The 65,011-nt window shown below is 41.4% G+C and overlaps 1 protein-coding gene across 1 annotated transcript; it reads right to left on the minus strand.

The window, feature by feature from the left end:
* Window positions 1–3,507: 3,507 nt before the first annotated feature.
* On the minus strand, window positions 3,508–32,833 carry LOC134353024 (ADP-ribosylation factor-like protein 6). Its single transcript, XM_063060823.1, has 7 exons — window positions 32,400–32,833; window positions 26,475–26,536; window positions 25,109–25,177; window positions 15,431–15,492; window positions 11,942–12,071; window positions 8,073–8,128; window positions 3,508–3,612 (listed from the first exon to the last, which is right to left on the minus strand). Exons 1-7 carry the CDS (start codon window positions 32,520–32,522, stop codon window positions 3,581–3,583), a joined length of 534 nt encoding a protein of 177 aa, XP_062916893.1. The 5' UTR covers window positions 32,523–32,833; the 3' UTR covers window positions 3,508–3,580.
* Between the last annotated feature and the right edge of the window lie 32,178 nt (window positions 32,834–65,011).

Below are 65,011 nucleotides of genomic sequence, written 5' to 3' on the forward strand. Positions count from 1 at the left end.
CAGCAATTTGCCCCACCGTGTGATGAACTGAGACTGAGGCTATGGCCTACTCTGGCTGCTCTGGTCTCTGCATCTACGGACTCAATTTGCTTCTGAATGCTCTGCTTACTTTTATTGTTCGCATGACTTGTGTTTTTTTTCTCTGCACATTGGGTATTGGTCTTTTTTAATTTGGGTTCTTTTGGCTTTCGTATTTTGTGACTGGCTGTAAGCAGATGAATCTCAAGGTTGTATAATTTAAACATACTTTCATAATAAATTTACTTTGAAACTTTGAAAGTATCACGCTACTGGCACTTCATACACGATGAGACCTGGATGGCTGCAGGGAGTTAAGTAGCCTTACAGCCTGGAGGAAGAAGCTGTTTCCCATCCTAACAGTTCTTGTCCTAATGCTACAGTACCTCCTGTCTGACAGTAGGGGGTCAAAGAGATTGTTGGACAGATGAGAAGAATCACTATCGACGCAAAGGGCCCTGCGTATGTGGTGTTCCAGATAAATAACTCTAATGGGTGGAAGAGAGGCCTTGGTGATCAGCAGTCCTCACAATCCTTTGTCGGGACTTGTGGTCAGATGCCTTGCAATTCCTGTATCAGAGAGTGACGCAGCTGGTCAGAACACTCTGAATGATGGTACTGTAAATTGGTTAAATGGTGGTGGGGGGGTGGAGGTGAAGCCTTACTTGCCGCAATCTCCTCAGGAAGTAGAGATGCTGCAGTACTTTCTTGCCAAAGAGGTGGTCTTGAGATTGTCCATTATGTGCACTCTCAGAAACTTGGTGTTCCTAACTCCCTCCATGGAGTAGTCGTGTGTGCAGAGAGGAGTGCTCACCCTGCACTTTCCTAAGGTCTACAATTTTCTCTTTGGTCTTGTCCACGTTCAGACTCAAGTTGTTGTGCTCGCACCATTCTATCAGCTGCTGTAACTCCTTCCTGTATGCTGTTTCATCATCGTTGCTGAAGAGACAACCACTGTTACATCATCAGCAAACTAAATGATTAAATTTGAACTGGATCTAGCAATGCAGTCATGCGTCAGCAGCGTGAACACTAGTAGGCTGAGCACAGCCCTGGGAGCCAGTGCTCAGTGTGATGGAACGAGAGATATTTCTGTCAACACGGACTGATTGTGGCATTTCTGTCAAGATGTCCAGGTTCAAGTCATAGAGGGAGCTGTTGAGACCCAACTGGGACAGTTCACCCACTAGCTTCTGAAGGATGATCATATTAAACACTGAGCTGAAGTCTATAAACAGCATCCAGGCGTATAAGGCAGCATTTTCTAGGTGGGACAGGACGGAGTGGACTGCGGAGGCTATGGCATCATCAGAGGACTGATTTGAGTGATAAACTAACTGGAAAGGGTCAAATGTAGCAGGAAGATGAGACATAATACGATCCATAAACAGACACTCAAAGCACTTCATTATTGTTGAGGTCACAGTTACTGGACTGTAGTCGTTCAGGCAGGTAACTGTTACACTCTTGGGCACTGAGATGATGGTAGCTGCCTTGAAGCCTGGGGTGTGGTGGGGGGGGTGGAGTCAATGAACTGTTCCAAAGAGATGTTGAAGATGTCTGTTAGAATCTCAGTTAACTGGGCTGCACAGGCCCTCCGCGCCCAACCAGGTATGTTATCAGGTCCTACAACTTTACGTGGGTTAACCCTGGCTAGGGTCTTCCTCACATCATCCACAGCCAGACAGAGTGCCTGCTCCTCGTGGGGAACAGGGGCCTTCCTCGCCAGTGCATCATCTGCTTGTTCCATGCATCAAACCGAGCATAAAAATCTTAAGCCTATCAGGAAGAGAAGCATCACTGCCGTTAATATGCAGGGTGAACTTGTAGTCCATTATGGTCTGTATGCCCTGCCGCATGTGCCTCGTATTTCTGGTGTCTGGCTGCATATTCTCTGTGAATAATTCCATTTTGCTTTCCTAATATCAAGGGAAAGTGCAGCTCTTGCTGACCTAAGAGCCATCTTATTCCCCAAACTGAAAGCATCATCTCAATCTCTCAGTCATACTCAGACCTCTGCTGTCAACCGTGGCTTCTGATTTGCTCTCACATAGATGTGGTTAATAATAGTGATGTCCTCCGTCCAGTTCTCGATATAGCCAGCCACAGATCTCGCATATTCATCAATGTTAATGTGATGGTCGTGTGTAGCCTTCTCCCTGAACATGCTCCAATCCACGTTTTCAAAACAGTGCTATAACGCTGCATCTAGACAAGCTGACATCTTGTTTAGAAAGAATCCTGTTCAATATTATTAATATAATTTTTTTTAAAAAGACAACTGTAAAATAACATCATTTCCAGACATCCTACCCTGCAAAAACACATTTCAGGGAGGTAGCATCTCCACACCCCCAGTCAACCTCCAAGGGTGTATGTAATACATTGTTTAGCGATTTTGTCTAATCTGTAAACCAAGTTGGGTATGTGCAGAAAATGTGACATCAAAATATGTACTTATAATATATTATCATGTTTATTCTATTACAACTTTAAGCAAGTCTACAGGGAGTTTGGCCTCATCATGTAGGACATCAATAGAGTAGCTCCTTAGCAGGTAGCCCGCTAGTTTAAATAATGTTAGCTATGCTAATGAATGAATGACACCTGTTAAACTCACCTCATCATGTCTTTTACATTTTAACCCACCATGGGCAATAGAAAAGTCACCATTGCAAACAGTGCAGTGAGCAACACTGTCATTATTTTTGAAGTCAACTGTAAACCCCGCCCACAGAGAAAACTGATAGGTCTACTTAGCACGAGGAGAGACCAACCAGGATGCTCACTCCCTCTCCCTCTCCCCCTCCAAAAAATCGATTTCCGGGATATTGTATATAATTTCCGGGCGTCAGGGAGCCACTATCAATATGCGGGAGACTCCCGGAACTTCCAGGAGAGGTGGGATGTCTGCATTTCTAAATGGTATCGTTATTGTTACTGTTTACTATCTAAATACTGACAGTCTGCAAGGATTTCAAAACCTACCATTCAATGTCGTGTTGTTGCAATTGTCTAGCTGTCTGACCAATATGATAGTAAAAGAGGGCCTTGAAAGGATTGGCACATAGTCAGTTTGTGATTTGCTTCCTTGGAGCAGCAAACCTCACTGGAATGATGTCAGAAATGAGAAAGTTGTCCTTTGAAATCAGATTAAGATTTGTTCTCAGTGGGGTGTATATTGGAAGTCTATTTCCACGAGCCATATATTTCTAGAACTAGTAGGTACAATGTAAAGTTAAGGGGTTGCCCTGTTATCAAATGTCTTCACTCTGTTACTTATAAAGATTTGGATCCTAAAGCTGAAAGCTTTCTGGACATCTAGGGAGTTGACAGATATGCTGATCAAACTGCAGATTTAAAACAAGATGTTAAATGGCAGCTTTTTTCTTGTTAATTTTTGTTCTAGTCAAGTTTTGTACAAGTACTTGTATGCACAAGTGCACTTAAAATTTGCAGCAACATAATAAACACAAAGCATTGGAGACAATGAGATAAGAGTTTATTCAATTTTATCAGTTTCAATCACATCTGCTAGCTTCAGTTAGCTCAACCTGGATGTTCATTTCCTTTTCATTTCTTCAATGATGCAATCTGGAAAATATAGATTTGCATAAGGAAATTGTGATGTCATTGTTTACTGAAGTTTTTAGAAGAGTATAAATACTGGGTCCCATTCCACTTTTTAAACAAAGAAGACAAAACCACTCAAACTAATCCTGTTAAAGTCTGTCTTTACCTTATCAAGTTATTCAAGCAACAGAAGTTAGAGTTCTTACATTTTTTGAACAACTACTGCAACCACCTTAAAAGTAGTTTGAGTTCCTAAAGCATGAAGAACCTATCTGTGGTTGGCTATGAAGATGAAAAGGTGTTTCTCAAAGTTGTTCAAGCAAATGCAACTTTATTATAAATTTGCCCCTAAAATATTATATAGTACATTATGCATGATATAGACAAACCATAAAATTATGAAGTGTAATGAATAGGAAGAGGCATTTCTGGCATTAAAACATCCTGAAGTTCTTAGTGGTGTTTAATTAATAACAAGAATGAATCTAATTAATCTTATTTAAACCCCAAAAGGGCATTAAGGATAGTGTTACAGGAACCACCCCTTCTAATAATGATCAGGAAGGCACAGAAAGAATCTGCAATTACCAACAAATACCTTAATTATCTCAACAAAAGAACACATGAACTTACACAACCAAGTACCTGTGTGCACAACTTCTAAGTTTTCCTGACCTTCTGTGAACAGTTAAAGAACAGAAATGATTTTACCAGTTAAAAAAGAGTTTCTGCTGCTGGCCATACATTCCTCGTAGTTCCATTTGGGATCTCCACATGTCCATGGGCACCTCATATACACCATGGTGAACCTCCTACCAAGTCATTGCTACAGCACACTTGAAGTGTCTGCTTTTATATTCATTCCTTACCAATTCACGTTACATTCCAGTGTCATTGTTTGTAGGTCATGTGTTCGGCCTTTAACACCTTGTTATTGGCTTTGCTCCAGGCCAGCATCCATTTATTACCCTCTTCCCAGCAAGTGACAATTAATAATTTATGACTCTTTGTTCTCAATCAGGAACGGGCTTGAATCATGCAGAACAGCTTCAAACCACACCATTCACAAAACTGCATGTTATATCCAACCAAAGAACACCTTACAAATAACTTTTTTATTTGGAATCGATCGTGAGTTCAGCAGATTATCTGGAGCATCGTTGTGTCTACTTTAAAACACTGATCAACTTTAGCTCACAAAAGGTGTCTCTTCATAAAATGGCAGCGTCCATTTACTCCCTCATGGCAAGAATAAAGACAATTGGCTTGTCTTCTTCAAATGGCCTTGATTCATTCGAATTCACTGATTTGTAGACTGTAGTTCTCTTTGGCCAACAATAGAATTTCAACTCTTCAATAAGAGTGTAGCAGTATTGTATACATTTTTGAAAATTCCAGCAAACACCCAGTTCTCTTTGTAAGATATGACTCAATTACAGTATAACAAGGTTAACATGCAGTCCACTTTCCTGTTGCTCCAACTTTGTGACATCTAAAGTAGATTTCCTCAACCCTGAGAATTAGACCAATAATAAGCCTGATGACTTTGGTTTAAAGCAGGAAAGAAAACTCAAAGTGGATGCACAAGCAGAGGAGTGTCTGTACATCAGGTGACTCTGACAGGAAATGATAAAGTAGTGGTAGTGTGGGGTGCTGTGGGGTGATTTAGTTGAGGGAGGTGGGAAAGAAACCGTTTTTGAATCTAGTGATCCTTGTGTAGATGCTACATAGCCTCCTCCCTGATGGGAGTGGGACAAACAGTCCAGGAGCAGGATGGGTGGGATCCTTCATGATATTGCTGGCCTTCTTCTGGTACTAGTCTATGGACTTCGGGAGGAAACCGTAGTAAACAGAGGAAACCCATGTGATCACGTGGAGAATGTACAAACTCCTTACAGATGGCGCTAGAATTGAACTTAGAACTCCGACACCCCCGAGCTGTAGTAGCATCATGCTAACTACCGTTGTGCCCTTAGAAAGGTGGGCGGGTGGGGGGGGGGAGCCTCATTCACCTCAATCTCCTCAGGAAGTGGAAATGCTGCTGTGCTTTCTTAATTAAAGAGATGGTGTTGAGGGACCAGGTGAGATAGTCCAGTATCTGCACTCCCAAAAATTTGTTGGCTCTAACAATCTCTACAGAGGAGCTACCTATGTGCAATGAGGAGTTATCAGCCTCCACCTTCCTAGATTCCATTATCTCTTTAGTCTTGTCCACTTTGAAACTCAAGTTGTTATGCTCACACCATTCTACAATCTGCTATATCTCCTCTCTGTACACCATCTCATCATTGATACGGCTATCATCAGAGAACTTAATGATTTGGCTTGAGCTGGATCTGGCGGTACAGTCATGCCTCAGCAGCAGGTTGAGCACACATCCCTGGGGTATACCGGTGATGGAGCTGGGAATGTTGCTGCCAAAAGAACTGACTGTGGTCTCCTGTCCAAAAGTCCAAGATCCAGTTACAAAGTGAGGTGTTGATACCCAACAAGGATAGTTTACCTACCAGCTTCTCAGGGATGACCATAGTAAATGCCAAGCTGAAGTTGGTTAACAGCAGCCTGGTGTACGAAACACCATTTTCCAGGTAGGACAGGACAGAGTGGAGTTAAGAGGTTATGTCATTGTCAGTGGACCAATTTGTACATTAAGTGATCTGGAGAGGGTCCAATATAGCAGAAAGATGAGATTTAATGTGGTCCATAACCAGCCACTCATAGCACTTCATTGTTGCTGAGATCAGTGTCATTAGATGGTAGTCATTAAGGCAGGTAATGTCATCCTCTTGGGCACGGGGGTGATCAGTTAATTGGGCTACACAGTCCCTCAGCAACTGACCAGGTATGTAATTAGGCCCTGCAATCATACGTGGGTTGACCCTAGCTCGGGTCTTCCTTCCGTCATCTGCGGCCAGACAGAGTGCCTGTGCCTCAGGTGGGGGGAGGGCCTTCCTCAGCAGTACATCATCCCGTCATCAAACTGTACGTAAGAGTCATTCATCCTATCAGGAAGAGAGGTTTCACTGTCATTGATGCAGGACTTGTCTGTTATGGTTTGAATGCATGCCACATGCATTCCTGATGTAAATAGCTGTAAATTCTCTCTGAATTATCCTGTTTGCCTTCCTGACATAGGGAAAGTGCTTTCTTATTCCCCAAAATGAAGGCAGCATCCCAGTCTCTCAGCAGTGCCCAGATCTCTGCTGTTAGCCATGGCTCCTGATTTGCCCTCACAGAGATGTATTTAATCACAGCGATACCCTCAATGCATTTCTCTATATAGCCAGTCACAGATCCCACATTTTCATCAATGTTAATGTGATGGTCATAGGTATCCACCTCCCTGAACATGCTCCAGTCTGTGTTTTCAAAACAGTCCCATAATGCTGAGGTTGCACCTCCTGACCAGGTCTTTGTCTCTCTTTGAGCTGACTTGTCCCATTTAATCAGTGGTTTGTATGCAGGAATTAGTATAATAGGTAAGTCGTCAGAGTATCCAAGGTGAGGCGGGGCAGACAGCCTTGGAAGCAGCATGTTGGTATTAACAGGTCTAATATGTTCTTACCGCTGGTACGTGTAATGATGTGATCTGTATCAACAGTATGCAAGACAAGCCCTTCACTGTATCTCGGGTAGACCCAACGATGATAAATCAGTTTTAATTCCAGCACTGAATAAAGTGTCAGCCAAGTAAGCTATTTTGTCCTGTGAACATTGGATTTCTTGAATGTTATTGGAGATACACATATCAAGGCAGGCAGAGAGCATTTCATCACTATTCTTATATGTGTTGCAGATAGTAGAAAGGCTTTGGGATGTCATAAGGTGAGTCACTCACTGCAGCCTTGGGAATGAAATTTGTTTATTGATGTACTTGGATTGGTTGTATTGTTTCTACTAAAATGACACTGGTCAACTCTTTAGAGTAGGCATAGAAGAATTGTTCTAGGGGGACTTTGCAGTGGGCAGTAAGTGGTAAGACTTGAGTGGTGGCAGGATGTGGGGTACAATGGCCAGGTAGTGGGAGGATAGAATGAAATAGGTTAATATATATGAATGGATTCTTCAGTATGTTGTTAATTCACCACCTCTTCTTTAATTTTCCTGAATCTGCCGGGCAAAAGACAATGACCCACCCATATTGCCAGTCTTTGATTTGTGGTTTCTCATCTTGCACAATATCCCTCCATAACAGCTTACACAAGAAAAATAAGTTACAAAAATCATGAAACCAATTGCACTACAACGGCAATATACAGTATTCAAGAACAGAATAACAAGCTGTGGTGTATGGAAACTAAGATGACACTACAAAGCTTGCCTTTTCTAGGAAGGATATACTGCACATCCAATCCTACACTAGACAGCCAGGTCAGAATAGTGTCTGATTTCCAAATCACTTTTCAAACTGCAGAACGTGCTGCATGAACAACACACTAATGTAAATGTAAATAATTGGATAAAGTACCCTCTACTCTTACCTTGCAGCCATTCCATTCCTTCTTGAAGTCCCTCCCCTGTCAGAGCACTACAGGGACTACAAACATAAGGATGAAAATGACAATGCTGCTCATAAAACATTTTCCCGATTATAGAACCATACAGAAAGGAAATGACCATTGGGCCCAACTCATCCACACCAACCTGGGAGCACTTTCTGTATCAATGCCATGCACAGCACTTCGTATATGGGCTTCCATGCCGAAGTGATTCAAGTGCTCCTCTGGATACTTAGTTACTGTCAGGAGATTTAACACTCACAGAACAGTGCATTTCAGTTACTTTCACCTTCTGAGTGAAGGTGGACTGCCTCATCTAAATCTCCTTCCCCTTATCCTAAATCTATGTGTCTAGTTTTATCTACTTCTAAAGTAGTGAAAGGTTTATTGTAGACTCCCCTATCCTTACCCCTTGTAATTTTATACAAGTCATTCATGTCCCCTCTTAAACTCTTCTGGTCCAAGGAGAGATCACTTAGCTTCTCTAGTTTCTCTCAAAACTGACCAGCTCTGTCTCAGACAATATTCTGGTGAATTTCCTCTGCACACCCTTCATTGCTGATACATCGTTCCTATATTTTAATGATCCCAATTACACAGAGTACTCCAAATGCGATTTTACAAAGTTGGAGCATAACTTCCCAATTTATGTACTCATTGGCCTGCCTAGAGGCCAGTTTCTCATATGCCATCCTAATCATGTTATCTATCTATGTTGCCACCTTCAAGGATATGAGGACTTGTATTTTAGGTTCCCTCTATTCCACAATACTCCCTAAAACCTTACCATTTGTGGTGTATGTCCTAGCCTCATTAATGCTCCCAAAATGCATAACCTCTCATTTGTCTGAATTAAATTCCATCTGCAGATTTTCAGCGCTCTTCACCTATCAATCAATACCTTTCTGCAGCCTAAGACTTCTTTCTACAAGTTCTCCTGACCTACAGTACAAGAGATGTCCAAAGATGGGGAAAGTGTATTCAAAACAATGAAGCAATTTTTTAAAATATTTTAATTTTGTTTTTGAAATTAAGATTTCACTCAATTGAAAAAAAATGTACTTCTATAATACCATTAATGAAAGAGAACATTCCATGTGCTTCTCCCTAACTTCTACAAACAAATTTAATTGCCAGCCCATAAAAAAAGCCAACACAAATGACCGAAGAATAGGTCAAAGGTAGATTTTGAGGAGTGCTTTAAAGGAGGAAAATGAGAGTGATGTGTAATGGTTAAATAAATGCATTTCAGAGCTTTAGGGCTTTGACAGAAAAGACACGGCAATTAAAATCTGAGTTACTCAAAACGGAGAATTGAAAGTGCAAAGATATCTCGAGAAGTTATAGAATAGGAGATTACAGAGACAGGGAGAGGCAGGGATATGCCGGGATTTAGAAACAATGAAGGGTATTTTAAAATTGAATTGTGCCTAACAAATAACCAATGTACATTATAATCATATGTGTGATGAATAAACAGATACAGATACAGTTGACCTCCACCTTATAGCTGCTTGGGTAAGAGAAATTTGCTTGTATGGAATTCACAAATAACTACCGAAAATCTTGAGTTATGGATCAAATTTTACTTTTATTGAATTTAAGTAGGAAAAGGAATAATGACAAAATGCAAAAGAAACAAATCTTGTCATTCAACATTGTGGGGCAAAATATGTGGATATGACATCACTGCATCGACTGGGTTGACAATCACAGCAAAGTCCCTAATTTGTCATGCCCTCTCCCATCCAAACACATGTGAATAGATGTCTCAGAGGGCAACACTGCCACTGTTTTTCCATATGTGAGCCACTTTCTCTTAATACCCCACAGTACTAAGTGATTAAAAATGAAAATTGACACCATTTATTGTTTTGTTTGCACGAGCCTTGTCCATCCCCAGAATCTAATCCCCCAAGTCTAATTTTAAATAAGGGCAGTGATTGTGATTGACGATAAAATGACTAAATGTGCAAGAAAGGTATCCCATACACTTCTCCATTATTAACATGGGTTTCAACGGGATAAAAGGGGGGGTTGCATCACAGAAAATTGCAACATGGACAGTTTTTAGAAACACAATCCCTGAGTAATGCCAGGGTTGCCTGTACAAGTTAAGAGATGGGCTTCAGAGTTTTGAATGAACATAAAGTTAAAATGGGTGAAAATGAGGGACTAATTGAAATAACTGTCCAGTCACATCACAGACATGAATGAAGGTTTTGATAGCAGATGAGTAAAAAATGGTCATGTAATATAATGAAAATGGAGATTGAGAGAGAGGACTGTCAGACCATTGAAGTTCATGCCTTTAATATTCCCACTATGGAGCAAGTTGTATTTTGGACTCCTGTGAAATTTAATTTCCCAACATATAACCCATTTTATTCATTGTTGGTTCCTCTGAGAAGTTACTAATTTTGCACACATGCTCTGTATTGTGCTTTTACCCTTCAACTTCATATTTCCTTAAGTTTATAAACATCTTCTTTCTCTGAAAAAGAATCCAGTGCTTTCCCATCATATAAAATGAATAAATGCTGGATTAAACCACCCATAAACCCATAAGGAAGCTCAACTCACAGCTTATGTGGGTCAAAGATGACCAGGGACTCAGGTTGGCTGGTGTTTACAGGATTCCCTGTGAATGTGGGGTAGCGTGTATCAGCCAGATGGGTCGCATGGTGGATACTCCTGCATCAAGGAGTACAGGAGGTGTATCCTTTTGGGTTACCCGGAGAAACTGGCAGTAGCAGAACATTGCATTGGTAATGGCCATAGGATTGGTTTTGATGGCACAAGACGACTGTGCCATGCCAACGGCTTTTGGGACCATCTGGTAAAGGAAGCTATTGAAATGAAACTAGCAGATAAGAATTATAACAAAAATGAAGATCTCACTCCAAGTAAGAACTGGAATTCGATTGTAAACATGGTGGGAGAACGGAACCCTGATTGAATGAGGACTAACCAATTGGGAGGGACAGAGGATGGCAGTATAAATACCACCAGAATAGGCATGCCCAGGCATCATCCCTGATGAAGATGGCTGAGTTTGTCATCAAAACATTGGTTATAATCAATACCTGTACCCGGCTGGAAACCCACGAAGAGTATATTCATCTTCTTTCTCTCTCTCTTCCTTTAATGATCATAACTAGAGCTATCCTAGATATTTCTTTTACGTATGTCACCAGAGCCTTGAATATAACTTTACATATCCAGCATTTTCTAATAGATTGCTGTTTGTTAGTGACTAAAGACTAGTGCTAAAATCTGATATTGTTAATCCTATAGATTAGTTTTAATCTACTGAGGAATTTATTGGAAGCAAGGGACAGCAATTCAGTAAGAAAGGACTGTTAGTGCAAGGTCACAGCTTTGCTTGACATTATTTTGCTCTGAAGTTGGTTCTGTTGTGGACCTGCTAATTAAATTAAGGCTTTCATTCCATCATCAACAAACATAAAATAAAACAACCTCTTGACTTTGAATGCAATAAAATTCTTTCCTTTCATAGGCACATCCTTATTTCTTCAACTATCAATGTCTAACCCACCTTTGAAAAATTCACCATCTCCTACAAAATGAAACCTGCCTTTAAATTTAATTTGCAATTTGCAATTTCTGGCAATCAATTATTCAAGAATGGTATGTTTATATTTTTAACAGTATTAACTTGTGTATGAATATTCTTGACATCTATGAACAATAAATGGAATACCATTATGATCCAGTACAATTCGTGTTTTAAATAATTATGGATCTTATATTTTTCAGTGAAATTAAGTAACATCCATCAACACAATGATCTGTTTCTCCAATCTACCATAACAAGATATTTCACCTACCATAGATGCCAACGTTTTTTCTGGATGTTATGAAGTCTCAATATCTGGGTGAGCATGTCTGATGGCATAACATCTTTCAGATCGATTTTATTTGCCAAAAAAAGAATGGGGATTTGTCTGTGTTTAACATCTGCAAGTACAAATATGATGTTCTGTTAGTTCCTATGCAAATACATTTCTGTGTAGCATGTGAGAACACAATCACAATATCCTTTTTTTTAAACATACAAAGCAAGATAAGAAAGTGAGAATGCATTGAATATGCAAAGTTAAGTGATAGGGCAAGAAAATGGGAAATGGTGTATAATCTCAGCCAATGCAAGGTTACTCATTTTGACCAGGAGAAAAAGAACACATCATTGTCAAAATATGTTTGATGCCTTTTTCCTGCGTTCTAGTCCATAAAATTGTGATGGCGCAATAAGTCAGTCAGCCCATTGAGACTATGTTGGTTGTGATACAACAATTCCATCAATTCCATTTCCCTGTTCTTTTTCCATTGCTCTGTAAATTATTCTGTTAAGTGCCTATTCAATTCTCATCTGAAAGTCTTGGTTGATTCTGATCACAAAAAATAAACATGTAAGCAACAGAATGTTGGCCTTTATTACAAAGGGTTGCAACCCAACAGTAAAAGTTTTTCCACAACAATGCAGGGCTTTAGTATTGTGACACTTGGAGTAATATACACTCAGTTGCTAAGGTACCTAATGAAGTGGACACTGAGTGTATTTCTGTATGTTCATGGTCTTCTGCTGCTTTAGCCCATCCACTTCAAGGTTCAACATGTTGTGCATTCAGAGATATTCTTCTGCAAACCCTTTGAGGTAAGACATGGTTATTTGAGTTACTATCACCTTCCTGTCAGCTTGAACCAGCCTGACCACTCTGTTCTGTCCTTTCTCATTAACAAAACATTTTTGCCTGCAGAACCGCAGGTCACAGGATGTTTTTTTTTTGTTTTTGCACCATTCTCTATAAACTCTAGAGAGTGTTGTGCATGAAAATCCCAGGAGATCAGCAGTTTCTGAGATACTCAAACCACACCATCTGACACCAACAACCATTCCATGGCCAGAGTAACTTAGATCATATTTCTTCTCTATTCCAATGTTTGGTCCGAACAACAACCAAGTCTCTTGACCATATCTGTATGCTTGTATGCATTGAGTTGCTGCCACATGAATGGCTGATTAAATATTTGCAATAACAAGGTGTGTAGGTGTACTAATAAACTAGCCACTGAGTGTATAGGAGGTCTCACTTGATGATTGGGGATCATCAACCTAACAAAGTCTTTTTTTCACAAATGCAGTCTTCTGAATATTTACTGCTTTTTAAAAAATTGATTCCAGAGAAGGCTTGTGTAGGTGACGCAATTTGGGACTTGTAGGAATAATATTTGAATGTAAAGAATGTTTTCAAGAAAGATCAGTGAAATATGCAAGATCCTGAGAGAGGTTAATGGAGTAGATGCAAAGATAATATTTTCCCCGGCTAGAGAGTCCGGAAATGCAGAGGGAACAAGTTGGAGATGGAATTAGGAGATGACAAAGTCTCGAGAGAAAGTGTCGGTGTTTAGGATTAACATGAGAATTGTGAATCCTTGGAATGCTCAAAATCACTGAGGATACCCTAAGGCAACTTTTTTTATGCATGGACTAATGCCATTAAGCACGGGATCCATGGAACCCAGATTGGGAACCTGTACTCTAAGGGAATCCAGGGATTGGGTCAATGGGAGAACTGAGGAAAGAAACAACCATTATCATATTGTACATAATAAAAACACGTTCAGCATATTTGAGGATGCAAGTGGCCTATTCCTGTTTCTAGTTTTCATTTTCTGAACATAATATTTCTTGTCTAATTTGGCTGTTTTTTTAAATTCTGGAGACATTCTCAGTACAGTAACCCTTAACTGTATAAATGTGCTCATTGTACAAACATAAATAGTATACAAGTTTGAAGTTGGTTGATCATGAAGGATACCCTCACTGCCACATTCATGCGTTTCCTTGCAGAAAGTGAGAGTTAGACAACAATAGATGCCAGAACACCAACTAGATCATTAAGCATCAGGGTGAAGTGGAATAAGTGAGGCTAAATGATAGGGAAAGTAAATAGTAAAGTCAGTAGGCTTTCACCATCTATATCACCAAACATAGCCCTAGCAAAAATTGGTAAAAGCCAAGGAACTATTACTATTGCTTCAGCATAAATATCAGTATTTATTCCGCTGAGAGGAAAGTAAATCAAAATAACAAGTGTTATGGACTCTACTAGCAGAAAGTTCAAGTGGCATACCAACGTGACAAAAATAAATCACCATTTCCTTTGTAATCACTGCCTCCCAGTCAATCAGCACCATGAAACACTTTTATCAAAAGAACTGTGGTGATTCACCAAAAGCTTCTGAAAGATAATTGGTTTATTATTGTCACATGTTCTGAGATACAGTGGAAAACCTACTGTTCATACTGATAAATTCACTACAACAGTGCATTTGAGGTAGTGCAAGGTAAAACAATAACAGAGTGCAGAATAAAGTGTTACAGCTACAGAGAAAGTGCAGGGCAGGTAGACATTAAGTTCCAAAGTCACAATAAGGTAGATTGTGAAGTCAAGAGGTCATCTTGTCATAATAGAGAACTGTTCAATGGTCTTATACCAGAGTCCTGAGCCTGGTGGTACATGCTTGCAAGTTTTTGTATCTTCTGCTCGATGGGAGGGTATAGAGGAGAGACTATCCAGGTGAGTGGGAACTTTGATTATTCTGGCTGCTTTACCAAGCAGAAGTATAGACAAAAGTCCATGGAGGAGAGGCTAGTTTCCAGGATATTCAGAGTGGTGTCACAGCAGAGCAGTTGCTATACCAAGTTGTGATGCATCTGTATAGGATGTTTTCTATGATGTATCGATTAAAAATTGGTGAAGGTCCAAAGGAACGTACCAAATTACTGTAGCCTCCTGAGGAAGTACAGACATTTGTGAGCTTTCTCGGCCGTGGCATCTATGACAGGCTGGTGTAAGTGGGAGATGGGCAACAAATGTCAGCCTTTCCAGACTTATGCCATTGGCAAGGAGGTACAAGAACCTTAGGTTCCACACCTCCGAGTTCTGGAGCAGTTATTAGATTTCAATCATCAGGCTCCTGAACTAGCGTGGATAGCTTCACACACCCCAACTCTGATATGATTCTCACCTTTCATGTTCTCGGTTTTATTTATTTATTATTGGTATTACTTGTATTTCCACAGTTTGACTGCTTTTGCACATTGGTTGTTTGTCCATCTTTGTGTGTCATTTTTCATCAATTCTGTTGTATTTCTTTGTATTTACTGTGAATGCCTGCAAAAAATGAATCAGGGTTGTATATGGTGACATACACTGTACATGCTTTGGAGATAAATGTACCTTGAACTTAGACTTATAAAAATTACGTGGGCTGAATTCTCTACATTATCTACCACATAATTCCAAGAATACCTGGATGAATAAGGAGATTTTCTAATTCTTCTTTCACTACGCTGATCCTCTGCTTATCCGCACTATCAATGACAAAAATAATTGCATGAGCATCCCTGCAATAAAAACAAAAGCAACTAGAGACCAAATGGCACTATGTTATTTAGAAATAAATTAACAATTGTATTCATTTTCAGCATTCTATTCATAAAACACTGTTGTCCACAGTATGAATTACAAATGTATCAAAAAGCTTCCTTTTTACAATGGAAGCAAAAACTATTGCCTGCCAATATGTTTTATATTCTACGCACGCACGCACAAACATCACAGACATGAAGCAAAACTTGATAGGCTCCAACCTTACTCAATATAGTCATAGAGCAATTCAGCACGGATACAGCCCCATCAACCCAACAATTCTGTGCCCACTACAGTGCCCATCCAAGTAGACCTAATTTCCTGCATTTGGCCTATTCCCTTAAAGCACCACCCCTCTATGTACCTATCCCTATGATATTTATTTATATCAAGTAATACAGTCGAATTAAGACTATGCAACCAACTTCTAAATCACAAAATCTAAACACCAAGCAAATTATTTCTGAAAATAAAGATAATCCGACAACATAAACACAAGAGATTCTGCAGATGCTGGAAGTCCAGAGTAACATGCACAAAATTGCTGGAGGAACTCAGGAAGTCAGGTAGCATCTATGAAAATTAATGAACAGTTGATGTTTATTGTCCTTTTTGTCCTGAAGAAGGGTCTCAACTCAAAAGGTCGATTGCTTAATCAATTCCATAGATGCTGCCTCACCTGCTGAGTTCCTCCAGCATCTCGTATGTGATAATCCAACAGACAAGTAGCCCACCCTTCTCTTTAAATTGCTTCACATGCAAGATTCTGGAAAGAGACTCACAAATTTAACAAAATACCTACTGCCCGAATGTTATCATGTCTGACAATCAAGTATTGAATATGATTACATTGACGTCTAAGAAACATAAAAGAGCCGACATTGCCCCATTATTTTATAAAATAATGGAGAATACAAATGTTAACACAAAAATTGTTCTACAAGTTGTTCCTATGAGAACATATTAAAGTACTACTTTCCGATTCATCTAATCACTTTATGAATAGAGAAAAGAACAAAACATTTCATTTTTCAAAATATAATTTCAGATCACTATTATCCACAGTATCACCAACTACATCTAAATTATTATCTGAATGGTGGCCGATTTGGAAAAGGGGAGGTGCAACGAGACCTGGATGTCATTGTACACCAGTCATTGAAAGTGAGCATGCAGGTACAGCAGGCGGTGAAAAAGACGAATGGTATGCTGGCATTCATAGCAAGAGGATTCGAGTACAGGAGCAGGGAAGTATTACTGCAGTTGTACAAGGCCTTGGTGAGACCACACCTGGAATATTGTGTGCAGTTTTGGTCCCCTAATCTGAAGAAAGACATTCTTCCCATAGAGGGAGTACAAAGAAGGTTCACCAGATTGATTCCTGGGATGGCAGGACTTTCATATGATGAAAGACTGGATCGACTAGGCTTATACTATCTGGAATTTAGAAGATTGAGGGGGGATCTTATTGAAACATATAAAATCCTAAAGGGATTGGACAGGCTAGATGTAGGAAGATTGTTCCCGATGTTGGGGAAGTCCAGAACGAGGGGTCACAGTTAGAGGATAAAGGGGAAGCCTTTTAGGACCGAGATGAGGAAAAACTTCTTCACACAGAGAGTGGTGAATCTGTGGAATTCTCTGCCACAGGAAACAGTTGAGGCCAGTTCATTGGCTATATTTAAGAGGGAGTTAGATATTGCCCTTGTGGCTAAAGGGATCAGGGGGTATGGAGAGAAGGCAGGTACAGGGTTCTGAGTTGGATGATCAGCCATGATCATACTGAATGGCGGTACAGGCTCGAAGGGCCAAATGGCCTACTCCTACACCTATTTTCTATGTTTCTATGTTTCTAAATCCCAATACAGTATGCTACAGGTTAAAAAATATTGTAATCTGACACTGCCCCCGCCCCCAGCCTCCTGGCCCTGTCCCCGAACCCATCAAACTTGGATTGACTACATCTCTTTTACCACAGAAAATGGCCAGCAATTTGTCTGCTGTGGTGCTCACCTTTGGTTCATCCTTAATGAAAAATTTGCTGGTTGAAAGGCCCATGGATCTGACAAACAAGGCTCTGTCTGGTATGGGTCCACAGCCTCAATTAGGGCATGATGGCAGGATAGCACAAATCCCAGTCACGTAACCCACACTCCTGATCTGGCCAGCACCCAAAGCTGCCACATTTTACAATTCTTCTGAATGTATTTGATATTGTTTGAATGCTTTTCAATGTTAAGAACAAAATAAAACATGTTTAAAAACAATCACCTAAAATGTTTAAAAACACTTATAACCGCATAGTAAATGATAAACCACTTTGTTCTTTTATTTCATTCTCACGGCGTGAAATATAAATACAAATGAATGAGTTAGTTGTTTCCACATCAGGTTTAACCTAGCAATGAACCTACAAGCAGATCTGGAAGCTTACATGTGGTGGAATTCCACCAATGTTCAAAGTTCAAAGTAAATTTATTATTGAAGTACGTATATGTCACCATATACTACCTTGTGATTCATTTTCTTGCGAGCATTCACAGTTGAACGTAGAAATGTGTTCGGCCACATGATTCTTGTTACTATGACGTCAACAAATCGTTACAGAATTGCTATCATTTTCAAGCAAATCCCAGGCCAAAATCTCATTCAATTCACAACCTTTTCAAAGTCACATAATCGCTCCAGCTCTCCATGTTCATGTTGCTATGTTCAATATTGAGGGATCATGCAGAGAACACACCAGGAGGCCAGCGTGCAGAATATTCAACTGAACTTTACTGAAAATGCCGCTTGTACAATATGTGAACTCCTCCCATGTAGGAGTGGCATAGGAATACTGTACCACTATTAACTACCACAACATCTCGCCTTCTTGAAAAAAAAGGAAAACTACATATGCACTTCTTGTCTATAGATTTGCATTGAAATTATAGTCACGAAATTGAGCAATTCAGTTCACTTTACCCATAGCACATAATTTATGCTGCTTACATAAACACAAAAAAGAATTGCCAACATTATAACAGTCTCTCTCTCTCTGTATTACTCCTTTTTTAACCAATTCCTTTCTTTTAAAGAACAGTCTAATTTTGTGAAATGTTTCAACATTAGAACTCTTTTTAAATAACAAAATCTAATAGAGGTCAGGGTAGACTATCTGAACAATCCGGCAAAGTGAGAAGATTATTCTGCCTCTTTGGTCACTTGCCCAAAACTATTAGGCTATGGAGTATATCTCTGTGGTGGGACAGATAAACAACACTGGTATAGGTTCCTGGAAGTGTTGGAGTGGATAGAGATTCTTGAACAGGTGCATGCACCTCAGTGAGTGGTCCTCATCATAAGGATCAGCCACTCTATTTAGTTCTTTCATGTTCAGCGTTGACTTTGTTCATCAATGGGACTGGAGTATGCCTCGCTGTGGCCAGAGAGTAGGCGTCACTCTTGGTCTCAGTTGGATAAGATATTCTTCTTTCAGTACCACCAGGCCTGTGAAAAACTCCGGTACTTCTCCTGCCACTGAACATTGTTTAGCGAATCCAACCTTGCGGTGTGGTTCAGCTTCTAGATGGCGCGTTGCCCCAGTAGCGGTAAGAAGAAACTGAACACCACAGACATTCTCTTTTAACCGTTTCTCTTCTTTACAGATGGAATTAGTAAACATTCTTTTCACACTGAGCTTATGTTTCTCTGGCCCCATGAACACACTCTTTGTTAGGTTTAGCATAATGCACGTTTTCTTTACCAGTTTTGTGAACAGACATGCAGGAATGGCTGTGACATCTGACCCATTGTCCATTTTGAACATCATGGCCTCATTTTGTAACTGAAATGTAGTAGACCAACCTTGTCTGTTTGAATATAGAGTCCCAAGGAAAGCTCTTCCTTGGTCTGAATCACGGCCTCCTTTAGAACTGTATTTGACAGACACTGGCTTTTATAATGGCCAACTCTATTGCATTGATGGCATTTCACTTCTTTTGCTGGACATAGCTCTTTGACGTCGAATGCAGACTTACATCTCCTGCAGCTGGACACTATCTGCTCTTTGTTTCACTTGTCTGTTTTGTTTTTGTTTGAGCTGAGCTCTACTGCCATCTGCCTGTTTTCCGGAGTTGAACTTCGTCCTCTGATATATCACATTTTGCTTTCCTGTGAAATATTCTTTGAATTTGTCCTGTTCTGTTTTGTACTCCTTTTTCTGGGCATCTCTCGGTCCTAATCCACCCATGATGTCATCTGATTTGTCACTCATGCAGTTTATCACTGTGCTTATTTGATGCTTTTCTAAAGTCTGAGTGAGGTTGCTTGCAATTCTAAAACTCTCAAAGCATCAGAGCCATTTCCCAAAGTCCACTTGTTTAGCAAAATCAAATGTCTCGGGGAGCTTTATAAAGTAAGTAGATGTAGGCACTGCAGGTAATTGCTCTATTTTCCTGTTTGTTTATCCAGACATCCCACCCTGCAAAAACTCATTTCAGGGAGGCAGCACCATCAATTTGCCAGAGACTCCCGGAACTTCCGGGAGAGGTGGGATGTCTGCAATAGAGTAGCTCCTTAACAGCTAGCCAGCTAGTTTAAATAATGTTCGCTATGCTAATGAACGAATGACACCTGTTAAACTCACCTCAACATGTCTTTTACAGTCTTAACCCACCATGGGCAATAGAAAAGTCACTGTTGCAAACAGTGCAGCGAACAACACTGTCATTATTTTTGACCCATATTAGGCAGGGGTACACTTTAGTGTAGTCTGGGGTGACGTACGGTTTATATTTTTTTTGGAACACTCTGCCACTCTGACTTTTTTTTTGGAACTCTCTCACTCTTGCTCTTGCTCTCACGCGCGTGCTTGCTTTCTCGCTCTTGTTCTCGCTCTCACGCTCTCTCTTTCTCATGGTCGCTCTCACTCGCGCTTGCTTTTTTGCTCTCGCGTGCTCTCTCTTGCTTGCCTTCTCGCTCTTGCTCTCGCTCTCGTGGTCACTCTCACTCACGCTTGCTCTCTTGCGCTTGCTTTCTTGCTCCTGCGCTCGCTCTCTCACGCTCGCTCTCAAAAAATCAATTTCTGGGACATTGTATATAATTTGCAGGCATCAGGGAGCCACTATTGATATGCGGGAGACTCCCGGAACTTCCGGGAGAGGTGGGATATCGGTTTATCTATCTTCTTATTTATTTGGACCATAAAAGTCTCTCCCTGAGAGTTTGACTGACTTCTCTGCTGTATCTGTGTCTCTGTGTCCCCAGGCTAGTGGCCCACAGATTATTACAATGTATCCCCATTTTCGGATGCAGCCTGAAGGTGTTATCTAGCAACCCTGGCCAGTTCTCAGCTTAGCCTCATGATGCATACGTGTAACAACTATTTTAGGTTGATAAGTTTCTGGATATTTTCATAGATATATGCAAACAAGAATAGTCTTACTGTAAATTCTTGCTTGTTGGGTTTCTCACTTGGTCTGTAGCACCAATTCATCGATAATCAATCACTTCTGATACCATGTTGTGTTTGACATTGAGGGATAGTGCAGAGAGACACCAGAAGGCCAGAATCCAGGATATCCAACTGAACTTCATTGATAATGCTACTTGTGCAATGTGTGAACTCCTCCCATGTGGGAATGACTAACTGAGTGGCATAGGAATACAATCCTTAACTACCACAACACACGTCATGATTATGCCTTACTTCTTAATCAAGCAATCTATCTGCTTATCTCCTCCAACAGCAATTAACTTGTCATTCACCTTCAAGCCGACATTTTGTCCTTAATCGCGCTCCAAACACACACGTTCACACACAATAAAGAAGTTGAAGAAAACATTTTTACTTGGTCCTCCTTTGGCAAGATTAAAGCTGTAAACATACAAATAATGGTGATATCCAGTCAAACCACCCCATGTCCTCCAATTAGATAAAATCTGCACTTGTTATCTCCAATTTAAATAAGGCGCTGTTGGATTCTGGTGTTTTAAATCATAGGTTCTTCAGAAGTGAGGAAAGAAGCACAAAACCTGTTGTTTCATGATCACTTTATTAAGAGTTGATAGAAAAGAGGCAAGTTGAACAGATGGTGATAGGGGTCCACAGGGGCTTACCAGTTGAACAGAGAAAGAGAAAAATTAAAGATGGTACCTAGCATAAAACAGCTATTTTTATACTACAGAGATAAGGCAAATCTATAAATAAGAATTAACTAATTCAGAATCTATTATTCTGTACTGCAGTACCATATTATCCAATGAAAAACACTTAGTCGCTTAATGCAGAACAAAGAGAGTTTTCCAGAATTATACTTTATATAGCCACTAGAAGCATATTAAACTGTTATGTGCATATAACGACTTAAAATACAAGCATATAATTATTTGTTAAATTGCAAAGAAAATAACAAATAAACAGCCTCATCTCAAACTTTTTGCCCTGGAGGAACCCTCGCATAAAAATGATTATATCTACAGCTCACGTTACGTTAGCGTGATCAGTAAATTGTAGATATACATTGCCTATAAAAAGTATTCACCCCCTTGGAAGTCTTCGTGTTTTACAACATTGAATCATAGCGGATTTAATTTGGCTTTTTTTGGACAATGATCAACAGAAAAGGACTCTTTCGTGTCAAAGTGAAAACTGATCCCTACAAAGTGGTCTAAATTAATTACAAATATAAAACACAAAGTAATTGATTGCATTGCAATCACTCCCCTTTAATATGACACATCAAATCATCACTGGTGCAGCCAATTGGTTTTAGAAGTCACAAAATTAGTTAAATGGAGATCTGTTTTGGAGACCTGTGTGCATTCAAGATGTTTCAATTGATTGTGGTAAAAATACACTTGTATCTGGAAAGTTCAACCACTGAGTCATTACCCTGGCAAAATTACACCATGAAGACAAAAGAATGCTCCAAGCAACTCTGCAAAAAGGTTATTGAAAAGCACAAGTCAGGAGATAGAAACAAGAATATTTCCAAGTCACTGAATGTCCCTTGGAGTACAGTGAAGTCAATCATCAAGAAATGGAAAGAATGTACAACAGCTGTAAATCTGCCGCCCTCAAAAACTGAGTGATCATGCAAGAAGGGGAATAGTGTGGAAGGCAACCAAGAGACCTTTGACAATTCTGGAGGAATTACAAGCTTCAGTGGCTGAAATAGGAGAGACTGCACATACAACAACTGTTGCCCAGGTGCTTCACCAGTTGCAGCTTTAAGGGACAGTGGCAAAGAGAAAGCCACTGTTGAAAAAACTCACATGAAATCTCAGCTAGAGTTTACCGGAAGGCAAGTAGGAGACCAAAGTCAGCTGGAAAAAGGTTCTATGGTCTGATGAAACTAAAATTGAGCTTTTTGGCCATCAGACTAAACCCTACGTTTGATGTAAGCCAAACACCGCACCTCATCAAAAACATACCATTCCTACCATGAAGCATGGTGGTGGCTGCATCATGCTGTGGGAATGCTTCACTACAGCAGGCCCTGGAAGGCTTGTGAAGGTAGCAGGTCAAATGATTGCAGCAAAATACAGGAAAATCCTGAAGGAAAACTTGACGCAGTTTGCAAGAGAACTGCAACATGGGAGTAGATTAGTTTTCCAGCAAAACAATGACCCCAAACATAAAGCCAAAGCTACACAGGAATGGCTTAAAAACAAAGTTAATGTCCTGGAGTCAGAGTCTAGACCTCAAAAAATAAAACATGAAAACTTCTGGGGGAGGGGGTAGAGTATTTTTTATAGACACTGTAATAATCCAGAAATAATTGTTAATGCTTTTTTGAGTAGAGAATGAACTCTTGGCCAACCTTTCTTGAAAAAGCAGGTCATTAAGCTTAGCATACCTTTCCTTAATCTTTAATTCCCTTTAATAAATTTTAAAAACTCATAAGGGAAACATAATAAATTTTTGTTAAATAACTGTCTTAAGCCAAAATGGGATTTAATTTTTCTAAAGGTTCACTCAGTAATTTAATTTAAATAAAGGTTGTAAATTGATTTTAATTAATGCTATTTACAACAGGAAAATTTATTGACAATGTTGAATAGTAAAGTTGAAGCAATAAGCTGAAGCAATATTAATAAAAATATAGCCTGAGACACAATTTTATGCAAGACTTTGAAAAAACATTCTCTTGCTAAGTGACATGATCAGGCTCAAATACAGACCTAGCATGTGAAACCTATACTTGTTTTTTGCTGCACATATACTCAATTCTGGGTCAAATTTGAGATAAGCACACAAGATTTCACCTTGAACTGAAATGCGACGATTTCTATCCTTGCTCTTGATAATTATTTAACAAGAAAAGCTTGCTCACACATGTAAGAAGTTGAAAACTGCAGCAAAATGTTCATTGCTTTCCTGTGAATAGCAGGATACTCTTCTTTCACAGAAATCCAGAACTTGTCCAGAGGCAGATCAGTGAATATTATCTTGAGTGCTAAATCAGACTGCGGCTCACAAAGTTCTTCCTCTTCTCTCAAAGTCAAGTTCTCAGGGCTGAGCAGAAGATTCAGAAATTGGATTTCTCACCAAGTCATACAGTTGTGTTGAAAGGGAGGAAAAATACTGTTCAATTTTGTGCTACAGGTCTTCCAGATGGTTTTCAATAAGACTTGAGACTTTCTGATATCCTTCCTCACTCTCAAGCCCAAGCAGCAATGGAAACATTTCAAGATTTCCTTTTGCAACGTGATTTTTCCAAAGATACAATTTCCTTTTAAATCGAAGAATCTTGTCACTTGAAGTCAAAACATTTTCTCCAGGGCCTTGCAGAGACTTGTTCAACTGATTCATATGATGAAAAATGTCTGTTAAGTAGGTAAGTTTCTGCAGCCATTCTTCATCTTCGCTCCCATAAGTCAGTCGGCAGCACATAAGGGGAAGTTGGGGGAGGTAATTTAGGAGGCAGAGGTTCCTCATCAGCCTACCATTCTCTGCTCTGTGCAATACAGTACTCACTAATTATCACCAGTCTCCCCTGTCTCGTGTCAAAAACTGAGAATGGATGCAACCAGATAAACACGGTCCTACTGCGCACTGCCATACTGGGCTGAGAGACCACTAATGAGATTGCTAAAGGGTTTGCTCGGTCACTGCCCACCATTGCGAGCACTAACATCACATGTCGCGCAAAGTTCAAACAGCGATGTTTATTTTTTTTACAGCATTTCTCTTGCAGAAGCCCTAGCAACCTCTCGCGGAACCCCAGTTGAGAAACCCTGGTCTAATCTAAGAATTAAGCAGTCGGATCCAACAGACTTTATCTTATGATAGCAACCAACCATATTAAACCAAAGGAAGTTTGCAGCAGTGCCTCATTCTTTCTCAGTAAGAGCTGCTATGTTCTTTCATTCCCTTACCTAAAAGCACTGCTCCCAGTTTCATTCTCGCCCCCACCATATACAAAGTACCATTCCCAACTTCTCTCACCCTTCTAACTTCTGCTCCCTTTTCCTTTTCATCTTTATAAATAAACCAGATTCCAGATTCTGTGCAGAAGACACCACAGTATTGAATCATTTTACAAAGCACATTATTTACTTGCCACTTACTTGTAGTACTGTTCCCAGAGGTATCGGTATCTTCCCTGGCCTGACATATCAAGCACTGTAAAGTTCAAACTGAAATAGAATAAAGCAACTCATTATGAAGAAATAGGTGAAGAAGAATAAATGATTTCTGTAATCTTCTGAATACAATTACTTTTCTCCAAACCAACCAAATTGTCATTAGAAGTTGTGAGCATAGAGCAAAGGCAAGTTCAGAAAAAAAGCTCAAATTCAAGCTTTGTCATTGGCATACATACACCAGGTATAAATGAAGCTTGAAGCTTATGTTACTGGTAGTTCAATGTCCTCAAATCTCAGCCTTGTTGTGCACGTGGCTAAATTAATATCTCTCCTTGAGAGCTGAAATAGTCCTAGACAATTTCAAATCTGATTATTATTATGCACAGCTTTTTTTTTCCCAGGGAAAGGCATAAGATTAAGTTGAAAGGGAATGATTTAAGGGGACCTGAGGGACAACTTTATCACACAGAGTGTGGTGCTTATATAGAATGAGCTGCCAGAGGAAGTGGTTAAGGCAGGCACAATAACAAAATTTAAAAGACACTGACATAGGTATGTGGCTAGGAAAGAGTTCGAGGTATATTGGCAAAATGTAGGCAAATGGAAATAGCTTCTACCAATCATATACAAATCCCCCCCACCCCCACCCCCAAAGAAAGATCTTGAAATTTGGACAACTCACTCGTGAAATCACTCAAATGAATGCAAACAAAAAAAGTCAATTGTTTAGTTTCAAACAGCATGGAAAAAGCCATCTGGCCCAACTCGTCCTCGCTGTGTCACCAATAAACTAGTTGCATCTGCCCACATTTGGCCAATAGCCTTCTAAACCCCTCCTAACTATGTAGTTATCTAGATAGCTTTTAAACATTCCTGCTGTTCCCCACCACCCACCAGCCACCACATCCGGCAACTCATTCAGAAGACGCACCACCCTTTGCATGCAGAAGTTGCCCTTCATGTCTCTTAAATCTCTCGCCTCTGATCCTAAACCTAAGTCCCCACTTGTTTTTATCAACCCCTCTCTAGAAAAAGACAATGTGCTTTTACCCTGCAGCCACAGCCTCAGCCTTAGTACCATGGAGAGCAGGGTAAATGTTGCAGAGCAGCGAACAGAATCCTCATGACCTCTATTTGGTCAATCCTCAATCTCTTCCATTCTAGGGAATTAAGTCCAAGTCTACACAACCTCTTCTTTTGTAACTCAGTGCCTTCGAGTTCAGGCAATATCCTGGTAAATCTTTTCTGCACTCTTCCTAGTTTAATAACTCTTTCCCATAACAGGGTGACCACTACTGTACAAAATACACTTAGTACAGCCTCATCAATGCCTTATATATACCTGTACCTGACTGTGGAGAATTTCTCTACATTAAATCCAATTGTCGGTGTTATCTCTTGGACTTGTGCCTGAAAAAATAGGAGGTAAGTTAAGTTCAATGTAAGACCGTTGAAATATAAAAAATAAGTTTTGCAGTCCATCTGTTTTCAGTTCTGGTATTACAAAGGCATTTGAGGAAATCTGAACTTGCAATATGACAATTAGTTGCCAGCTGGAATATAAAACCATGAAGGCCAGTTTCATTTTTGGTCAATGCAAAATTAATTCATCTCAGCCAGCACAATGGATACACACGACGGGGAGAAAACAAAATCAAAGTTCTAAGTACTTACATTATCAAAGTATGTATAAATTATACAGCCTTGAGATTCGTCTCCTTACAGGTGTCAAGAAACCCAAAAAAAAAATTTTTAAAAAGACTAACACCCAAAGTGCAAAAAGAAAAAAAACAAATTGTGCAAACAACAGCATTCAGAACTAAAGAGAGTCCATCGACACAAAACCCAGAGCCGGAGCAGCCACAGCCTCAGCCTTAGTACCATGGAGAGCAGGGTAAATGTTGCAGAGCAGCGAACAGAATCCTTCCCACCCACCTGGCTTCACCTATCACCCTCTAACTATCCTCCTTCCCCTCGCCACACCTTTCTGTTCTGGCGTCTTCCCCCTTCCTTTCCAGTCCTGAAGAAGGGTCTCAGCCTGAAACGTCGACTCTTTTTTTCATCTCCATACATGTTGCAAGACCTGCTGAGTTCCTTCAGCATTTTGAGTGTGTTGTGTTGGATTTCCAGCATCTGCAGAATTTCTTGTGTTTGTCATTTAGTATCTCAGCCACATTGCTCTGATTGCAAGCACATATTTCTTTCTTTACTGGAAATAATTCAGAAGATGTGTAGCACAGGTGGTTGATGGTTGGGTTGAGTTGTTCTCCAATCTTGGCAACTTACTTGCAAATGTTTCATCACCATGTGAGGAGGCATCGTTAGTACGCTGTTGATTGTGGTGTGTCCGAGTGCTTGGCCTTACTCATTTTGGAAACTCAATTGATGACTAGTCAGCTGATTGATAATGTATAAAGGCCAAGCATTCAGAGGACACAGCTACGAGATTTCCTCCCCACATCACAATTGAGTTTCCAAAAGGATGACCAATCAGATGATTGATAAGTATATAAAGGCTAAACATTCAGAGGACACACCACAATCAACTGTACGCTGATGATATCTCCTTGCATGGTGACAAAACGTTTGCAAGTAAATTCTTTCTTTCAGCCTGAGTGGACCTATCCTCTCCTTATCCAGAGTTTCTGAATAGGAGCATAAATTGCCTTGTGATTCTCCCTTGATCCTGCTCACCAAGTACATTTCATGGCTTATTATGGTCTTCCTAAAGGCCTGCTTGAGCACTTTACTGCTATCTTGAGCAACACAGACAACAAGCTGGAAAAATTCAGTAAGCAACATCTATGGAAGGGAATAAGCAGTGGACATTTCGGACTAAGACCTTTCATCAGGAAGGATCTCAAACTGAAATATTGACTTTATTTCCCACTATCGATGCTGCCTGACTTGCTGAATACCCCCAGCATTTTGCGTCTGTTGCTTATGACTTCCAGCACTGCAGAATCTCTCATGTTTTCTCCTGCGATGTTTATAATCCACAAGGGCTCAGTCTGATTTTAGCTTCCTAAGCTCTACGTATGCTTCCTTTTCCTTCCTGACTAAATTTTGGACCTCTCAGGTCACCCAAGGTTCCCATATCTTACTATCCATTACTCCATGCCAATCCTAAATGCTGATAAACTCACCTTTAAATGACTTCCACATGTCAGACATAGACTCGTCCAACAACAACTGCTCCCAGTCAATGCCCCTTGGCTCCAGTTTTATTCTGTCATAATTTTACCTCTCGCAATTTGGTACCTTCCTGCAAAATCCAATTTTATCCTAATTCAGAACTATTTTAAAACATATCAAAATGTGGTTCCTATTCCCAAAATATTCACCCACTGAAAAAGAATCTAGTACTTTCCCGGCAGATATGATGAATAAACCCTTTTCAGGCTTCTCGCCAGTTACAGTTATCAATTATAACCAACGTTTTGATGACAAGCTCTGCTAGCTTCATCAGGTTCGAAGCCTGGACATGTATAATCCAGTAGTATTTATAACCCCATAGTCCATCCCTCCTGATTGATTAGTCCTCATCCAATCAGGTTTCCACTCTCCACCTTGTTTACCATTGAATTCCAGTTCTTAGTTAGAGCAAGACCTTTGTCTTTGTTGAAATTCTTTTCCTCTAGTTTTATTTCAATGGCTTCCTTTACCAGGTGGTCCCAAAAGCACTTGGCCAAGCACAATAATTTTGTGCCATCAAAGTCAATCCTCTGGCCATTGCGAATGCAGTGTTCTGCTTCCAACGATTTCTCCAGGTAACCTAAACGATATATCTCCTGTGGGCTTCCACTGTGCGCCCTGTATGGCCAATATACACTGCTCCACATTCGCAGGAAATCCTGTAAACACATTATTAGGTCTGTCACCTGGCCCATCGCACTTTCTAAAACCAGGTCCTGTCTGTTTTCTCCTGTAGCTGGACTGTCCACATACTTTTTCAAGAACCCCACTTGGATGCAGTGAAGAAATCCACCCCATCTAAGCTTTTGGAGAAATTAAAGTCTGTCACTATTACAGCCCTGTTGTCCTGATGAAGGGTCACGGCCCAAAATGTTGACTGTTTAGACCAGAAGACCAGAAGATATAGTTGCAGAATTAGGCCATTTGGCCCATCGAGCCTGCTTCATCACAGCTGATCCATTTTTCCTCTCAGCCTCAATCTCCCTGTATCCCTTCATGCCCTGGCCAATCAACAATCTATCAGCCACTGCCTTAAATATAAAGACTTGGCTTACTTCTGCTGCCTGTTGCAATGAATTCCACTGATTCACCACTGTTTGCCTAAAGAAATTCATCCTCATCTCCATTCTAAAATGATGCCCTTCTATTCTGAGGCTGTGTCCTAGACTCTCCCACCAATGGGAAAGTCTCCATCCTCTCACATCCACTTTGTCAAGGCCTTTCACCTTTCAATAGGTTTCAATCCCTGAGGGGTAAAGGTCACCCCTCATTCTTTTAAATTCTAGTGAATACAGGCCCAGAACCACCAAATACTGACAAGCCATTTAGTCCTGGAATCATTTTCGTAAACCACCTTTGAACCCTCTCCAGTGCCATCACATCCTTTCTAAAATAAGGGGCCCAAAACTGCTTACAGTCCTCCAAGTGAGGCCTCACCAGTGCTTTACAAAGCTTCAACATTACATCCTTGCTTTTATATTCTAGTCCTCTTGAAATGAATGCCAATATTGCATTTGCCTTCCTCACCACCGAATGAACCTGTAAATTAACCTTTAGGGAATCCTGCACAAGGACTTCCAAGTCCCTTTGCACCTCAGATTTTTGAATTTTCTCTCTACTTAGAAAATAATCTACCTTATTACTTCTTCTCTGAAAGTGCACAACTACACACATCCCGATAGTATATTCCATCTGCCACTTCTTTACACATTCTCCTGTTCTGTCTTAATCCTTCTGTAGCCTCTCTAAATCCTCAAAACTGCATGCCCCTCCATCTATCTTTGTATTGATCACAAACTTTGCAGAAAAACCATCAATCCCATCATTAAAGTCATTGACATATAATGTAAAAAGAAGTAATCACAACACAGGCCCCTGTGGAACTCCACTAGTCACCAGCAGCCAACCAGAAAAGGCTCCCTTTATTCCCACTCTTTGCCTCCTGCCAATCAGCCACTGCTTTATCCATGCTCGAATCTTTCCTGTAATTCCATGGGCTCTTAACTTATTAAGCAGCCTCATGTGTGGCACCTTGTCAAAGGCCTTCTGAAAATCCATGTATACAACATCAACCGATTCACCTTTGCCTATCCCGCTTGTTATTTCTTCAAAGAATTCTAACAGATTTGTCAGGCAAGTTTTTCCTTTGAGGAAACAGCTTATTTTATCATGTGCTTCCAAGTATCCCAAAACCACATCATTAACAATCTATCCCAACATCTTCCCAACCACTAACTAACCGGTCATTACTTTCCGTTCCTCTGCCTCTCTCCCTTCTTGAAGAATGCAGTGACTTTAGCAAATTTCCAGTCTTCCGGAACCATTCCAGAATCTAGTACTGCCTCCAAGTTATCAAATTTCACGACATATGCTGGTGATATTAAACCTGATTCTGATTCTGATCCTTGAATACCTCCGCAATCTCTTCAGATTTCAGACGCCTCTTTCAGCACCCTGGGGCCTACAGCATCTGGTCCAGGTGACTTATCTACCTACCTCTAGGCCTTTCAGCTTCCAGACAGCCTTCTCCCCATTAATGGCAACTTCACACACTTCATGACCCCTTACACTTTGGAACTTGCGCCATACTGCGAGTGTCTTCCACAGCGAAGGCTGATGCAAAATACTTATTCAGTTCATCTGCCATTTCTTTGTCCCCCATCACTACCTTCTCAGCATAATTTTCCAGCAGTCTGATATCCACTCTCGCCTTTCTTTTATACTTTATGTATCTGAAGAAACTTTTAGTATTTTCTTTAATATTGTTGGCTAGCTTACTTTCATATTCCATCTTTTTCTTCTTCATGAATTTTTTTTAGTTGCCTTCTGTTGGTCTTTAAAAGCTTCCCAATCATCTAACACTCACAACACGCTGGAGGAACTCTGCAGGTCGGGCAGCATTGGTGGAAACAATGAGTTAACATTTCAGGCCAGAACCCTTCATCAGGACTGTAGAGGGAAGGGGCAGAGGCCCTATAAAGAAGGTGGGGGGGAAGGTGGGAAGGAGAAGGCTGGTAGGTTCCAGGTGAAAAACCAGTAATTTGAAAGACAAAGAGGTGGGGGAGAGGAAGCAGGGAGGTGATAGGCGAGAAAGGTGAACAAGGAATAGGGGAAAACACAATGGGTAGTAGAAGGAGGCGGAACCATGAGGGAGGTGATAGGCAGCTGGGGGAGGGAGCAGAGTGAAATAGTCATAGTCACAGTCATACTTTATTGATCCAGGGGGAAATTGGTTTTTGTTACAGTTGCACCATAATTAAATAGTATTAAAACCATAAATAATTAAATAGTAATATCTAAATTATGCCAGGAAATAAGTCCAGGACCAGCCTATTGGCTCAGGGTGTCTGACCCTGCAAGGGAGGAGTTGTAAAGTTTGATGGCCACAGGCAGGAATGACTTCCTATGACGCTCTGTGTTTTATCTTGGTGGAATGAGTCTGGCTGAATGTACTCCTTTGCCAAACCAGTGGATGGGAGACATTGTCCAAGATGGCATGCAACTTGGACAGCATCCTCCTTTCAGTCACTACCATCAGAGAGAGGGATAGAGGAAGGGAGGGGGAGGGAATTACCGGAAGTTGGAGAATTCTATGTTCATACCAAGGGGCTGGAGACTACCTAGATGGTATATGAGGTGTTGCTCCTCCAACCTGAGTTTAGCCTCATCGTGGCAGTAGATAATCTAACCAACTATCTCCCAATCATCTAACTTTCCTCTAATGTTTGCTCTATTTTATGCCCTCTCTTTGGCTTTTATGTTGGCTTTGACGTCTCTCGTTAACTAAGGTTGTGTCATCTTGCGTTTGGAATATTCCTTCCGCTTTCGGATGTAGTTTGTATAGTGTGCCTTCCGAATTGCTTCCCATGCATAGATGCTGCCTGACCTGCTGAACTTCTTCAGCACATTTGTGTGTATTGCTCTAGATTTTAAACATTTGCAGTACCTCATTCATTTGTTCTATGTTATATCTGGGAATAGAATAAATCGCCTCCTCATGAGGCGTCTTCTGTAATCAGTAACACACAAAGAAGGGGGGCATTTAATTCCATTGTGAAGAGCAGCTCTAATTACTCACACTGGCAGGTTTCAAGCGATCGATGATCGTGCTCTTCCCGCTATTGTCCAGCCCCAAACAAAGAACATTCGCACTCTTGCGCCGCAGTCTCAGGCGTGCAATTACTTTATCTAAAAAGCCCATGCCAGACCCGGCCGGTATCGCCCCTACCCGGTTGCGGACCCGTAGCTCTCTCTTGTTTGTGTCAAAGGTGACGCAACTGCCAAATTCAGCCTCGGCGCCTGTGCAGCGGGCGGTATGGGGAGTTGTGTTTAATCCGGGAAGTGAGAGGACTATAGACCAGGGACAAAGAACACCGGGCGACAGGTTACGAGTTTCGCTCCAGCAATTTTAACACCGCCAATATTATTCTGGTGTTCCCTCCCGAAGGAGTACACGGTCGCAATTATAGACTAGCGTACTCCAAGCACCGTCCCACATGAATCTGCCCACATCCGCTTTCAGAGGGGAGCCCAGAAACGTAATGAGCTGTCAACATTCCAGAGATCCTTCACGGTGCCAGAGATTTCTTCATAGATTCATTCACAGATTCAGCGAATGAGCCCAACCAGCAGTCCCAGATTATACTTTATACTTTATTGTCGCCAAACAATTGGTGCTAGAACGTACAACCATCACAGCGATATTTGATTCTGCGCTTCACACTCCCTAGTTTATAAATATTAAACATTAAAAATAGTTAAAATTAGTAAATATTAAAAATTTAAATTATAAATCATAAATAGAAAATAGAAAAATGGAAAGTAAGGTAGTGCAAAAAAACCGAGAGGCAGGTCCGGATATTTGGAGGGTACAGCCCAGATCCGGTTCAGGATCCGTTCAGCAGTCTTATCACAGTTGGAAAGAAGTTGTTCCTAAATCAGGCCGTACGAGTCTTCATGCTCCTGAACCTTCTCCCGGAGGGAAGAGGGACGAAAAGTGTGTTGGCTGGGTGGGTCGTGTCCTTGATTATCCTGGCAGCACTGCTCCGACGGCGTGCGGTGTAAAGTGAGTCCACAGACAGAAGATTGGTTTGTGTGAGGTGCTGCGCCATGTTCACGATCTTCTGCAGCTTCTTTCGGTCTTGGACAGGACAACTTCCGTACCAGGTTGTGATGCACCCTAGAAGAATGCTTTCTATGGTGCATCTATAAAAATTAGTGAGGGTTTTAGGGGACAGGCCAAATTTCTTTAGTTTTCTCAGGAAGTAAAGTCGCTGGTGGGCCTTCTTGACAGTGAACTCTGCTTGGTTAGACCAAGTCAGGTCATTTGTGATATTGACCCTGAGGAACTTGAAGCTTTTGACCTGTTCCACTTGCACACCACCGATGTAAATTGGGTTGTGCGGTCCGCTACTCCTTCTGAAGTCAACAACCAATTCCTTCGTCTTGCTGACGTTGAAGGATAGGTTATTGTCTTCGCACTATGCCACCAGGTTCTTAATTTCCTCTCTGTACTCAAACTCATTATGGTTTGCATCCTGGTAGTCAGGTCCCAGTTGAACAATATCTGGTGCAGCACATCAGCTCACACTGATCTGGTGGTCTCAGGTTTAGGAGATTAATTGATCATATGGGTGCAACTGGGCAGCCAGGTTCTCTGGGCTGGAACGGTCTGTCACGAGGCTGCATCATAGTAAACATGATGCAAACGAACCAGGCTATTAAGCTGGAACTCTCAAGTTTGCTGGCCTCGGCCAGGTGAGCTTTTTGTTTCTGTTTGCCTCTTCTGATGCCCCACTAATCAGTCAACCAGAAGTCCCAACAATGTCAACACCAAACGCCCTTTTATCTTCAAAATACTGGAGCAACTCGGTAGGTTGCAGCATCTAAGGAAATGAATAAACAGTCAAAATTTCAGGCTGAGACCCTTCTTCAGGACTAAAAAGGAAGGAGGAACTCCTAACCCCATTCCTGTTCTGACGTGTTAGTCCTTGGCCTCCTTTTTTGCCACAGTGAGGCCATTCTCAGGGTGGAGGAGCAACACCTCATATTCCATCTTGGCAGCTGGCCAGCTGGTGGCGCAGTGAGATCAGCGCTGGACTCTGGAGCGAAGGCTCCCGAGTTCGAATCCAGGTCAGGCCACCCCCGAGCACGCTTTCCATGCCGGGTTGAGTGTCGACCTAACCACGTAAAAAATACAAGGGTCGAATCAGGAACGTTCATAATGTGACTCGGTTAACCCCGACACCACGTGCCAGACAAGAATGGCTGAATGTCTGGTGGACATGCTTAAAAAAATCTAGCTAGCTTCCAATCTGATGGCATGAACATCAATTTCCCCTTCCAGTAATTGTTTTCCTTTCCTTTCTCTCATCTTTTATTCACCACCTGACCTCTTACCTCCTCTCAACTGCCTATCACCCTACCCCTGCTGCCCCTTTCTCCCATGGACCACTCTCCTCCTATCAGATTCCTTCTTCTCCAGCTCTTTACCTTTCCCACCCACCTGGTTTCACCTATCACCTTCTAGCTAGTCCTCATTCCCCTCTCCCTACCTTTTTGTTATGGTGTCTTCCCCTTTCCTTCCCAGTCCTGAAGAAGAGTCTTGGTCCAAAATGTCAATTGTTTATTCATTCCATAGATGCTGCCTGACCTGCCAAGTTCCTCCAACATTTTGTGTGTGTTGCTCCAGATTTCCAGCAACTGCAGAATTTATATGTTTATCTTTATATCTTTCTTTCAAAAACCAGAGATATGGACATCCAGATAGTGACCTTGTCCAGTTTGCCATCCAGAACATCCTGAGAGAAACTGTCATGGAAAAAGTTTGGGCGATTCACCTGGCTGATTCCTGGGAGAAGGTTGTCCTTTCATAAACTGCTGAACATATTGGATCTATATTCTAACTAGTTTAGAAGAATGAGCAATGATTATATTGAAATATATTACATTAGTTGAGGTCACGATTGGCAGGATGTAGAGTTGTTTCCAAGAATGGGGGAATCTCGAATGATGGAATTAATAACAAGATCAAGGGATGATCATCTAAAGCCATATCTCACAGAGGATAGTAAATCTCCAGAATTCAGAAGGTAATCACTGGGAGCATTTAAAGAGGAACTAGACAAATTTTTAAAGAGTGGGAAAATGTGGAAGAACAGAGGGATCTTGGAGTCCAAGTCCACAGATCCTTCAAAGTAATGCAAGTTGATAGGGTGATTAAGAATGCATATGGTGTGTTAGCTTTCATTAGTTGGGAGATTAAGTTCAAGAGCTGAAAGGTAAAGTAGCTGCTCTATAAACCTGTGAGACAATACTTGCAGTACAGTGTTCATTTCTGGTCACCTCATTATGGGAAGGATGAGAAATGCAGAGGAGATTCACCAGGTGCTGCCTGGATTAGAGAACATGTCTTATGAGGAAAGGTAGAGGGAACTAGGGCTTTTCTCTTTGGAGTGAAGGAGGATGAGAAGTGACTTGATAGAGGTGCATGAGATTATGAGAGGCATAGAGTGACAGCCACTTTTCCCCAGGGTGGCAATGAGTAATACCAGAGAACATCCATTAAATGCACTTAGAGGAAAGTTTGCGGGTGGATGTCAGTCGTACGCTTTTCACAGAGTATGGTAGATGCCTGGAGCGCACTGTTGGGATGGTGGTTGAGGATGATACACTTGGAGCACTTCAGAGACAGGCTCATGAATGGAAGAAAAATGGAGGGTTATGTGCTGTGTAGGGAAGGGTCAGATCGACCATGGAGTATGTTTATATGGGTTGGCACATCGTCATGGGCCCAAACAGTTGTGTTGTTCATTATTATGTGAATTGAAGGCTATGGGGATCTGCCAGAGAAGAGGAGAAGAGGACTAGAGCCGATAGCCATAATCATTTTAAATGGGAGTGCATAGTTGAGGGGTCATATGATCTATCCCTGCACCCATTTTTTATTGTTTTTAATCATCTGTCCAATGAATGTGTGCAATCCACTACAAACACAGCTAAATTAGTAATGAAAGTACGTTGACGGATGCTTCATATTCCGGACCTCTACACTGGTTATCTAGGTGGTTGAGATACCAAAAACTAGATGTCAGATACTCAAGTAGCAAAGTCAAGAGTTTAGGCCTTTCTTCAGGGCTTGTATATTTTGTCAAGATCACAGGAGTGTACAGAGGGCATAAGTTTGGTGGACTAGTACAGTAATTTAGATGTCTCTGTTAGGTTGCTAACTGTTAGCACACACTCTAGCTCAGATTGGAAAACACACTTGCAGTGTTTGCAACGCACCACGTTCAGCATCATGTGATGCTGGTGAAACGTGCCATCTTGATTTACAGTGCTCTCAACAAGTTTCAGTCACTAATTATAAATTCTAATTGTATACCGTTTAGTTAGGTCTTCTAAAATACAGAAACATACTGCAACAAATTCAGAGTGCATCAAATTATGGACACATTTATTCACCTGCAATGGAAGCTACTCCACAAGTTATCATCTGGAAATAGCTTCAATCTTATAGCTCAAACAAAGTACTTCTGTACTTTTTACTGAGAACAGTAATTAATTCCATTCTGTAACATTCCTCCATTATCTGCTTGTTTATTTGGTTCCAGGCATTTGTTCTTAAGAGGCTGTGTCATGTTTACCTCTGTTGTCAAAACATCCTCCAGCCATAAAACACACATTTTCCTGTCAAACGTCTTGATAAAACATACACACAGCGACACTTATAAGCCTCCCATCCAAAACAGCAAACCAGCAAAGTACTCTAGGATTTCATAGGTTCTATTTTGACACATTACATTTTACAGAGTTACAAGTTCATGAAGACTTCAGGGTTACAGATTTATTTCCATAACAGTGATAAGGCATTGACCAGGGCATGGCATTTGTCTTCAAGGTGTTAATGATCAACGGAAAATCATTATGTGGGCAAGTAAGACCATTATTAGCTGCTGCAGATATACCCCTTGTATGGGGTGGTGGTGCTCCATTTTGGCTGGAGTAACTCCCTAAAGATGACCTGGTATACTTCTGTCTTGGCTGTCAATGGACAAAACTAATCAAATTTCAATTGTTTATTCCCCTCCATAGACGCTGACTTACTTACTGAGTTCCCCCGGCAATGTGTGTATAGCCTAAATTCCCATTGGTTTAGGTTTGTAAATGGACACCCTCTGCAAAAGGACATAAGCTGAAACCGCATCGATAGAGAGCATCCAGAATGGCAGAACCAGAATCCTTCCTGACTAACCCTGCTGCTGTTTTCACAGATCATGTGCGGTCTCAGAGCAGCTAACCTTATCTCCTGTATTATTATAAAAACAAAAGATCACACTGAATAGCTCTGGCAGGCAACCAATTCCCTTCAGCAGTATGAGTAAACCATCCCACTCATACAATCTTGGTGAGGTTGATAAAGGGAAGAAAGACATAATGGTCTTTTTTGTTCACAGCATTTCTTTTGCTGATGCCGGACTGAGATCATATCAATTGTGAATCTCACAGATTTAAAACAACGCTGTATTCAGGGTAAGTTACTTTGGCTAACATCTACATTCTGGTCCAGGCAACATGGTAAGTACATTTCCCTTTATGTACACAAGACAAAGGTCTGGTAGTTGTTATACTCACTGCAGTCACTTTATTCCCACAGAATCATAGAGTAACACCACACAGAAACAGGCTCTTTGGTCTAACTGGTCCATGCAGACCACAGTATTCTCTCAACCCCATTCTTCTGCCTTCTCCCTGTAACTTTTGACATCCTGACTCATGATGAACTGATAACCTCTGCTTTAAATATACCCAATGACTTGGCTTCCACAGCCATCTGTGGCAATGAATTCCCCAATTTATCGCCCTCTCACTAAAGAAATTCATCCTCATTACTGTTCTAAAGGGACGTTCTGAGATGGTGCCATCTGGTCCTAGACTCCCCCACTATAGGATACCTCTTCACATCCACACTATTTAGGCCTTTCAATATACAGCAGGCTTCAATGAGATTCCCCTCTGACTCTTCTCAGCTCCAGTGAATACAGGCCCTGAGCCATCAAATGCTCCTCACACATTACCCTTTCACTCCTGGAATAATTCTCGGCAACCTCCTTTGGGCTCTTCCAATGACAGCATGTCACGTCTTAGATAAGGGGCCCAAAACTGCACGTGCACCAGGTGCAGTTTGACCATTGTCTTGCCTCAACATTACATCCTTGCATTTATCTTCATACTCTCAAAATGAATGTTAACATGACATTTTCCTTCCTTACCACAGACCCAAACTGCAAGTTAATCTAGGGAATTCTGCATGTGGACTCCCAAGCCCCTTTGCACCTCTAACTTCTGAATTTTCTCCCCATTTAGAAAATAGTATACATCCTTACTCCTTCTACCAAAGTGCATGACCATGCACTTCCCCACACTATGTTCCATCTGTAATTTCTTTACCCATTCTCCTATTCTGTCATTCTACAAACTCCCTCCTTCCTTAACACTTCTTGCCCCTCCACCTATCTTCATGTTGTCCACACATTTAGCAAGGAACACAAAAGCATAAATCTGTTATATAATAAAGACAGATTCCTTTAGCACATGTAATGTATTTCCTATAGCTCAGTTTGGAAGGTGCAGTGGTGAAGGCCTGGAGCTTGAATATCCATTCTGCATTAAGGCAATTTTAAGTAGACCAGGAAAAAAAAGGGAAAAAAAATGTTTTGAAAAAGTTATGTTCTCACTGACATACCTTTTTATGCTGCACATCTATTTACAGTTGGATCTTTATGTTTATTTGTAAAATGAAAGGTGCTGAAAAAGAGCCAATAACATCATGAAGGATTCCACCAACCCTGCTCATGGACTGCCTGTTCCACTGCCTTCAGCCAGGAGGCTATGTAGCATCCACACCAGGACCACCAGACTCAAAAGGCAGTTATTCTCCCCAAGCAGTAAGGCTGATCAACACCTCCAACCACCATTATTTTATCATTTCCTCTCAGTCACCTTATGGACATACTTTCCTAAGCCTTGCGTCACTTTATGGGCTTACATGATTTTTTTTGTGAATTTATTATTATTTTTGTGTTCTTTATCTCATTGTGGGTTTTTTTTTGTGCTGCTTTGGTTCCAGAGTGATAAGTATTTCATTCCCCTTTACACTTGTGTACTGAAAATGGCATTAAACAATCTTGAATCACCACTGAACACAAGATCAAGCAGAGGCAGAGAACCAACAAGGATGAACCTGCCTGATCTTGATAGCACTGAACTAATCTGGGACAACACTTTCAGAAGTGACCACCCCGAAGTCCATGTGAAGGCAAAGTCCCACTTTCCCACCAAGGATACCACTGTGTTTTGCAGAGCAACAACTGTGTTAATTAGGATAAACTCACAAAAGATCTGGCAGCTGAAAGCTAAGCATGAATCATCAACAGCAGGAACGTACATGACCACAATCCTTAACCCCAGTCATGCAAATTAAAACTTCAAAACCAGGGCCTCTACACCCCTCTGCAACTGGATCCTCAACTTCCTCATCAGAAGAGCACAGTCAGTATGGATCAGTGATAATATCTCCCCCTTACTGAGAATCAACACTGTCACAGCTCAAGGTTGCGTGCTTAAGCCATTGGTCTATGCTCATGCCTGTGTGGCTAAGCACAATCAAGCACTATGTTGTTTATTTATTTATTTTGAGACATAATGAGAAATAGGCCCTTCTGGCCTGTCAAGCTGCACTGCCCAACAACCTCGATTTAATCCTAACCTAATCGGAAGACAATTTACAATGTCCATTTAACCTCTCTGGTTCATCTTTGGATTGACTCCGGAAAACCCAGGCATTCCATGGGGAGGGCATGGAGAGATTCCTCTCAGAGGATGCCAGGATTAAACTCCAAACTCCGACACCCTGTGCTGTAATAGTGGTGCTCTAACCGTTACACTACAAAGGCACCCATTCTACACTTGGCAGAACCTCAGATGGTGATGAGGAGGTGTACAGGAGTGAGATAGATCAGCTGATTGAGTGGTGTCACAACAATCTTGCACTGAACATCAGTAAAGCCAAGGAATTTACTGGTGACTTCAACAAGGAGGAAGTTTGGAGAACCAGTTCTCATTGAGGGGCAGGCATTGGAAAGGGTGAGCAGTTTCAAGTTCCTGGGCCCGACACATTGTTTCAATCAGAGAAAAGGCATGACAGCAGCTCTACTTCATTAGGAGTTTAAAAGGATTCAATAGGTTACCAAAGACTCACAGATTTCTATAGATGTATGGTGGCGAGCACAATAATGAATTCCAAGATAGCCTGGTACGGAGGCTCCAAAGCACACGATTACAGGAGACTGCAGATGATTGTAGACTCAGCCATCTCCATCACAGGAATAATCTTCCCCATCAACGAGAGTACCTTCAAAAGTTGTGTCCATTACTGAGGACCCTCACCATTCAGGATATGCTCTGTTCTTGTCACTACCATCAGAGAAGAAGAACAGGAGCCTGAATACTTACACTCATGATTCAGAAACTGCTTCTTGCCCTCAGCCATCAGATTTCTGAACAGTCCATGAATACCACCTCACTCTTCTATTTTTATGTTCACTTATTTATTTATTGTAATTTATAGTATTTTATGTCTTTACACTGTGCTGCTGCCATAAAATAACAAGCTTCATGTCATCTAAGTCAGTAATAATAAATCTGATTTCACCGGGCAGCTCATTCCGGGTGTTCACCACCCTCCATGAAAAGCAATCACATTTACCTTCCAGATCTCTTTTAAACCTTTTCCCTCTTTTCTTCCATCCGTGCCTTCTAGTCTTGGACTCCACACCTCTTGGGAAAAGACAGTGACGGTCATCTGTAACATGGCGACTAAACAAGTGTGGCCTCACCATTAACGTAGAGAACTGCAACATAATGTTCCTATTTCTAAACTTGATGCCCCAACTAATGAATGCCAGCATGCTAAAACACCTTCTTCATTACCCTGTCTACTTGTGCAGCCTCTTTCGGTGAACTGTTCACTAGTACTCCCAGGTCCCTCTGTCCCACAGCATTCGTAGTGTTCTGCTATTCACTGTATAATTCATTATCCTGTCAAAATGCATCACCTGGTATTTATCTAGGTTGAACTCCATTTGCCATTGCTCAGTCCATTTGCAAACTGATCAAAGTCACTTTATAATCCATTGTAACCTGTTTCACTATCAACAAGATCCCCTAATTTAGTATCATCAGCAAACCTACTAATCATGCAATATGCAGTACATTCACATCTGAATAGTTTATATAAACAATGAATAACAGACATCCCCACACTGACTCTTGGGAACCCTACTAGTCACAGGCCTCCAGTTACAGAATTGACCTTCAACCATCACCCTTTGCTTCCTAACATCATACCAGTTCTAAATTTATCTCACTAGCTCCCCCTTGAATCCCATGTGACTTAACCTTCTCGATCAGCCAGCCATGCAGGACCTTGTCAAAAGCTTTACTAAAGTCTATATAGACAATGTTCATGCCCTACCTTCATCTATCCCTTAACTCCAAAAGATTTGTCAGTCACACACAAAACCATGCTGACTATTCCAGAATGGGCATTAACTATCCAGTGATAGAATACCTTGTCCCTCAGAATTCCCTCCAGTAAATTTTCTACAAATGAAGTCAGGATCACCACCCTGTAGTTCTCCAGCTTGTCTTTGCTAACCTTCTTCAAAAATGGAACAACATTAGCCAACCTCCAGTCTTGTGGAACTTCAGCCATGGATAATGACAGCACGCATATCTCTGCAAAGACCTCTGCAATTTATTCTCTGGCCTCCCATAGGGTTCAGGGGTGCTCTTGGTCATGTCCTTGGGTTTTGCCCACCATAATGCACTTCAAGGCTGCAAATACCTCATTTCTCACAATATGCATATGATCCACGACCTCACTTTGTCATCGCCAAAGAGAAGTAGACATAAAATATCTCAGCTATGTCCTGTGGCTCCACACTGAAGCAGCCCTGATGGTCTTTAAAAGAACCTTATCTCTCCCTAGTCATCTTTTAACTGTTAAGACTTTGAAGATGAGATTAGCTTTCTTGCCTGTCAAATCCATCTCATTCTCTTTTTCCTCTCTGATTTTCCCTGTTAAGCCTGGTCTGAAACTTTATATTCATTGGAGGATTCATTCATACCCAGCTGCCTAAATGAGATATAGTTCCTTCTTTTCCTTATCAGAGTTTTGGTATCTCTTGTCGGCCAGGATTCACTGAACTTGGTATGTCTGCCCTTCATCCTATCAGGAACATCCTACCCCTTGACTCTTGATGTGATCCTTTTTGAAACCTCCCACCTGCTGACTGTTCCTTTGCCTTTAAAGAGTCACTCAGTTGACCACAGCTAGATCCTACCTAATGCCCTCAAAGTTGACCTTGCTCCAGTTTCCAACTTTTACCTGTGGTCCCATTCTAGTTTTTCCATAACAATTTAAAAACTAATAAAATTGTGGTCACTGGACCCAAAGTGCTCTCCAAATGTCATTTCACTTATTTGGCTTGCATTTCTCCCTAAGAGGAAGTCCAGTATTGCTCCTTCCAGAGTAGACTCTTTATTATTTATGAGCAAGCTCACTTGGATACACCACAAAAATTCTACCCTATCCAAGGCCCTCTGCAATCTGGGTGGCCCATTCAACACTGCAAAAATTTAAACCTCTCACTAGCAGTAGCCTACTATTCTCACAACTACTTGCAATTTCTCAACACATCTGCACCTCAAGTTCCCATATACAGTTGAGGGAGCAGGGAAATCTATAATACAGTGCTACCAAAGTGACAAGCCCCTTGTTTCTAAATTCTTCCCAAATGGCTTTGTCAGGTTTTCCCTCAAGAATATCCTCTCAAACTACTGCTGTTGTGTCCTCTATCAAAAGGGCAACACCATCTTACCTGGTCCTCTATCACGCCTAAGCATCTGTATCCCAGAACACTGAGCCACCACTCATGCCCTTCCCTGAGCCACATTTCTGTTATGGCCAAAATATCTCCGTCCCTCACTCCCTGGAGGCAATCCACACACTCAGTTCATCTGCCATAGCTGTTAAGCCACAGGCATTAAAATCAATGCAACCTAAAGTGATCCCTATCTGCCGTTTTACCGTGAACTTGGCTATCCTAATTGCTAGGCATTCGCTCTCTGGTCGCTGCACAGACCCCTGTCCTCTCACTGACCTCGCTCTCTTGAGTCCCACTCCCTCCTCCTGCCAGTCTAGCTTAAAACCTTCCTGACGGCAAGAGCAAATTTAGCTGCTAGGATATTGGTCCTCCTCTGGTTCATGGATGCAACCCATCTCTCTTGTATAGGTCATCTCTACCCCAGAAGCTCCTCAGCCATGCATTCATCTGGCCTACCTTTCCATTCAAGTTCAAGTTCACGTTATTGTCGTTCAACTGCACCCAAATGAAACAACGCTCCTCTGGACCAAGGTGCAGAACACAATACATATAACTAACACAAGCTACACATAAAATAATATTACCAAAATAGTTTAACAAATAATAAGGTGCATTTATGACAGAAATTAAAAAGTAAACAGTATAATGCTACTGGCACTTCGTACGCAATGAAACCTTGGTGTTAGCAGGGAGTTCAGTAGTCTTGCAGTCTGGGGGAGGAAGCTGTTTCCCCTCCTAACAGTTCTTGTCTCGCTGTCAACTCTGACAACCCTCCAGACTATCCACAACACCCCTAACCTTTGTGGAGGAATTGAGATGAGGAGGAGCTTCTTTAGGCAGAGGATGGTGAATCCATGGAATTCATTGCCATAGACAGATGTGGAGGACAAAAAAATTATTTTTTAAAGTGAAGGTTGATAGGTACTTGGTTGGTACAGGTGTCAAAGGTTATGGGGAGAGGGCAGGAGAATGGGATTGAGAGGGATAATAAATCAGCCATAATGGAATGGCGGAACAGACTCGATGGGCCAAATGGCGCAATTGTACACCAATGTCTTATTGTTATGGTCTTATGGTGTATAATGACCTCTGGCTGTTTGCCCTCCCCTTTCAGAAATTTCTGCAGCTGCTCAGAGACAATGTTGACCTGGTACCCGGGAGGCAGTTTGTCATAAGTGTTATGACAATTGTGTTGTAGTACCAGGACCTTTTCCCAGAATGTCGCCTAGTTGTGGTGAAGAGGCTTGCAAGTCCCTGAGGTCCTGAGAGGAATGCCAGCGGAGGTTTAGCTCCTTGTCATGTCACCCATGACAGTAAGGTCGAGGGAGAGGTTCCAAACAAAGAGCCATCAGACAAAGGTCTCGTTGGTGGAGCTGGCGGAAGATAATGAGATATCACAATGTCAGTGAAGGTGGAGGAAGCCTACGGCAATGAAAGGTACCCAGTTGACTTACACTCCATGCCACTAGACCCTTTTCCCAATCGGCCAAGGACCGTGTGGCGGCTGCCCATGCATCAGCCTCCCCACATTAAACTAAGTCACGCACAGGCATTCTCCATGAAACGAATCCACCCTAATATGCTTGATTAAGTTCTGTGGCAATCAGCAAGTGGTGAGGGGAGCAGGACTGTGATGTTTGGAAGCTGTTAGTCATGAGCTGGTACATTGGTTTCGGTGGTTGATCCAATCACTGGGTTCTTGGACTGAGGCAGAAAGAGCACAAACAAGAGGAAATCTGCAGATGCTGGAATTTCAAGCAACAGACATAAAAATTACTGGTGAACGCAGCGGGCCAGGCAGCATCTATAGGAAGAAGTGCACTCGACATTTCTGGCCGAGACCCTTCGTCAGGACTAACTGAAAGAAGAGATGGTAAGAGATTTGAAAGTGGAAGGGGGAGGGGGAGATCCAAAATGATAGAAGAAGACAGGAGGGGGAGGGATGGAGCCAAGAGCTGGACAGGTGATTGTCAAAAGGGATATGAGAGGATCATGGGACGGGAGGCCTAGGGAGAAAGAAAGGGGGAGGGGGGAAGCCCAGAGGATGGGCAAGGAGTATAGTGAGAGGGACAGAGGGAGATAAAGGAGAGAGAGAGAGAGAGAGAAAAATTAATAATAATAATAAATAAATAACGGATGGGGTACAAAGGGGAGGTGGGGCATTAACAGAAGTTAGTGAAGTCAATGTTCATGCCATCAGGTTGGAGGCTACCCAGACGGAATATAAGGTGTTGTTCTTCCAGCCTGAGTGTGGCTTCATCTTGACAGTAGAGGGGGCTGTGGATAGACATATCAGAACGGGAATGGGACGTGGAATTAAAATGTGTGGCCACTGGGAAATCCTGCTTTCTTTGGCGTTCAACTCACAAATGAGCAGGCCTATTTAGGATCCATCTGCTCACCCCATTTGGGAAAGGGACTGGAAAAGGTGCCCTAAAATAGCCTGCCTCGAAATATCCTCACTGGATTACTGTATCCAGTAGGATCACCATATGTGGTCAGAAACAAAGAAGCATGACCTTTAGAGCCAGAAATGTACATACTCTGATAGATTGTGCAACCAGTGATCGACCAGAGAGGAAAGCTGTAATCCGCCAGAGAACTGAGGAGATGCCAGATTAACCTAGTTGCTCTTTTCAAAAGCTGTCTGACAGGTGAAAGGCAACTGATGGAGGAGAAGATTAGTTCCTCTGGAAAGGGAAAGCAGAATCCCTTGGGTTTGCAGTAAAGGACCAACTTGCCAGTCAACTCTCTGAACTTCCCATGGGGATCAGTGATCGTGTCATGACAATTCACTTGGAGCTTGCCAACAGCCAGATGGCAACCATCATGAGTGCGTATGAAGCAACTCTGGATTCACATGGGTAGGAAAAAGAGGCCTTCTGTGCTTGCTAGATGTGACACTGTTGAGCATCCCCAAGGACGATAAGATAATTCTCCTTAGAGACTTCAATGCCAAGGTCCGTCAGGACTTTAACCTTTGGGAGGGTGCCATAGGAAAGGAAGGATTGGCAACATCAACTCAAATGGGATACTACTTCTCACTATATGTACTGAGCACATTCTTATCATCACAAAAACCCTCTTCTGCCAAAAAAACCAAATTCAATACATCTTGGCATGCCCGATCTAAACAATGGCATCTCTTTGACTGGGTTATTGTCTGAGCTAGGGACTGCCATGATGTGAATATCACAAAGGTTAGGCCTGGAACAGATGACTGTTGGACAGATCATCATATGATCTCCACCAGACTCATGATAAAGAAGTAGACCAGGCTGAAAAGCCTGCTGGACACTGCTACCCAACAGCATCTTCTGGCCACATGTGGAGAAAACCTCCAACGGGAATATCCAGAGGATATCGAAGAACACAGGGGTCTGCTTAAATCCATCATCCTCGATACTTGCTGAAACATCCTTGGGTACAAGCCCAGAAAACATCAGGATTGGTTTGATAATAATGACATGGAGATAGAACAACTTATCTCCAAGAAAAAGAAAGCCTTTTCTGCCTGGCAGAATGACATCAGCAGCAAGGCCAAAAGAGAATCTTATCCTAGAGCCAAGTCAAATGTACAGCATAGGGTGAGGGAGCTAAAAATTCTTAGTGTACAGAGAAAGCCTTAGAAATCCAGAGACTACCAGATTCTGGTGACACAAAAGGCTTCTTCAGTGCCACCAAAGCAGTCCATGGTCCAAGTTACTTCAGATTAAACTTTATGCAGTCAAATGATGGGAAGAACTGCTATGAATTGGAAGGATATTAACAGTTGATGGAGAGAGCACTTTCAAGGACTTCTTAACCGCAACGGCACTGTGGAAACAAAGGTTACGAACCAACCCCTCCAGAGACCTGTGAGGGACAACATGAGGAGTTCTTTCAGTATGAGAAAGGTCCATGATGCCATCGGGAGCCTGAAATGCAATAAAGCCACTGGTCTTGATGAGATCCCAGCAGAGATCCTTAAGGAAGGTGGACCAACACTCCTGCAGCACATACATGCCTTATTCCTGAAGATCTGGGAAGAGAAACTACTGCCTTCAGAGCTCAGGGATGCTCTAATAGCAACCATGCAGTATTCAGGAAGGGAGACAAGGCAGACTGTGGCAATTACAGAGGCATCTTGCTCCTATCAACAACAGGCAAAGTACTTGCACATATCCTTGTCAACTGACTCCTTCCACTATCTGAAGAAGTACTCCTTGAACACTTATTCAATAAGTGTCGTTTCTAACCATCCAGAGGTACTGTAGACATGATCCTCATAGGATGCCACTTACAAGAAAAATACCACGAACAAAGGCAACTCTTGTACTTGGCTTTCATGGATTTGACAAAGGCATTTGATACGGTTGACTGCAAAGGTCTCTGGAATATACGATCAAGATATGGCAGCCTTGACAAGTGGTTGCAAATATTGAGGCTACTGTATGATAGCATGTCAGCCACAGTACTCAACAATAGTTGCACTGAACCAGAACCCTTCACTGTGAAGACAGGAGTCAACCAGTCAGTGTCATTGCACCCACCCTATTTTCCATTTTTATTGCTGCCATCCTTTACCTCACTGGTGAAGATCTGCCACAGGGAATCCCAATCATGCTCTTCAACCTCAACAAGTTCAAGGCCAAGAAGAAGGTCAGCACCACCGGTACCATGGAGCTTCAGAATGTGGATGACAACGCCATTGCAGCACAATATGAAGAAGACTTCCAATGTATCCTGAATGCCTTTGCCAAGACATAGAGGGCTCTGGGTTTCGTTTTGAATATAAAAAAGACACAAATTCTATATCAGCCATCACCCAACCAACCCACCATAAAAGTTGATGATATTGCCAATGAAAATGTAGACCACTTTCCTTACTTTGGCCACATTCTCTCCTCAAAATCAAACATCGACCCAGAGATCAACCAGAGTAGTGCTAGTAGAGCCTATGCAAGATTGAGGAAAAGTGTCTTTGAAGACCAGGACCTACAGGTCCAAAGAGAACTTTTGGTCTACAAAGCAGTCGTCTTTCCTACATTACTGAATGGAGCTGAATCATGGACCATGTACCGTAGACAACTGAAAGTCCTGGAACAATACCACCAAAGAGCCCTGGGAAAGATTTTGAGGATCAGCTGGAAGGACAGACATACTAACACTAGCATACTGGAGGAGGCCAATACAGCATCTTCACCACAATAAAGCAACAAAATTACTGATGAATAGGTCATGTCATTCGGATGCCTAACTCCTGTCTCCCCAATAAGATTCTTTTCTCCCAGTTGAAAGAACGTCAATGAGCCCCTGCTGGGCAAAGCAAATGCTTCAAAGATGACATCAAAATGCACCAGATAAATTTAACATTACACCTAAAAACTGGGATGAAATTGTACTCAATAGATGCAGATGGTAGAAATCTGTTCAACAAGGAGCTGTGCTACATCAGAGCGACTTCTGCTGTGCCACAGAGAACAAGCGACAGCTGTGAAAGCTGAGAATGAAGAACCGAAAGACCTAGTCACTAACCACAGTCACCACTTATTCTTGCCCACACTGCACCAGAATGCGTGGATCCTAGATCAGCCTCTACAGACACCTGAGGACCCACTGATAGACAATCCCTTAGAAGAACACCTTACTCTAGTGGTCCCCAGCCTCCGGGCCGCGAAGCATGCAGGGCTGCAGTGGTAGCCGGACTGCACCCAGCACATATTTAAGAAAAAAGCCGAAATAAACAAGCTATTTAATTAGGTGCCACCCAGAAGCCAGTCTTCATTAGAGGAACTGAGGTGGAGCCGGTCAATAACTTTAAATTCTTCGGCATTAAGGATCGTCATTTCTCTCTCTGAAAAGTGTCAGAGGATCTGTCCTGGGACCAGCACGTAACTGTCATTACAAAGAAAGCACAGCAGCACCTATACTTTATTAGAAGTTTGTGTAGATTCAACATGTCTCCTCGATCCTGACAGCCTTGTCTTTTCAGCCTGTCTGGGCTGGCGTTTAAATTAACCAAACAATGGAACAGCTAAAGGCTCCAGTGCCCTGGAAAGAGGAGTGAACATCGTGTAGAGCAAGTGAAATCGGCAATCACCTCTGATCTGGGCCGACATTTACGTGCTGGGCGGCACCTAATTAATTAGCTTGTTTATTTCAGCTTTTTTCTTAAAGATGTGCTGGGTGCGCTCTGGCTACCGCTGCACCGCTGCATGCTTCGCAGCCCGTTATCAGTCCGTGGCATGGAGGTTGGGGACTACTGCCTTACTCGACTTCAGTGATCACACTACTGGTGCCAGGTTATGTGCATATCTGGTCATATATTGTTACCTTCTGGAGAAGATGGCGCCGAACTGCAATGTCCATTGAGATTGTGGCTCAGACTCAGTTTTAGGTTTGTAGGGATGCTTTTAGGGGAAGCGTGGCGAGTTAGGGGACGGTAGTGTTTAAGGACAGAGATTAGGGGAGTTAGTGATCAAGAGCAGTTAGTGAAGAGTTAGAGCAGACACTAACATTTAGAAGGAGACATAATGTAAAGATTTTTACACCTCATGTATGTGAAGGACGTAAGAAATATAGTCAATTCAATTCAATTGACTGGATTCCAGGACTGAGCACTCTGCAATAGAAGGCCAGTGTTCACCACAGATGGATGTTGGGTCGACGGGCACTGAGCACAGAGACAAGTGATTCCTGTGATTAATGACTGAGGTCAGCAGGCCGTGTGGATGAGGACTGATGATGCCTCAGGTGGGCAAGTCCCGGGGTCGGAGGTCTGTGCAAGTCAGCAGTCTGAGACCCTGATTTCAAATATCAATGATCAGTAAGTCCTGAGGTCAATTCCAATTGTTGAAGACTGAAGTCAGCAAGTCAGGAAGTTGAGGCCTGGCTATTGAAGCCTCTGGTTCGCAATGTCTGGAAGTTGGAGGCCCTATATCTGTGAGTCTGCAAGTCAGGGGCCCAATAGCGTGTCTGGAAACTGGAGGCCTGATTACTGTGACTCCATGAGCCCAGGCCAAGGACTGGAGATTAGAGGCCTGGAGGAGGCCTGTCCTGCAGTTGGAGCCTATCAGTGTGTGAATGGGTGGGAGGGATGAAACAAGTTTGTCTTGTTGCCGTTGTGTTGGTTTGTTTCTGCTGATGTGTTTTTATTGTTGTTACTTGTGTTGCTCTGCTGAATATTATGGGCATACTATGTTGGCGCCAGAATGTGTGGCAACACTTGTGAGGTGCACCAGCACATCCTTTCACTGTTTCTTTGTACATGTTGTAAATAAATGAATCTGGAATGAACCTGAAGCTTTCCACAAACTGTCTATATATCTGTTCATATATCATAACATACCATCCTGGTTTGTCTTCTACGGCCACAGAATCTCCTGTCTGTCCCGCTCTTTGCCAAGTCTTCTACCATTATGATAGCACTCTTCCCACTTAGCCTCAGAGCCAGTCACAATGGCAGAGATCTGACTACTGCTAAGAGCCCCTGAAAAAACATCCCTCTCAATAGCATCCAAAGAGATACGTGTGTTAGTGATGGAGATGGCCACAGGGGAAGCCTGACCTATCTGCTTATTCTAACTTACCTCTCCAGTGGTCACCCATCTATATGAAACCTGTACCCCTGGTGTGCAAGTCTCATTATACAAAATCAACCTAAATGAAAGATAAATATGACAAAACTAGCCCCAGTTTTGAGAGCACAAGACAAACAAACATCCAAATTGCACCATTTATTTTTTCTATCAAACCAGCACTGCAATCCCCATGGTGCCCACTGGCGATGGTAGAAGTTCCTAAGGCTGCTAACGAATATATGAGTTCCTTCACAAGGGCACAGACTGAAACACAGAAGTTCCACAAGCAGACAGAGCAACAAAGCACAGACTTCTTAATAATCTGCATCTTTGTGTTGACAGATGTATGGTGGAAAATAATAGAAATTCTGGCACAGGAAAAGCTTGCCTACTTTGCAATGTAAGCTAAAGGCAACGAAGAATTCTGAATATGATTGTGAGGCTGTAAAGGCAAATTACAAGACTTCAACCACAAATCAAATATAGCTGTTTGAAAATCAATGACTGTGGGAACTCCTTGCACTTTCTATTATTTTAAGAAACTATCTGGATTACAGGAATTTATTTGTGTACTCCAAGTCACAAAACAATTCAGACAAAGGTCTGCGTTTGTGCAAATTTCTAGATAGAGTTTCCAGCTGACTGTGAAAATAAAAAAAAATGCAGATGTTGAGAATCTAAAACAAAACCTGATAAATGGCTCCATCCTGAAATGTTGAGTCTGTTTTTCTTCCTTCAGGTGCAGCCTGCCCTGTTGAGCATTTCCAGAAGTTTCTGTTTCTCGCTGATAGGCTGGAAATTCACAGGGTCATCTGCTTGCAAAAATTCTCAAGCAGTTATTTATCATTTTTTATCAATACATTTTAGAAGTGTTTTAATTTATAATGAGATGACAAGTAAAAAGGTTTTAAGTTCCAATGAAACACAGTCAAGTGTTGTCACTGTATTAACACTGGGAACTCAGCAGTGGAATTGGACACTGCAAGATCTCACAAGCATCGTGAGTTTATTCTTTGCAAACACGAGGAAATCTGCAGATGCTGGAAATTCAAGCAACACACACAAAATGCTGGGGGAACGCAGCAGGCCAAACAGCATCCATAGGAAGAAGTACAGTTGATGTTTCATACATACTTGTCTCAGACAAACATCGACTGTGCTTCTTCCTATGGATGCTGTCTGACCTGCTGCGTTCCACCAGCGTTTTGTGTGTGTTGCTTGAGTTCATTCTTATTGGTTCAGCTGGCAATATTGATGGTTCCCTCTGCAAATTTGTTACTTAGTTTATTGATATAATGTGTATATTGGACTAAACACAGGGGAATTTCTGCAACTCCTTTTAAAATAAAAGTATCTTCAAATCCTTTACAGAAATGTGGTCTTTGTCAAATGACTGAACTGAAATCAGAATCAGAATCAGGTTTATTATGGCTGGCATGTGTGGTGAAATTTGTTAACTTAGCAGCAACTGTTCAATGCAATACATAATATAGAAGAGAAAAAAAATAAAATAATAAATAAATAAATAGAAAGATAGATAGATAGATAAAGCAAGCAAGCACAGTATACATATAAAAATTGGGACAAGAGGCCGAGAGAGAAGGTGTAGGAATCTTGAAGAGAAGACATTTTTTTTACGCTGCTCGGGGAAAAGAGGCTAGACTGCGCAGGCGCACGATGTAGAGCACCAAAGGTTTAAAAAAAGACCATCATATACAGTGAGCAGCGTTGAGAGCAGGTAGTGGAGTGAGAGGGAGCAGAGTGGGACGGCTTTGGCTCAACAGGCTTCAGCGTGAACAGGCAGAGGCGAGGGTAGGTTCCGGTAAGTTTTGTTTTGTTTGTTAAGAGTAGAGAGAATGCCAGTCAGGATGTTGGAATGCTCCTCTTGCAGGATGTGGGAAGTCAGGGAGACCTCTAGTGTCCCTGACAACGACACCTGTAAGAAGTGCATCCAGCTGCAGCTCCTAACAAACGGCGTTAGGGAACTGGAGCAGGAGCTGGATGACCTCCGGATCATTCGGGAGAATGAGGTGTTTATAGATAGTAGCTTCAGGGAGGTAGTTACGCCAAAGGAGCAGCGCACAGGTAATTGGGTTACCATCAGGCGAGGGAAGGGGAAAGGGCAGGCAGAGCAGGGTTCCCCTGTGGCCATTCCCCTCAACAACAAGTATACCGATTTGGATACTGTTGGGGGGGGGCGAATGACTTACCTGGGACAAGCTGACGCAGCTGGATCTCCCTGCACTGAGTCTGGTTCTGCAGTGCAGAAGGGAGGGTGGAAGAAGAGGAGAGCGGTCGTGATAGGGGACTCGATAGTTAGAGGTACAGAATGGAAGTTCTGTGGTGGTGACAGAGACTACCAGATGGTTTGTTGCCTCCCGGATGCCAGGGGCAGGGATGTCTCTGATGGCATGCGCAACATTCTGAAGTGGGAGGGTGATCAGCCAGATGTCATCAGTACCAATGACGTAGGAAGAAAGAGTGAGGAGGTCCTGAAAAGTGAGTATAGAGAGCTTGGTAGAAAGTTAAAAAGCAAGACCTCGAGGGTGGTAATCTCAGGATTGCTACCTGTGTGACATGCCAGTAAGGTAAGTATATGATGCTCTGGCAGATGAACACATGGCTGGGGAACTGGTGTAGGGGACAGGGTTTCAGATTTCAGGATCATTGGGACCTCTTCTGGGGCAGGTGGGACCTGTGCAAGAGAGATGGGTTACACCTGAACTACAAGGGGACCAATATCCTTGCAGGGAGGTTTGTTAGTGCTTTTGAGGAGGATTTAAACTAGATTTGCAGGGGGGTGGGAACCAGAGCGCCAGAGCAGATAGTGGAGCGGGGGTGAAAATAAATGATGTTAAAAGTTCATGTGAAGTCACAAATAGAAGGGTTGTGAGTGGTGGTAATAATCTTCTAAGGTGTGTCTGTTTCAATGCAAGGAGTATTGTGGGGAAGGCTGACGAGCTGAGGGTGTGGGTTGACACATGGAATTACGACATTATAGCCATTAGTGAAACTTGGCTGCAGGAGGGGCAGGACTGGCAGCTTAATGTTCCAGGGTTCAGATGTTTCAGACGTGATAGAGGCAGAGGGATGAAGGGTGGGGGGGGGTGTTAGCATTGCTAGTCAGGGAAAATGTTACAACAGTGCTCAGGCAGGACAGATTAGAGGGCTTGTCTACTGAGGCCATATGGGTGGAGCTTAGAAATAGGAACAGTATGACCACATTAATGGGGTTGTATAATAGACCACCCAATAGTCAGCGAGAATTGGAGGAGCAAATCTGCAGAGAGACAGCAGACAACTGCAGGAAACATAAAGTTGTAATAGTAGGGGATTTTAATTTTCCACATATTGATTGGGATTCCCATACTTTTAAAGGTCTAGACGGGTTAGAGTTAGTAAAATGTGTTCAGGAAAGTTTTCTAAATCAATATATAGAGGTACCAACTAGAGAGGATGCAATAATAGATCTACTATTAGGAAACAAGTTAGGACAGGTGATGCAAGTGTGTGTAGGGGAACACTTTGGTTCCAGTGACCATAACACCATTAGTTTCAACTTGATCATGGATAGAGATAGATCTGGTCCTCAGTTTGAGGTTCTAAACTGGAAGAAGGCCAAATTTGAAGAAATGAGAAAGGATCTAAAAAGCGTGGATTGGGACAGGTTGTTCTCTGGCAAGGATGTGATTGGTAAGTGGGAGGCCTTCAAAGGAGAAATTTTGAGAGTGCAGAGTTTGTATGTTCCTGTCAGGATTAAAGGCAAAGTGAATAAGAATAAGGAACCTTGGTTCTCAAGGGATATTGGAACTCTGATAAAGAAGAAGAGAGAGATATATGACATGTATAAGAAACAGGGAGCAAATAAGGTGCTTGAGGAGTATAAAAAGTGCAAAACAAACTTAAGAAAGAAATCAGGAGGGCTAAAAGAAGACATGAGGTTGCTTTGGCAGTCAAGGTGAAGGTTAATCCAAAGAGCTTCTACAGGTGTATTAAGAGCGAAAGGATAGTAAGGGATAAAATTGGTCCTCTTGAAGATCAGAGTGGTCAGCTATGTATGGAACCAAAAGAAATGGGGGAGATCTTAAATGGGTTTTTTGTGTCTGTATTTACTAAGGAAACTGGCATGGAGTCATCGGAAATAAGGCAAACAAGTAGTAAGGTCATGGAACCTATACAGATTGAGGAGAAGAAGGTGCTTGCTATCTTGAGGCAAATCAGAGTAGATAAATCCCGAGGACCTGACTGGGTATTCCCTCGGACCTTGAAGGAGACTAGTGTTGAAATTGCAGGGGCCCTGGCAGATATATTTAAAATGTCGGTATCTACAGGTGAGGTGCCGGAGAATTGAAGGATAGCTCATGTTGTTTCGTTATAGGAAATTATAGGCTGGTAAGTTTGACACCAGTAGTAGGTAAATTATTGGAAGAAGTACTAAGAGATAGGATCTACAAGTATTTGGACAGACAGGGACTTATTAGGGAGAGTCAACATGGCTTTGTGTGTGGTAGGTCATGTTTAACCAATCTATTAGAGTTTTTTGTGGAGGTTACCAGGAAAGTGGATGAGGGAAGGCAGTGGATGTTGTCTCATGGACTTCAGTAAGGCCTTTGACATGGTCCCGCATGGGAGGTTACTTAAGAAGATTCAGTCACTAGGTATACATGGAGAGGTAGTAAACTGGATTAGACATTGGCTCAATGGAAGAAGCCAGAGAGTGGTAGTGGAGGATTGCCTCTCTGAGTGGAGGCCTGTGACTAGTGGTGTGCCACAGGGATCAGTGCTGGGTCCATTGTTATTTGTCATCATATCAATGATCTGGATGATAATGTGGTAAATTGGATCAGCAAATTTGCTGATGATACAAAGATTGGAGGTGTAGTGGACAGTGAGGAAGGTTTTCAAAGCTTGCAGAGTGATTTGGACCAGCTGGAAAAATGGGCTGAAAAATGGCAGATGGAGTTTAATACAGACAAGTGTGAGGTATTGCACTTTGGAAGGACAAACCAAGGTAGAACATACAAGGTAAATGGTAGGGCACTGAGGAGTGCAGTAGAACAGAGGGACCTGGGAATACAGATACAAAATTCCCTAAAAGTGGTGACACAGGTCGATAGGGTCATAAAGAGAGCTTTTGGTACATTGGCCTTTATAAATCAAAGTATTGAGTATAAGAGTTGGAATGTTATGGTGAGGTTGTATAAGGCATTGGTGAGGCCGAATTTGGAGTATTGTGTTCAGTTTTGGTCACCAAATTACAAGAAAGATATTAATAAGGTTGAAAGAGTGCAGAGAAGGTTTACAAGGATATTGCTGGGACTTGAGAAACTGAGTTACAGAGAAAGGTTGAATAGGTTAGGACTTTATTCCCTGGAGCGTAGAAGAATGAGGGGAGATTTGATAGAGGTATATAAAATTGTGATGGGTATAGATAGAGTGAATGCAAGCAAGCTTTTTCCACCGAGGCTCGGAGAGAAAAAAACCAGAGGACATGGGTTAAGGGCGAAGAGGGAAAAGTTTCAAGGAAACATTTGGGGGGGGGGCTTCTTCACACAGAGAGTTGTGGGAGTGTGGAATAAGCTGCCAGATGAATTGGTATATGCGGGCTCACTTTTAACGTTTAAGAAAAACTTGGACAGGTATATGGATGAGATGTGTTTGGAGGGATGTGGTCCAGGTGCTGGTCAGTGGGACTGGGCGGAAAAACGGTTCGGCACAGCCAAGAATGGCCAAAAGGCCTGTTTCTGTGCTGTAATGTTCTATAGTTCTACAGTTCTATATATTGAATAGATTAAAAATCGTGCCAAAACGGAAATAATACATATTTAAAAAGTGAGATAGTGTTCAAGAGTTCAATGTCCATTTAGAAATCGGATGATGGAGGGGAAGAAGCTGTTCCTGAATCACTGAGCATGTGCCTTCAGGCTTCTGTACCTCCTACCTGATGGTAACAGTGAGAAAAGGGCATGCCCTGGGTACTGGAGACCCTTAATAATGGACACTGCCTTTCTGAGAAGGCAACATCTTCAACAGTTCTATGACACTGAGTCTACCTAGCTTACGGCTTGAAGTTTCTGGAGTGGAAACTGAACTTATGACTTCCTGACAGAAATGTGTTTCCACTGATACAAGAAAGACATTGCCATTTGACATGAGGTTGCAGTGCTGACATCTATAAGTCACAACGTGTGTACTTGTATGTTCATTAGTAAAATAATGAGACAAATAGAAGAGCTTTTGATTACTTCTTGATTGTTGTGTGTGATTTCTTTCTGTGATACCTGCCTTTTGTTATCTGTTAAAATGGCATATTGATAAAGCTGCAGGGGTCCAGCCCCATGGCTTTATTGACATATGGAGAATGAAGCTATCAATATTGTTGCTTCAACCAGCTGGAATAAATCCACATTGTTTCAAAACTATGCGATGTATGAACTTAAATTAGCACACATGGCCAAGTTAATCACATCCAATTGCGAATTAGCAGTTGCTATTGTTGAAAAAAAGCATTTGCAGTCGGATTCAGTTTTGGCATCCACATTCGTCAGGAAATTAAATTCAAAATGATACTCGGTTTGAAGGGTTTAAGTTATCAGAGTGCCAATAGGCATTGCCTGTTCTTATTGACATACAATTATGATTATTAAAATATTGAGAAGATTGGATTTAATTTGTTTGGCTCTTTTATTTAAGGAGGTGTTAAAGTGCAATATATCATAATTGCATAAAGGGTTGTATTAGATAGTTTATTTAACAGTATCTAACTTTGCAGGTTGTCATTACCCTGGGTACACACTGAGTACAAGTTTGTGAGAGGGGGAGATATTGCAGGTAAATAAGATTAGAAAAGATGTATGGAATGAATCTCAGAGTATTTCATCAATTAGTCTATGTAGTTACACTCTAAAGAGTTTGTATGTTTGATGATTCTATTTAAAGTTATCTGAAATAAATCAGCCAACAATGAAATAGGAAGGAATTTGACAATGTCTGTTGCTGAAACATTGACATATTTGTGCAGAACAATGTCATTCTGACCATATCTAAATGTTTTAATTTCGGAACTTAAATTACTCGACTTGCCTGGTGGAACAGATTTATGGGCAATGTGACCTTTCCTGTCCTTGACATGCATTACTTATTGAATCATTGCAAGGGTCACAGGAAGTAGCCAAACACAAAATCAAGGAGCTGCTTGCTGAACATATATTTTGAAGATAATGGGTATTGCAAGGACATCAGGATAGATTATTAAGAGGGGAATAATGGTGAGGGAAAACTAATTTACAGGAACTGAGTGATAGTGAGGCCTAAACTGGAATATAGAGATGGAGAAATTCACAGAGGTTAGTTATTGTAAGATTATGGAAGAATATATTGTTGGGAATAATGATATCTTAAAAGTGAACCAATGAGGACAAGGACACCTTTGAATTTAGTGCATGGTAGGTTTTTGGAATTTATGCCGTGTGATTCTTGGAAATACTGTGCCAAGACTATTGAAGAATTTGAGCACAGAGACAGAAGGTACAGCTACATTGGAATAATCAAGCAACAGAGTTGCCCTTAGTGCTGAACTAAATTTGGCTTCTGAAGTTCAGCCAAAGATCCAACAAGGTGACTCCATTACAAAAAATGAAATTCAGTATAAGCAGACAACTAGAGGGTTAATGGAAGATGATATGTCCACTGCCTTGTGGAATTTTTGACAATCTATCTTCCTAACTTTGCTTGTGTTCTGAATATCCACAACAATATTAGACAAGATATTTGATGTGTGCTTTATATAAAATCTGGACTAGCATTATATAAGTCTGGTATGGAATGTTACTGATTGAACTTTAGAGTCATTGCACAATCCATAGGAATAGACCTTGGATGCATGCTGTATGGTCCACTGAATTTCTGATAAATTGTTAGCTTCTCATGGTGGAAACGAAGCCCAGAAAAAGAGTCAATGGGTTGAGCATAAAAATCAGTTTCAAGAAGTGAATTTTGTGCTGATAAGTAAGGCTCAGCAGGGTCCAATTCTATTTTCTCTTTGTACCATTTGTATTCTTTGTTGCTTGCACGACTGAGATGACAAGCTGAAGTGTTATTTTTGGAAAAGAATGTGAAGATGCATGCAACATTTCAGAAGAATAGAATAAGGAAGTTTATTTTTGGTTGACATGCTGCACAGAATACTCTTATTAAATTGTATCAAATAGATTTAATTTTGTGATATTCATCTCACAGTTCAAATCTAGCTAGAATCAGGCACTATGGATGAATTGGTGTGGGTGGTCCAAAATCATCTCTAGCAGCTTTCACATGATCTCCCTGACCTGAATCCTAATATTTCTAATGATTTCATACTGCTCGCCTTTCTTTCTTAATTGATGAGTTTCTCAGCTATATTCATTAGGCTTTCCTGCTTCCAAACAGTGAGATTCACAAGACTGTTTGCTCAGGGGCGTTCATCACTAACCTCCATCCGGCTCTTAAAATAAGTTCTAACTACCCCCTCATTTATAAATATTTTCACAGCACAGTTAATGAGCTCAGAAATATATTCTTCACAGTCAGCTTGTAAACATTAATTACTTTTCAATAATTAAGTACAAAAATGTCATTATGAAGCTCTGAATTATTGTTATTACACTTCCTAAATTACTGAGTAATTTGAAGAATAAATTACTAACCGTTACAGATGATGTCACCCTCTTGTCTGAATTATTATCACTGATAGTCTTTATTTTTGTGCAGAAGTTTATAAGGATCCCAGCAGCAGCAATGATGTTAAGTTTTTGGTGTGACATAATTTATTCCACTAACTGTGTTATGGAACACTGTAAGTACCCTTCTTCTTTTTGATAATATAATTATCTTACTGTGTAATCTTCTGGAAACATGGGAAATTCTAAGATAATATTTAATCCCTATCGGTTTGTTTATATAGGAAGGATAAAGAACCTTTATCATTGGAAATAGCTGTTCAACCACAAATGAAAGAATCGACATTCACTCCTGTTGGACAGACAGTGGAGAGAGAAAATCTCATTAATCAAGAGTAAGGAAGTGCACCCCAACCAAGGAAGGCCAGGATACATAATAATAGCAACTTTATGATTCAGGTCAGGAGGTGGGGTAACCATGCAAAAGCTTTAGGAAGTGGACCACCCACAGTAGAGAGCCTTCAACTATTTTTGGATTTGGGTCTCATTTGTATTGTGATGCAAAGCAGTTCAGATATTACAAAGTTTTTGTGAGCACTGTTCTGTGGGGTGTGTTCTGGATGTCCAACAGCTCCATAGTGGAAAATAGAGAAAAGCTGTGAATGTGGAATGGGAGAAGCACACCAGCCTGACCCCATGGAATTCGTGTATTTCCATGAATTAGGATGGCTGAAAACAAGTGTGAAAAGTTGGGGACATTTAGTTCAGGCCAGAGATGTTCAACACCCAAATAAAGAATACCCATGTAGGTTGCTTGCCTAAGATTCAGCTCGCATGTAAAAAAAGATCCTTTGGGTGGAAACTTTGTGGAAATTATTGAAGTACACGGAAACATTGCCAAAAACACTCTGAATTCAGATTCTTTAATGTTTCACAAAGCTATTCAAACAGTAGTTGTTTTTCAGCAGCTATAATTGTAATCCAATTTTCATTGATTAAAATTAATTTATTAATGATAATGAGAACCACAGACTTTTCAAAATAATAATAACTTTCTAGAATAGGACGTTTATAATAAATAGTAGGATATTTATATAGAAATGAAGTGTCCATAATATCCCACCATCCCCTCAAAACTAATCAATGAGCTTAGAACCAATCAATAAGCTCAAAACTAATCAATAGGCTCAAAACGAATCAATAAGCTCCCAAAACGAATCAATAAGCTCCAAGACCTAGCCTTCAATAACTCCTTGTGCAATTGGATCCTCGATTTCCCAACTTGCAGACCCCAGTCAGTTACACCTCCTCTACAATGACCACCAGCACTGGTGCACCACAAGGCTATGTGCCTCGCCTCATTCTTAACTCGCTTTATACTTATTACTGTGAGGCTAAGCAAAGCTCTGATGACATATTTAAGTTTGCTGATGACACCACTGCCCATTGACTGAATCAAAGGTGGTGACGAATCAGCATTTACTGTAGGAAGGAGAATGAAAATCTGGCTGAGTGGCACCACAATGACAACCTCTCACTCAATGTCAGTAAGGCCAAGGATCTGATTATTAACTACAGGAGGAGGAAACCAGAGGTCCATGAACTAGTTCTCATCAGGGAATCAAAGACCATAAGACAAAGGGCAGAAGTCGGCCATTCGGCCCATTGAGTCTGCTCCGCCATTTTATCATGAGCTGATCCATTCTCCCATTTAGTCCCACTCCCCGCCTTCTCACCATACCCTTTGATACCCTGGCTATTCAGATACCTATCAATCTCTGCCTTAAATACACCCAATGACTTGGCCTCCACTGCCGCCCTTGGCAACAAATTCCATAGATTCACCACCCTCTGGCTAAAAAAATTTCTTCACATCTCTGTCCTGAATGGGCACCCTTCAATCCTTAAGTTATGCGCTCTTGTACTAGACTCCCCCACCATGGGAAACAACCTTGCCACATCCACTCTGTCCATGCCTTTCAACATTCGAAATGTTTCTATGAGGTCCCCCCCATTCTTCTAAACCCCAAGGAATACAGTCCAAGAGCGGACAGACGTTCCTCATATGTTAACCCTCTCATTCCCGGAATCATTCTAGTGAATCTTCTCTGTACCCTCTCCAACGTCAGCACAAGACGGAGAGATTCACAACTTTAAATTCCTTGGCATTATCATTTCAGAGGATCTGTCCTGGGACCAACATGTAAGTACCATTACCTAGAAGACACAGCAGCGCCTCTACTTTCTTAGACATTTGTGCAGGTTTAGCATGTGATCTAAAACTTAGACATACTTCTATAGAGTATCCTGACTGGTTGCATCACGGCCTGGTATGGATGCACCAATGGCCAGGAATAGAAAAGTCTAAAAAGAAGTAGTGGATACAGCTCAGTACATCACAGGTGAAGCCCTACCCATCCTTGAGCACATTTACAAATAAAACTACCACAAAAGAAGCAGCATCCATCATCAAGGGCACCCATCATCTAGCCTATACTCTCTTCTTGCCACTGCCATTGAGGAGGAAGTGCCACACCACCAGGCTCAGAAGCAGTTATGACTCTTCAACCGTCAGGGTCCTGAACCAGCATATTAACTTCACTGACCTTGACAAGGAACTGATACCACAAGCATTGGTGCTTCACATTCAAGGACTCTTCAACTTATGTTCTCAATACTATTTATTACATATTTTTATTATTATTTCATTTTTCTTTGTATTTGCACAGTTTGTCTTCTCTTGCACATAGTTGTTTGTCCATCTTTGTTTGTAGTTTTTCATTGATACCATTCCATCCAATGATTTTTCTGATAATCTCCAATTCCAGTATCCTTATCCTAAATCTCACTAGTTTTTAGACAGAAAACTGTCAGAGCTACTTTCGAGATATATACACCCAAAGACAGCCAACTATTGACTTAAAGATGAAAAAACTCCCAGTCTGTTTGTTGAAGTACTCACACAATGTTCATGCTTTTATTTGTTAACTAATAGCCCCGCTGACTTTTATTTTGAAATGCAGTTGGACCACAAGAAGAAGACAGCCATTTTTGTTTTTCAGTTTGACTGAAGCACGTTTTCACAACCCCATACCATCTTTTTTCATTTGTGCCATCAAAATCATTATTGTTTTAGTTCATAAAGGAGAACACTATATGAACAATATCTCATGTCTATTTAAGTAAAAGTTTATTCCTGATTATCAATATAGTGTTTGACCAACCTTGGCACTGTAATTTAAAGACTGCTTACATGATATTAACCTTCTTATACAATTTTAAACTTTGTTTACCAATGTTGTGTGTATAATTTTTGAATATTTTGTACGTAAGTCTAGTTTCATATATTCCTAATTTCTTATGAATGTTTGAGTTAGTCATCATTAGTTTGCTGCATTAAATACTTAGGGTATTTTTCTGTTTCTCTCTCTGTTTTACACTTATTTGACTGTATATGTGAGTGCTACCCAATAAAGCACCTGGAGCCTGGACACTATATCCCGACTCCTGTGTTCACTCAAGTGGACTCTGGCTTCGTGCTAAATTGTGCCGTATTTCCGAATGTGTGCTTACTTCACACACAAGGAGAGCAGTACCCACAGACTAGGTAGAATACAGACATAAAAATACTATTCATATTTAAAACAATCAAATATTCTGAGACCTTGAAATTGTACTACAGACACTCCCCTCCCGATCCCCTCATTAGCACTGGGACATTGAAGTATAGATTTGCAGAGAGATGAAGGAAAGATGGAAAAACAATAGGTTTGGTGTCATGGGAGACCTCAACTTCCTTAATGTAAACTGGGAACTTCTCAGTGCAAGAGGTTTAGAAGGAGCAGAATTTGATAAGTGCATCTAGGAAGGTTTCTTCAATCAATAAGTTGATAGTTCAAAAAGAGGAAGGGCTGTTCTAGACCTGATGTTGGGTAATGAGCCAGGGCGGGTGACTGACCTTACCCATGGGTGAGCAGTTAGAGAATGATGACCACAACTCCTAAAGTTTTAAGGTAGCTATAAATAAGGGTAAGTATGGACCTTGTGGGAGAGTATTAAATTGGAACAGAGCAAATTACAAGAGCATTAGGCAGGAGCTAGTGAGAGATAAATGGGAACAGCTGCGTTGGGGCAAGCCCACATCCGACATTTTTAAAAACCAACTGCACAGAGTACAAGACAGGTATGTTCCAGTCAGTCTAAAGGACAAGGATGGCAAGGTAAGAGAACCCTGGATATTGAGAGAGGTAATGAATTTAATCTAGAACAGAAAGGAAAAGTGTGAAAAGCTAAGGAATCTAAAATCAAACAGAGCCATTGAGGCTTATAACAGAGCTGGAAAAGAATTCAAAGAGGGAATTAGGAAAGCCAGGAGGGCTAGATAGATAGTGTCTGTGTCTTGCATTCGGATCTGCCTCTCATTGCCCCCCCTTATGACAAGTAATGATTTTCTGAATTCATTGTTTTTCACATTATGCAGTGACGAATGCCATTGATGGAAATAAGCGAATTCAAACTAAGCTTAACTGTCTTGCTATGAACAACAAGGTTAATAATTTAAAACAAGTATTCATTTATCAGTATTATCATCAGCAAGATAGAGAAGTGTATGTCTATAAGATATGAGAATCCAGTCCAAAACAGAAGGGGGCACTTTTGTTACATCCTGGGTGTCTGAACCAATTTCTTTAAAAAGATGATTAGCCAATTTACTGGAGCTACAGATGCCATTGAACCTGATAAATTAGCTGGAGCAGATCTGAATTTCCAATGGCTTTATTGATTGAATCTGGCAGACAAAGTACTTGATACTGTTCAGTTGTAAGTGTTCACTGAATTATTTGAATATGGCATTTCAAACTATCATTTGAAGAGGAGATTTATGATACAAGTTATTTCCACATTAAGAAAATGTGATTTGATCTAAAGTTGTTTTGAAAAAACATTTAACGCATATCTATAGCAGCCTTTGAGAAAGTGATGGTGAGTCATCTTCTTGGATCAATGCAGTCCCTCAGTAAAAGACCCCTCATTCCCTTGGGTAAGCAGATCCAGGATTTTGATACTGAAGAATGGTGAGTCATTCACCACAGAGCCCACAATCTCTGACCACAGAATTTAATGGGTAGTCTGGGTTATAAACTGCATTGTCTTGATGGTGGAGGTCTCAGTGGTGGTAACGATGTTAAATCTCAAGGGAAAATGGTTAAGGAGACCTCTGTTGCTGGAGATGGATAGTTATTGAGCATGAATATTACTCACCATTTGTCACTGAATGCACAAATATATGAAAGCCCTGATTCAGGTAGACATAAGCTGCTTTGTCATTTTAAGGTTGATAAAGGAATCTTCCAGTCATTAGCAAAAACCCACATCTTCAGACATGATGGCATGGAAGGTCAATGATGAAACCGCTGAAGGTGGTTAGTTCTTGACATTGCCCTGAGGAATTCTTATGTTAATGCCTTCAGGATGGAACGATTAGCCTCCAACAAGCAAAGTTTACTTTCTTTGTGCTAGTCA

This window comes from Mobula hypostoma, chromosome 10 (genome assembly GCF_963921235.1).
Source record: "Mobula hypostoma chromosome 10, sMobHyp1.1, whole genome shotgun sequence".
Classification (NCBI taxonomy): Eukaryota; Metazoa; Chordata; class Chondrichthyes; order Myliobatiformes; family Myliobatidae; genus Mobula; species Mobula hypostoma.

Coding starts and splice junctions, on each gene's coding strand:
- LOC134353024 (XM_063060823.1), bottom strand. CDS start 32,522: ATGGGCTTTTTAGATAAAGTAATTGCACGCCTGAGACTGCGGCGCAAG. Junction 15,493..25,108: donor CTCTGGGAACAGTACTACAA/GTAAGTGGCAAG, acceptor TGTCATTGATAG/TGCGGATAAGCAGAGGATCA. Junction 3,613..8,072: donor AGGAATGGAATGGCTGCAAG/GTAAGAGTAGAG, acceptor TATATTTTCCAG/ATTGCATCATTGAAGAAATG.